The sequence below is a fragment of the Hyperolius riggenbachi genome, chromosome 4 (assembly GCF_040937935.1).
Source record: "Hyperolius riggenbachi isolate aHypRig1 chromosome 4, aHypRig1.pri, whole genome shotgun sequence".
Taxonomy (NCBI): Eukaryota; Metazoa; Chordata; class Amphibia; order Anura; family Hyperoliidae; genus Hyperolius; species Hyperolius riggenbachi.
The window spans coordinates 439,695,499-439,767,587 of NC_090649.1; the positions used below are offsets into that span (position 1 = coordinate 439,695,499).

A 72,089-nucleotide genomic window follows, 5' to 3' on the forward strand; every position below is an offset into this window, starting at 1 on the left:
TATGTACGTCAGACTCGCCACCATTGAAATTGCCCAAATAAACAGGTTTTTGTGACCCTAGGCAATGACCTCTTCGGCCTAGGACTGCATTGAACGCGACCCACGCATTGTGCGCATTCTGGACAACACCAATTACTGTTTATTGTTTATTGAACCTCTCATCTGTATTACATTTATGACTGCATGGCGACAAAATGCAAATTGCTATCCGCACGCTTCTTGTCCTCATGCAAGGCCTGGGTTGTTGTGTCTCAAAGCGTGGCCTTCTCCTCCTGCGCCGCCCTCCTCCTGTACCATCACGTGTGCTGCTGCTGGGTTAGCGTTACCGGTCCCTTTTCCTGGAACCTCTTATCTGTATTACATTTATGACTGCATGCCGACAAAAAGCATGTTACCTGTGCAAAGAAAACAGACATTTTTCCCTTTTCCCTTTGAAACTTTAAAATCGATTTTCTCAAAAACTATAAGCTCTTTTTGCTAAATTTTTTTTCCTCTTCCTCTTTTTTTACTCACTCCCAAGGTGCACATACCCTGTAAATTTGGGGTATGTAGCATGTAAGGAGGCTTTACAAAGCACGAAAGTTCGGGTCCCCATTGACTTCCATTATGTTCGGAGTTCGGCTCGAACACCCGAACATCGCGACCATGTTCGGCCCGAACCCGAACATCTAGATGTTCGCCCAACACTACACGTGACCTGTTCGGCCAATCACAGCGCTAGCCGAACGTTCGGGGAACGTTCGGCCATGCGCTCTTAGTTCGGCCATATGGCCGAACAGTTTGGCCGAACACCATCAGATGTTCGGCCGAACTCGAACATCACCCGAACAGGGTGATGTTCTGCAGAACCCTAACAGTGGCGAACACTGTTCGCCCAACACTACCAGTAGGGTATGTTAGCATGTGGAGGTCTCCTTGTTTTAGTTATCCAGGGTAATGACCGGAGATCTATATTCAGTTCTCCTTCCTCGAGTCCTATCCATTGTTTTTGGTCCCTGTTTTGGAACCAGTCAGCAATCAGAAGTAACCTTGCGGCTTGATAATATTTTGAGATGTCAGGGAGTCCTACCCCACCCGCTTCTTTGGGCCTAGTAAGCAGACTGAACTTAGTCCTAGGTTTTTTCCCTGCCCAGATAAATTTGGTGAAGGTTGTTCTGAGATTTTTTAGTATAGCACGTGGAACATGTATTGGAGCGGCCTGAAATATATACAGAAGTCTCGGGAGGACATTCATTTTCAGCACATTTATTCTACCCAGCCAAGATAGGTGTAGTTGTTCCATTTGGATAGGTCTTGTTGAATTTTAATTATGAGTGGGATATGGTTTAGCGTGAGTAGCTTAGTTAGATCGGTAGGTATGTTGATGCCGAGGTATTTAATCTGGTCGGATTTCCATTTGATGGGAAAGGATTGTTTCAGGGTCTGTAATACTGTATTTGGGAGAGATATGTTTAGGGCTTCTGTTTTGGATAGGTTCATTTTAAAGTTGCTAATGGAGGAGAATTTTTCAGCTTCTGATAAGAAGTTTGGGAGGGAGATATGTGGATTTGTCATATATAGAAGCAGGTCGTCTGCATATAAAGCCAGCTTAAATTCTTCGTCATGGGATTTAAAGCCTGAAATATTCACATTATTTCTAATGGCTGTTGCAAAATGTTCCATGCAAAGGACAAATAGCAGTGGTGACAGGGGGCACCCCTGTCTTGTTCCGTTCTGGATGCTAAAGGCATCCGACAGGACTCCATTCGTTTTAACTCTGGCAGTAGGGCCCCTATACAGTCCCAGAATTCTATGTAGTGCCCTCTGACCCAATCCTAGGTTCACCAGGACCCGATTAAGGTAGCCCCAGTGAATCCTGTCGAATGCCTTCTCTGCATCAACTGATAAAAGGCACAAGGGTACCCCCTGTCTCTGTGCCCTTGCTATCAGCGAAATGGTTTTGAGAGTATTATCTCTCGCTTCGCGGAACTGTGTGAACCCCACCTGGTCAGTATTTAATAGCCGTGGTAGAGAGGATGTTAGCCTATCAGCTATGAGTTTCGCGAATATTTTGATGTCAATGTTTATGAGCGAAATAGGTCTATAATTGCTACAGACCGTGTGGTCTTTGTCAGGTTTTGGTATTACTGTAATATAGGCCTGTAATGACTGCATCGGGAAGGAAGTGTCTGATGAGATTGAGTTAAATGAGGCTAGCAGGAAAGGAATTATATCTGGGGCATAAGCTTTATAAAAGGTGGCAGTGAAGCCGTCTGGGCCTGGGCTTTTGTTTGTTTTTAGTGCTCTGATTGCTGTGAGAAGTTCGTCGTCTGAGAAGTCTTCTTCTAAAGCTGAAATCTCTTCTTGATCTAGGGAGGGGATGTTATTTGACAGGATATAATCATCTATTTTGCTTTCTAGTGTGGTTAGCGGGAGTTGATGGTATTTACCACGGATAGAGTATAAGTCCTGGTAATAGAGTTTGAAGGTATCAACGATCTCAGTAGGTTTACTTTTGAGGGAGTTGTCTTTTGCTCTAATGGTGGGGATATAAGTGGTGGGTTGTTTAGGGTGTAAATAGTTTGCTAACATGGTCCCACATTTGTCGGCTTTCTCGAATAATGTACCCTGGAATCTTTCCCTATCTCTGAGGGATTTTTGGTCTAGTAGAGTTAGTAATTTTTGTCTGGTGTTTGATAGCTGAAGGGAGATACAATCATCACTTCCCCCATTATGCTTTAATTGTTGGTCTAGTGAAGAGACCTCTGTAAACAGTGTGTCAATTTGGGCTGTTCTTTCTTTTTTAAGCCTCGCTCCATGTGAGATTAATAACCCTCTCAAGGTGCATTTAAGGGCTTCCCATTTTAATGGGGCAGCCGTTTCATCATTGGCGTGGTTCCGTGAGAATTCTCAGATAGTTTTTTTGATAGCATCCAGACATTCTGGATCTTTTAATAGGTTATTGTTTAGGCGCCAATGAAAGCCTGACCGAGATCTCTCGAATAGTCTGTTTGTGCAGGAGACTGGGGAATGGTCCGACCAAATCCTAGTGCCTATGGTCGAGTCGATAATTTCATCTAGGATAGAATGTGAAATTAATAGGTAATCTAGTCTACTGTAAGACTTGTGTACTGAGGAGAAGTGGGTATAATCACGTGTTTTGGGATTCATGGTTCTCCAACAGTCAGCCAGCCTTAGTTCGAATAGTTTTTGTTTGATGATCAACAATTTACTTCTAGGAAGTGATGAGTGTCCTGAGGAAGAGTCTCTTGCAGGATCAAGGCATATGTTAAGGTCGGCTCCGATTATTATTCTCCTTTCAGCAAATTTCTGTAATTTCGAGAGAAATTGTAATAGCCATGTGCCCTGATTAGTATTAGTAAGGTATAAGTTTGCTATTGTGTAGAGGGATCCATACAATTCTATGATTATAAATACGAATCTACCCTCCTCATCAATAAGTTGTTTTTTAAGAATGAAAGGGAGAGTTCTGTGAAGGCCTATTGAGGTTCCTCTCGCTTTTGTGGTAGGATTGGTGCTGTGTAACCAGGTGGGATATTGTTTTGAGGGCATTTTGGGTATGTGATTTAATTTAAAATGGGTCTCTTGTAGGAGAATAATTTGGGCTTTTTCTTTTTGTAGGTGGTTTCAAATTTGAGATCTCTTGGTAGGGCTATTAAGACCGTTTACGTTGTATGAGGTAATTTTTAGGTCACACATGGTATTTGAAAGTTATCATTTGAGCAGCATGAGAGAAAATGAATGAGAGATATTGTAATGCATAGGTGTGGAGTTGTCGGAGGGTGTTGCCATGTATCCAAAAAAGAAATATCAACACATAACACAAAACAGTATAACTATAGGTGAACAAGTGCGCAATGGGCACCGGTCTGTGTTGTTCCGTCCCACCAGGTGAAGCATGGCTGTCTCCCGGTGGGAGGGTGCCACCCAGACCATAGCTTGACCACATATTGGTCGCTAGATCTTAAAAAAGATCTTTTCTAGCAGGTAGGGAGTGGAGGCCCTGGAGGAGCGAACAGTGTCTCCCTGAGGCCAGGACCCATCATCTCCGGACCCTTCTAGTTGCAATATATCATCATACATAGAGACTATAAGCATTGGCATTAGTTATATGCAGCATTACTATTTTGTTTGTATATCACATTTCAGGTGGTATGAGCTCTAAAAAGAGAGAAAGGCATGTAACCCAATTGCATGCAAGTTGTAGGTCATTAGTTGTCTTAACCTCTAGCAAGTATAATCTTCCTGCTGTCCGTCTTCAGTTCGGAATTGTACAGTGCCAGTGTTCATTCAATGGTCATCTGTTAGCCAACCCGGATATCCAGGTGTGGAGGACAGTCTGGAGTTGTAGTCTTTCCGACCGTTTCCTGAACAGTGTCTGTGCAAAACGGCTGGTTATGTGGTAAAACGGCTATACTTATGTAAGGCTCTATAGTAGGGGCCAATGGAGTGTTGAAATCCGAGATGCAAGTGGTTATTTAGAGGCTGGAGTAAAAAAAAAAGGGTGTACGAATGTGGGGTTACAACCTAATTTGTATAGGGTTGCAAGCCAGGAAGATGTAGTATAAAGAGAGAGAAAAAGGATAACAGATGATTAAAAAAAATATAAGAGAGAGTCACCTTTTGTTAGGGCAGATGATTTGTGTGCCTCATAGGAGCATGTTACTCACGTTGGGCATTCCTATTATTCCATCTGGCATTTTTCCATTGTGGTCTCTGTGAAAGTGGTGGATTCTGCACAGTGCTATCTGATTGTAGTGGCCAGTCAGAAATCTCAAAAGCTGAAAGATTCAGAGCCTCTTTGATCTTGGGAGCATCCGTGGGGTCCTTCAAGGTATGTGTTTGCCCTTCATGACGAATTTGTAAACTGAATGGGTATCCCCACTTATATGGAATGCTTCTATCCTGGAGGAGCGAGAGCAGGGGTTTCAGTGATCTCCGCATCTGTAAAGTAAGCTTAGAGAGGTCTGAAAGGAATGTTATGCGTGCCCCATCAAAGTCTATACTACCCCTCTCGCGGGCGGCGGTCATGATATCATCTTTGATTATATAGCGATGCACTCGGCATATGACGTCCCTGGGTCTATCCGGGTTCGTGCTAATAGGGGCAAGGATCCTGTGCGCCCGGTCAAGTTCTATTTTGTGGTCTGCGGGTCTTCCTAGGAGTTTATTGAAAATCCCAACCAGGGTGGGGGCCAATTCAGCTTGTTTAGTTGATTCTGGAATACCTCTGACCCTGATGTTGTTCCTTCTCTGCCTGTTTTCCTGGTCATCAAGTTTCAAATAAAGATCTTTGATTTGTTTGTCATGGCGGTTAATATCATCCTGTTGTTTTTCTTGGGTGCGCGCCATTTTATCCACCTCTTTTTCTGTGTCATCTACGCGATGGCCTATCTGTTTTATGTCTTGTTTAATATCTGCCATCTCTCTTCTATATGTGGCTTCAATTCTGCTGACATATCTTTCAAGGTCGTCTTTAGTGGGTAATGCGCGTATGTATTCATGTAAGTCCACTTCTATAAAGGACTCTCAGCTGCTCGAGTGTGTGGGGGACAGCGTTATGGCGGTGCCCTCTGCTCTGTCTGTGTCGCCGCCATGTTCTAAGGAGGGTGGTGGTGGTGGTGAATTATTCCCTTGGCAAGAATCTGAGCGTGTTGGCAGTGTGGTGCCCGGGGACCCTTGCTTGGAGCTTACCGAGTGTGACGGTGAGGATCTGTCATCAGAGATCCTGCGAGCTGAGGTCGCGCTGTGGGTCGGGGATGCCCGGGTCTCCGCTTCTTCCATCTCGCGTAGGGAAAGCTACATCGCGGTTTGCGCGGTCAGAGAGATCGTTGGAGCCGGGGATGATTGGTTAGACTGGGCAGGCTTATCTTTCAAGTGTCCCTTACCGGCGGGTGAGGAACGCTCCGGAGGAGAAGATGTGGGAGTTTCCTTCCCCCTGTGATCTTGAGCCGGCGCCATCTTAGATGAGTGTGGCGGTGTGAGGTTAGAGGACAGCGGCTTCAGGAACTCTTTAATTTGCGAGCTTCGGTTCTTGCCGGGTGAACGCTTGGGTTGCTTGCGTTTAGTGCTCCCCATAGATAGTGGATTTAGTCTCTAGTAGATATGGGGTCTGGGATAATAGCGGTCCAGGCAGCGGGAGCTCTTATCCAACACGTCCTGTCCGTGCCATAGGCAAGCCACGCCCCCCTGTGTGGTGTATCTTATTGCTATTACCTGTATTGTTGTGTCTATGGTCTGTTACCTGTATTGTTCTGTCACCCCAGTTATCATTGTCTGTAATCATATTTATTGTACAGTGCTGCGTAATATGTTGGCGCTATATAAATCTAATAAATAATAATAATTATAATAATTGGCTCGGATAGCGTGTCCATAAAACTTTCCCACACCCCAAAGAAGTTTTTAGTATGAGTCTCCTTCTTTTGGGATGTTTCCATCCAGTCCGTCAAGAACACATTATACAATCTGAGCCACCGGAGTTTGGAGGTGCGGCTGTGTGGACCCTTGTGACGTGGAGGCGAGAGCTTGCTTTCCATCTGCTCGCTCTGGTGGCCCGCACGCGTCACTTCCGGTCCACACACGCACTTCCGCTCAGCTCCGATTTGCTCTATGAGCGGATTTGTATCCGCATGTTGAAGACGCAGGCACGCCTTCTGATGACGCCGTGAGAACGGCGAAACATGTAAGGGCCGTGCCAGCATGAGACGCCATCTCCTCCCGCGGGCCCCCTGTTCACTTGCCACCCACCGCATGAGACCAGAGGACATCCAGCACTGCCAGATCGGCACCTTGAGCCCACCAGGACTCGACCATTGATTCTGTCCATATGGTCGCATGTCTCGCTCGGCTGACCATCTCACCAACAGCTGTGATCAGATGCTGACAGCCCATGCATCCATGACATAGCGGACATCAGCACATCACCCAGCTTGCCATTCATCACCATAGATGGACTGCCCACATCCTCCAATGCTGGTGAATCACAGGAAGGTGAGATATCGTAATTATGTTTACACAGTGATCAGGACTAGCTTGGTGTGTCACATGGCATAAGCTTTGCTGTTGCTGTTCCCATTACTGTTGGCTTGCTGCTTGGGATGGTCATTTGAGAGCCTTGCTGCTTTACAATGGATTGCTCCTGCATCTGTCGCTTGAACTTTGGACAGTTTTTTGTCTTAACTAATGCTTTTTCATCTGTCGCTTCCATCCTGGACAGTTTTTGCTAGCAGACAAGCTCATACTATTGCCTGGCCAGCGTGTGTTAGTGGTATGAATGTGGGGTCTATGTGTGGAGATGGCCATCTCATGGGTTTTTTATTGCTCTTTTTAGATATGTTCACAATAAAATTCATAATTTTATAGACTTATGGTATAATCCCCTTATTATTCATGGAATAATCACTGTCAGCATATGTAAAATATTATCCTCTCCAAACAATTGTGTGTATTATACAATTTTAGTTAGAACTGAGTGAGCGTTGGAGGAGAGGAAGACATCCAATTTTGTAGAATGGCTTTCCTCGCGACTGCAGAAATAATAAGAGCAAGCTTTTTACTACCTCTAGTACTTCTAATTCCCTCCATTTCTGAAATTCTGAAGAGTGCCCAATCCGGCATAAAGGGAATATAGTTAAGGAGCTTGTCTTGTCTTGCATAATTGACCACTTGCCTCCAGAAAGCTTTAATAATACTGCAATGCCAAAGACAATGGGCCAGATCTGCATTGGGAGCAAGGCACTTGAGACATGAGTGGGAAGTAGATAAATGCATTTTAAAGGAATGATCCGGTGAGATATACGCGTAATGATATTGCTTAAGAAACATCTCTCGATAGGAGGAGGAAGAAATAGCTTGGTAAGAAAAGGCTAAGCTCTTAACCAGACTAGGTACACTTAAATGTGGAAAATGATCCAGCCATTTAGCTATATTAATCTTTTTCTGCTGATAATCGAGGGTGGGGTGCAAACAATTGTAATAAGCAGTAACAGCTTTATTAAGTGTATTAGGCACCAGAAGGAATGGGTCAAGTGCATTGGACCAATAAAAATCTGACAATCTCCCAATTATCTGGGTAGCGTACGATTTAAATTGAATAATTTCCAAAGGGGACAATCTCATAACTGGAAATCGTTCCAGTAAGAGATGGATAGGTAAAAGTGAACGAGTAGGAAGATCAAGGCAATCTCTAATAGATTTAAGACAAGAAGGTCAAAATTGATAACCTCTCAAATATCAATACCTCCTCCTGAGTCTTAGACTCCGGTAAGACAAAATTATACACAAAGAAAATGGAGGCAATGAAATTATTATAAAAATACAAAATACTTTATTAATCACCAAAATTATAAATAAATAGTAAAATTGACCAGAACACCTCTGCATATGAGGGTACACTTACAGTGGTGTGAAAAACTATTTGCCGCCTTCCTGATTTCTTATTCTTTTGCATGTTTGTCACACTTAAATGTTTCTGCTCATCAAAAACCTTTAACCATTAGTTAAAGATAACATAATTGAACACAAAATGCAGTTTTAAATGATGGGTTTTATTATTTAGTGAGAAAAAAAACTCTTAACCTACATGGCCCTGTGTGAAAAAGAAATTGCCCCCTGAACCTAATAACTGGTTGGGCCAACCTTAGCAGCAATAACTGCAATCAAGAGTTTGCCATAACTCGCAACAAGTCTTTTACAGCGCTCTGGGGGAATTTTGGCCCACTCATCTTTGCAGAATTGTTGTAATTCAGCTTTATTTGAGGGTTTTCTAGCATGAACTGCCTTTTTAAGGTCATGCCACAACATCTCAATAGGATTCAGGTCAGGGCTTTGACTAGGCCACTCCAAAGTCTTCATTTTGTTTTTCTTCAGCCATTCAGAGGTGGATTTGCTGGTGTCTTTTGGGTCATTGTCCTGCTGCAGCACCCTAGATCGCTTCAGCTTGAGTTGACGAACAGATGGCCGGACATCTCCTTAAGGATTTTTTGGTAGACAGTAGAATTCATGGTTCCATCTATCACAGCAAGCCTTCCAGGTCCTGAAGCAGCAAAACAACCCCAGACCATCACACTAACACCACCATATTTTACTGTTGATATGATGTTCTTTTGCTGAAATGCTGTGTTACTTCTACGACAGATTTAACAGGACACGCATCTTCCAAACAGTTCAACTTTTGTCTCGGCAGTCCACAAGATATTTTCCCACAAGTGTTGGCAATCATTGAGATGTTTTTTTTAGCAAAATTGAGATGAACCTTAATGTTCTTTTTGCTTAAAAGTGGTTTGCGCCTTGGATATCTGCCATGCAGGCCATTTTCGCCCAGTCTCTTTCTTATGGTGGAGTTGTGAACACTGACCTTAATTGAGGCAAGTGAGGCCTGCAGTTCTTTAGATGTTGTCCTGGGACCTTTTGTGGCCTCTCGGATGAGTTTTCTCTGCGCTCTTGGGGTAATTTTGGTCGGCCAGCCACTCCTGGGAAAGTTCATCACTGTTCCATGTTTTTGCCATTTGTGGATTAATGGATTCGCTGGAGTCCCAAAGCTTTAGAAATGGCTTTATAACCTTTACCAGACTGATAGATCTCAATTTCTTTCGTTCTCATTTGTTCCTGAATTTCTTTGGATCTTGGCATGATGTCTAGCTTTTGAGGTGCTTTTTGTCTACTTCTCTGTGTCAGATATCTCCTATTTAAGTGATTTCTTGATTGAAACAGGTGTGGCAGTAATCAGGCCTGGGGGTGACTACAGAAAATGAACTCAGGTGTGATAAACCACAGTTAAGTTATTTTTTAACAAAGGGGGCAATCACTTTTTCACACAGGGCCATGTAGGTTAAGAGTTTTTTTTTTCCTCACTAAATAATAAAAACCATCATTTAAAACTGCATTTTGTGTTCAATGATGTTATCTTTGACTAATAGTTAACGGTTTTTGATGAGCAGAAACATTTAAGTGTGACAAACATGCAAAAGAATAAGAAATCAGGAAGGGGGCAAATAGTTTTTCACACCACTGTATGTATTTAGGTCATGGGTCTAAATAGAGCCATGAGAAATAGCTGGTTCAAAAATTGTACATATAAGGAATCCCCTGCTTGAGAGAAAGCTTTTTTGGTACCATAAATATAAAAAAAAGGGAAAGAAAAAGCCACTTCATCTGCAATCAAGCAATTCTTGATGTACATTTATAGATGATTGCTAAAGGGAATATCTGGTATGTAGTCTCTCTGATGACAACAGGCGGAAAGCAGTCCGCCAGGATATAATCCTTATGCAGTTTTCACCTAGATAATTTCCAATAGAATGACATAGAAGGGATACAGTGCTGGTGATTTGATGTAGGTATTATACAAGTGGTGGGTAATCACCCCAAGCAGGCTTTATATATAGTGGAAGCACAGTCACACAAAGGGGAGTATGGGATAGTGACAGTCCGCCAGGAAAAATCCTTATGCAGCCCCAACTCCATATATTGGGTGTAATATGAAAGCCATTCCAAATTGTCAGACCATGGAAATATCAGCACCACAATCAAAGCTGTATTTGAAACATCAGCATAGTTCAAAACAGTACACAGCAGCAAGCTCCCAGCATGGTGTCATAGTAGGCATATGCAGCAGTTCCAGAAGATAACAGATGTAATTGACCAGTATGCAGATTCATCAATCATGGCATAGAGATGATAAGTTTATACTCATCCAAGTCCATTCAGCAGCCATGTAGGATGATAGACCGTAGACTATCCACAGGGTACCCTGCACGAGGTGTCTGGTCAAAGGGAGCCCTCAAGGCCGACCGGTTTCACTGGTGAGATACCAGCATCATCAGGGCAGGCTCAGCGGGATGCTGTCTGTGCGGTGATTGTCGGCCTAAAAAACGGAAGACGCCGCCCCGCCCACCGCCGTTATGCCAACCCTCCAGCATCATCACCCCCAGGAGAGACGAGCAGGGGGAAGGAAAGGCGGGGAGGAGCAGGGGGCGTAGATCCCCGAGGTGAACAACCCGGCTACTGCGAGTGCCGCCAAGCCGTCATGATGGAAGGTGCGGCCTATACAGGAAGCGCAGCCAGGCCGGGTGAGGCACAGCCTGGATCGCAACGCTCATTCACCTCGATGGAGAGGGGATATCACGAGCGCCCGCTGCTCAGGCAACAGGCCCCGCCCCTGGCTGCCCAAGACGCCATCACCCATCCGATCCAGTGCCAGAGGACCTACAGCACAAGCTCAGGAGCAAGGGACAAAAAGGGGAAAAAGGCAAAACAAAATTAAATAAAACTGAATAAATATAAATAAAGCAACATCACTATGACACCAATCCCGCACTGTGGGAAAACCCCAATATATGAGCGAGAGCATGTCAAAAATAAAACCCCATCTGTGTCCCCCCGCACCGTGCATGCGCCGGAGCCACCCAGCACTGTTGTGACCGCAGGGGGGCCATAACAGCCACCACCACAGAACCAGCAGAAGGAGATAATTAAAATAACAATGCATAAATCCTGATTCAGATTGGGCTTAAAAATAATTGCTCTAAAGAATCCACGTAACTTAATAATACAGAAAAGTGAAAAAAAGGAAAAACAAAAATATATCACTTATAAACAAAATAATCTGAGTCACAGAAGGGGGGGGGGGGGGGGGGGGTAGGCGAAAAAGGGGAAGGGCTAATATTGTAGTTGAGAGAGGGCCGTTTGGGGAGCCTCTGGCTCAAGGGCCCCGATGCGGTCGCATCCTCTGCAACCCCTATTGCTACGCCCCTGGCTGTAATTGACTGTAAAGGATTTGCAACCAAGTATTAAAAAGTGAAAGTTTGATTTATTATTATTATTATTATTATTATTTAGTATTTATATAGCGCCGACATATTACGCAGCGCTGTACAGTGTATATATATATCTTGTCACTAACTGTCCCTCAAAGGAGCTCACAATCTAATCCCTACCATTGCCATATGTCTATATTATGTAGTGTAAGTACTGTAGTCTAGGGCCAATTTTTTTTAGGGGTAGCCAATTAACTTATCCATATGTTTTTGGAATGTGGGAGGAAACCGGAGTGCCCGGAGGAAACCCACGCAGACACAGAGAGAACATACAAACTCTTTGCAGATAGTGCCCTGGCTGGGATTCGAACCAGGGACCCAGTGCTGCAAGGCGAGAGAGCTAACCACTACGCCACCGTAGTCCCATTTTTTTTTCTGGCTTAAAAGGTGGGAGGCAAATCTGCAAACAGTTGTAATTCCTACACCTTTCACCTGATTTGGATGTAAACACCCTCAAATTAAAGCTGACAGTCTGCAGTTAAAGCACATAGTGTTCATTTCATTTCAATCCATTGTGGTTGAGTATCTAATGTGTCTAGCCAGTGTCTAAAATGTCTAGTGTCTAAAAGTTTTGGGATCTTTCTTTGGTTTAGGTGTAAATTGGATATCAGCAGCAATAAATGGAAAACTTCCTAAATCTAATAGGAGTTTGAAGTTATAGAGCCTTCTTAACTTTCTATTTTGTTAATGCTTGCTGTTTATAATATACCGGGTTCTTAATTTGGTAGCTAGCAATTTATCCGGCTTGTTCGAAAATTTGTAGTAGTTTGCTTGGGTCCATTAATGCTTTTTTTTTTCATTTGATAGGATAATAGTGTGTTCATTTATAGCTTTTTGGTTTTTTTCATTATTTTGTTGTATAGATATGGGGTTGGTGTGACGTCACCCTCTAATTATTGTTCCCTTTGCTGCAGCTTATCATTCAGCCTCAGACCCTGAGGGAATCCTGAAGGCATGCCATTCAGCACTGCAGGCAAAGTAACCTTTTGGATTTGTTGTACGTACAATATATGCAATCTGTGATCTCATATAGAGATCGGGTTGCTGCCACCAATTAGCATTTTAGCATGTAAATACGCAAATCTAAATCTAGCTATTCCTGTAGGAAAAAGGGTTAATCCAACATCCTTTCTAGAGATATCAAAATATAACAATATCAGTAATTGTTATGTTGACGTTCTCTTAGGAAACATGGAACTCTTTGCAAAGCTATTCAGAACAAGCATTTAGACCAGTGGTTCTCAACCTCGTCAGCACATGTACCCCTTTGTTTGTCACTCCTAAGTAAATGTACCCTCTGTAATAAATATTTGTTGGTTGCTATGGGCAACAACACTACACCTTTGTTCGACACCCTATCACAGAAAGGGCTTGATTCACAAAGCCGTGCAAACTGTTTAGCATGGTGTAACGGTTGGGTGTCGCAGCTCAGATGTCTGATTATTTGGTGATCTGCAGAATCACCAATAATGCAGACGCTATACCTGATTATGTGTGATCTGCAGAATCACCAATAATACCAGTATAGCAGCACAAGGAGCTGAGTATGTAGTGCTTGGTGCAACCGTGACTTATATTTTGACAAGGCCTCACCAGAGGGGCTGGTGAGGTACTAACGATACACTGACCGTGTAATAGAGTTCAGAACTTGAATAGAATAACAAGGCCTCACCAGAGGGGCTGGTGAGGTACTATCGGCTCACTGACCGTGTGAGGTAGTACAATAACTTTAATAGTTTAGCGAGACCTCACCAGAGAGACTGGTGAGACACTATCGGCGTACTGCCCGTATAATAAAGTACAAACCCCAGCACGCTGGGGATACTGGAACTGAAGAGATAGAATCTCCCGAGAAGTGGGTGATTCAGACAGTACTGCAACCCAGTGATCGGCGATTACAACAATACTGCAATTACTAATCACCTGAGGAGCAGGCGATTAAGGCTGTACTGCAGCCTAGAGGACACCTGAGGAACAGGCGCTACAAATAATACTGCAATTACTGATCACCTGAGGAGCAGGCGATTAAGGCTGTACTGCAGCCTAGGGGACATTTGAGGAGAAGGCATTACAAATAACACTGCAATTGCTGATCACCTGAGGAGCAGGCGATTAAGGCTATACAGCAGCCTAGTAGAGCAACTTCACCAGAGGAGCTGGTTAAGCTAACACCTCACCAGTGGTGAGGGCCCACTGGTGAGCAGAATGGTCAAACAGGCAAGGGTCGGCAACAGAGAAGACAGTATAAGAGCAGAATCGTAAGGCAGAAGAGTAAACGGAAATCGGGCAGAGGTTCAGCAACTTGAGGCAGATAGGCAGTGGTACAGAATCAGTAAGGGAGATCAGAGTCAGAGTTTAGCCAGAGTCATACACAGGAATCAATAACAATATAAACAATATCCTAGACTAAGGGCCTGATTCACAAAGCGGTGTTAACAGTTGGCACGCTGGTGAAAAGCCCTTTATCATGCCTAAACTCAGTTTAGGCATGATAAGTGTAGGTGTGATAAGTGTAGGTGTGATAAGTTTAGGTGTGATAAGTTTAGGCATGTTAAGTTTAGGTGTGATAAGTTTAGGCATGATAAGTTTAAACACCAACTGGGTTAGCACTGCAGTGCACAGCTGATCAAAAGTTTTGCGCTAGCAAAGTCTGGTGCACTTCGCATAGAGTTTAATGGCGCTGCTTTGCGTGCGGGACTTTGCGTGCGATCTAAACTTATCTAAACTTAGCATGCCTAAACTTATCACGCCTAAACTTATCACGCCTAAACTGACTTTTCACCAGCATGGTGCAATGGTTATCATGCCTAAAGTCTCTAACTGGGTTAGCACCGCTTTGTGAATCGAGCCCTAGGTGTGAAGTCTAGTGATGCTCAAATACCCCTTTTTAAAATTCGAGTTTGGTCGAATTCGAATAGTAAATTATTCGAGGTCAGTCGAATATTCGAGTCGAATAATTTTTACTATTCGATTCGACCTCGGACTTCGAGCTCACTATTCGAGTCGGTATTCGAGCTAACTATTCGAGCTGACTATTCGAATTGGCCTTAAATAGCCTTCCAACACTTGTTTTGAGGGTGAATGATGCAAGAAACCTCTTTTTTTCCAAGTAACAACAGCAAGTGATTATGTGGGGATGTTCCTTTAAAAAAAAATGTGGAAAGAGAAGTTGTGTCCTTAATTTTGTTCAGTAGTGTTACTGTATATACTTGTTCTTCTTCTTCTTTATCTTTCTTCTTCTTCTTCTCGATCTTCTTCTTCTATATCTTCTTCTTCTTCTTCTATATCTTCTTCTTCTTCTTCTATATTGTCTTCTTCTTCTTCTTCTTCTTCTTCTTCATCTTCATCTTCTTCTTCTTCTTCTTCTTCTTCTTCTTCTTCTTCTTCTTCTTCTTCTTCTTCTTCTTCTTCTTCTTCTTCATCATCATCTTCTTCTTCTTCATCATCATCTTCTTCTTCTTCTTCTTCTTCTTCATCTTCTTCATCTTCTTCATCATCTTCTTCATCTTCTTCTTCTTCTTCATCTTCTTCTTCTTCATCTTCTTCATCTTCTTCTTCTTTTTCATCTTCTTCTTCATCATCTTCTTCATCTTCTTCTTCATCTTCTTCTTCTTCTTCATCTTCATCTTCTCCTTCCTTTTCAATATCGTCTTCTTCTTCTTCACGTATTTCTCTTTTCAATTTTTTTTTAAAGAAATGCAGCTATTTTTGAGCGTAACAAATAGCTGGTGGGCGCACGCATGTTGGAAGCGCCATTGTATGTGCTCCCTGGCAGTGGAAACACAAAGACAGCAGGAGGTAAATTCAGCAGCAGGAGGAGGAGGATGAGTGTGTGGCAGCAGGCAGTCAATGAGGCAGGCAGCTCGCCGTGACATAATAGCCCTGGTACCTAGCGGTGATACCAGGGCTGTAAATAAACACAACAGGAGGTCCCAGACAGCGGTCGTGCAGCCCACATTGTGTCCAATACACAACTGGGACAACACAGTTTTCAACCCGGGCACCTCAGAAAAATTAAACCTTTTTTTTTTTTTTAATGGTTTGTTTGGTTTTTGGTTTTGCAACCAATATAGCTATTGTTTGACGTAATAGCTGGTGGCAGAGTGGCAGCAGAAGGTAAATCATCTGTGTACCCTGGCAGTGGGAAACACAGACAGACAGCAGCAGCAGGAGGAGGAATGGAGGAGTAGGCGAGCAGCTACTGTTTGACGTAATAGCTGGTGGCAGAGTGGCAGCAGAAGGTAAATCATCTGTGTACCCTGGCAGTGGGAAACACAGACAGACAGCAGCAGCAGCAGCAGGAGGAGGTATGGAGGAGCAGTGTGAGTGTGGCAGCAGGTAGGCAGCGTGACATAATAGCCCTGGTACCTAGCGGTGATACCAGGGCTGTAAATAAACACAACAGGAGGTCCCAGACAGCGGTCGTGCAGCCCACATTGTGTCCAATACACAACTGGGACAACACAGTTTTCAACCCGGGCACCTCAGAAAAATTAAACCTTTTTTTTTTTTTTAATGGTTTGTTTGGTTTTTGGTTTTGCAACCAATATAGCTATTGTTTGACGTAATAGCTGGTGGCAGAGTGGCAGCAGAAGAAGGTAATTCTGTGTACGCTGGCAGTGGGAAACACAGACAGACAGCAGAAGGGCAGTACACAGCAGCCCACTGTAGGTGTAAAATGTGTGGCTGCAGGCGACGTAATAGTCAAAGTGAACCAGGCTGGCTTAGTGAGCAGGAGCCAGGAGGTGGTAAAGGGTGGTAAGGCACATTAACGATGGTTCCGGCAGCCAGTTCATGTCCCCCTCTCGCCGACAACAGGGGCCAGGAACTCGCCTTCCACCCACGCCTGGTTCATCTTGAGAAACGTCAGTCTGTCCACAGACTTGTGAGACAGACGTGAGCGTTTCTCGGTGACCACACCACCAGCTGCACTGAAGCAGCGCTCGGACAGCACGCTGGAAGGGGGGCAGGACAGCACTTCCAGGGCGTACTGCGCCAGCTCGCTCCAGATCTCCATGCGCTTGACCCAATACTCCATGGGATCAACAGGGGCATCGCTGTCAAGCCCGCTGTACGACCCCATGTAGTCAGCCACCATGCGGGTCAGGCGCTGGCTGTGACCGGAGGAGGATGCTGCTGCATGCATCTCCTCTCTAGTCACTGCTGCCGGAGCCTCTACAGTCCTGTAGAGCTCGTGGCTGAGAGACAGCAGGTCTGTGGGGCGCTTGCTGCTGCTGGATGCAGGCACCTGCTGCTGCCTCTGTGCTGGCTGCTGGACAGTGGGGGTGGAAGGCTGGGGGAAGGCTTCCTCCAAGCGCTCAACAAGGGCCTGCTGCAAGCTCCTTATTTGTTGCGCTGGGTCTCCTCCTGCAGGCGGCAGGAACTGGCTCAACTTCCCCTTGAGGCGTGGGTCCAACATCATGCTGATCCAGATGTCCTCCCTCTGCTTCATCTGGATCACCCTGGGGTCCCTGCGCAGGCACGTCAGCATGTGCGCTGCCATTGGGAAGAGGCGGGCCACGTCTGCTGGCACATCGACGTCAGTGCTGTCCTCATCCTCCTCCTCTGCCGCCTCATCCTCTCTCCACCCCCGCACCAACTCAGCTGCGCTGTGCTGATCCCCCTCATCAGCAGCCAGGTCAGGGACCTCCACCAAGTCCTCCTCCTCCTCCCCCTCAGAGGTGGACTGCGCAGCTGGTTGCCGCTCCTGCTGGTCCAAGGCTGCCGCTCCCTGTTCCAGCAAAGCATCGAGGGCCCTGTTCAGCAGAGAAACCAGGGGCACCCACTCGCAGACCATAGCATGGTCCCTGCTCACCATGTTTGTGGCCTGCAGGAAGGGAGCCAGCACTAAGCACACCTGCTGCATGTGCCTCCAGTCATCATCGGGGACGATGGACGGGAAGTTGCTGGTCTTGTCCCTTCTCAGAGCTGCGGAAACAGTGGCCAGGGCAAGGTACTGTTTGACAGCGCGCCTCTGTTCAACCAGACGCTCCAACATCGCCAGGGTGGAGTTCCAGCGAGTCGGAACGTCAAGGATCAGCCGATGGCGTGGCAGATCCAGCTCCTTTTGCACGTCTTCCAGGCTCGCACAGGCTGCAGCCGAGCGCCGGAAGTGACGCACAACATTCCTTGCCGTTTCCAGCAGTTCGCCCATCCCCTGGTAGGTGCGCAGGAACTTCTGCACCACCAGGTTCAGCACGTGGGCAAGACAGGGGATGTGGGTCAGGTTTCCCCTGTCTATTGCGGCAACCAGATTGGCCCCATTGTCGGCCACCACCTCTCCGACTCTGAGGCCTCTGGGGGTCAGCCAAATCCTCTCCTGCTCCTGGAGTTTGGCCAACACATGGGTTGCCGTCAGCTTGGTCTTCCCAAGGCTGACCAAGTGCAGCAGCGCTTGGCAGTGGCGGGCCTTCACGCTGCTGCTGAGGCGGGGGGTTTGGCCAGGTGTGCCGGAGGATGGCAGAGGATCGGAGGAACCTGCTGCAGTTCCCCTGAGCCTGCGGGGTGGCACCACCCACTGTGTTGCTGCTGCTGCTGTGCCCGCTGCTGCTCTCCCATCCTCACCCCCTTCCACCAAGCTGACCCAGTGGACAGTGAAGGACAGGTAGCGGCCTGTCCCGAAGCGGCTGCTCCAGGAGTCCATGGTGACGTGGACCCTTTCACCAACCGCGTGCTCCAGCCCTCGCTCCACATTGGCCATCACAAAGCGGTGCAGTGCAGGAATGGCCTTGCGGGAGAAAAAGTGTCTGCTGGGGAGCTGCCAATCTGGGGCTGCGCAAGCAAGCAGCGCACGAATGTCGCTCCCCTCCTGCACGAGCGTGTACGGCAGGAGTTGGGAGCACATGGCCCGTGCCAGCAAGCCGTTCAGCTGCCGCACGCGACGGCTGCTGGGAGGCAGAGCCCTAACCACCCCCTGGAAGGACTCGCTCAAAAGGCTCTGGCGTGGCCTTTTGCTGACACGGGAATCAGCAGACACAGCAGAGGAGGCCACTGAGGACTGGCTGCCAGAACAGGCCTCAGTGTCGGCGGCAGGAGTTGCAGAGGGGGGAGGAGCAGTGCGTTTCCGCACTCCTGCTGGTGCTGCTGGAGGAGCAGGAGGGCGGGTGGCTGCTGTTGCTGCTGCTGCTGCTGAAGGCTGTGCCGTGATGGGTGTGGTGCCACTGCCAGCAGCAGATGCCTTCAGCCTCTGGAACTCCTCATGCTGGTGGAAATGTTTAGCCGCAAGGTGGTTGATGAGCGAGCTGGTGCTGAACTTTAAGGGGTCTGCACCTCTGCTCAACTTCCGCTGACAGTGGTTGCAAGTGGCGTACTTGCTGTACACAGTGGGCATGGTGAAAAACCGCCAGATTGGTGACAGAAACTTCCCCCTACGGCATGGAAGCGCTGCTGCCTGTCTCCCTGTGGTGGTTGGGGGGGGGGCTTGGGTGCGGCTGGGGGTGGTACTGGCTGATGCTGCTGCTGCTGAGCCTGAGACACCAGCAGGCTGTGGGACGCTGCCAATGCTTGCAATGATGCGCCTCCTTGCAAGGCCCACAAGCGCATCCTCCTCCTCCTCCTCAGAGCTGCTGAGGACGACATCCCCTGGAGGTGGTGGCACCCAGTCTCTGTCTGTCACCGGGTCATCATCATCCTCCCCCTCCTGAAACATGTCCTGCTGGGATGAGGACCCCCCAAACTCCTCTCCTGATGCATGGATGGGCTGCTTGACTGTCGCCACAGTCTTGCTGTCCAATCCCTCATCCCCCAAAGTGCCCATCAGCATCTCCTCCTCAAGATCGCCAACAACAGCAGACAATTTACTCATGATGCCTGGGGTCAAAAGACTGCTGAATGACAGGTCGGCGAGTGACGGTGAACTGGCCTCCTCCCCAGACCCTGCTGGGCGGCTGCTGCGAACAGGGGTGGTGGTGGTGGTGAGGGTGGAGGCCTCGGATGCAGAGCTGATGGCGGGCTGCTCATCCTCCGTCATGAGTTGCACCACAGTGTCTGCATCCTTTTCCTCAATGGGACGTTTCCGACCCGGCTGGAGGAAAATGGGAGCAGGTGCTACACGCTGCTGCTGCTGTGTCTCTGCAGCGTGAGTTGCAGATGCTCCTGCTGGGCGGCGCCCAAGGCGTCCACGGCCAGTGGCTATGGGAGGAATGTTAGCCACTGACGCTGCTGCTGCTGCTGCGGAACTGTGCATGGTGGCGCGCCCGCGGCCGCGGCTTGCCACAATGCTGCTCCCTCTCCTCCTGATTCCCTTGCTGCCCTTCCCCTTGCCCAAACCGCGCTGGCTGCCACTTCCAGACATCTTAAATGTTTTGGGCGTATAGACAAAAGTTTTGTAAAAGGGCGGGTGAAAAGTGGGGTACTTTAATGGAGTGGGTTGGTTGGTGAGGTGACTGAGTGAGTGTCCCCTAGTACAGTAAGTAAGTAGTAACAGTCAGGAAGTACAACTAGCAGTTACAATAATCAGTAGTAATCACAAGTAAATTTAGTGTGTGTACACTCAGACAGTGAGTGCACGCACGCAGGAGCTAGTAGCCTATGAACACAGTGACTGAGTGTCCTAGACTCCTAGTACAGTAAGAGTAAGTAGTAACAGTAAGTAGAACTAACTAATTACAATAATCAATCAGCGATCAGAAGGAAATGGAGTGTGGGTGTGTGTACACTCAGACAGTGAGTGCACGCACGCAGGAGCTAGTAGCCTATGAACACAGTGACTGAGTGTCCTAGACTCCTAGTACAGTAAGAGTAAGTAGTAACAGTAAGTACAACTAACTAATTACGATAATCAATCAGCGATCAGAAGGAAATAGAGTGTGGGTGGTGTGTGTACACTCAGACAGTGAGTGCACGCACGCAGGAGCTAGTAGCCTATGAACACAGTGACTGAGTGTCCTAGACTCCTAGTACAGTAAGAGTAAGTAGTAACAGTAAGTAGAACTAACTAATTACAATAATCAATCAGCGATCAGAAGGAAATGGAGTGTGGGTGTGTGTACACTCAGACAGTGAGTGCACGCACGCAGGAGCTAGTAGCCTATGAACACAGTGACTGAGTGTCCTAGACTCCTAGTACAGTAAGAGTAAGTAGTAACAGTAAGTAGAACTAACTAATTACAATAATCAATCAGCGATCAGAAGGAAATGGAGTGTGGGTGTGTGTACACTCAGACAGTGAGTGCACGCACGCAGGAGCTAGTAGCCTATGAACACAGTGACTGAGTGTCCTAGACTCCTAGTACAGTAAGAGTAAGTAGTAACAGTAAGTAGAACTAACTAATTACAATAATCAATCAGCGATCAGAAGGAAATAGAGTGTGGGTGGTGTGTGTACACTCAGACAGTGAGTGCACGCACGCAGGAGCTAGTAGCCTATGAACACAGTGACTGAGTGTCCTAGACTCCTAGTACAGTAAGAGTAAATAGTAACAGTAAGTAGAACTAACTAATTACAATAATCAATCAGCGATCAGAAGGAAATGGAGTGTGGGTGTGTGTACACTCAGACAGTGAGTGCACGCACGCAGGAGCTAGTAGCCTATGAACACAGTGACTGAGTGTCCTAGACTCCTAGTACAGTAAGAGTAAGTAGTAACAGTAAGTAGAACTAACTAATTACAATAATCAATCAGCGATCAGAAGGAAATGGAGTGTGGGTGTGTGTACACTCAGACAGTGAGTGCACGCACGCAGGAGCTAGTAGCCTATGAACACAGTGACTGAGTGTCCTAGACTCCTAGTACAGTAAGAGTAAGTAGTAACAGTAAGTAGAACTAACTAATTACAATAATCAATCAGCGATCAGAAGGAAATGGAGTGTGGGTGTGTGTACACTCAGACAGTGAGTGACCGCACGCAGGAGCTAGTAGCCTATGAACACAGTGACTGAGTGTCCTAGACTCCTAGTACAGTAAGAGTAAGTAGTAACAGTAAGTAGAACTAACTAATTACAATAATCAATCAGCGATCAGAAGGAAATGGAGTGTGGGTGGTGTGTGTACACTCAGACAGTGAGTGACCGCACGCAGGAGCTAGTAGCCTATGGACAGTGACTGAGTGTCCTAGACTCCTAGTACAGTAAGAGTAAGTAGTAACAGTAAGTAGAACTAACTAATTACGATAATCAATCAGCGATCAGAAGGAAATGGAGTGTGGGTGTGTGTACACTCAGACAGTGAGTGCACGCACGCAGGAGCTAGTAGCCTATGGACAGTGACTGAGTGTCCTAGACTCCTAGTACAGTAAGAGTAAGTAGTAACAGTAAGTAGAACTAACTAATTACGATAATCAATCAGCGATCAGAAGGAAATAGAGTGTGTGTTGTGTGTGTACACTCAGACAGTGAGTGCAGTGCGCACACGCAGGAGCTAGTAGCCTATATGAACAGTGACAGTGAGTGTCCCTACGGGTACAGTAAGAGTAAGTAGTAAGTAAGTACAACTAACTAACAATAATCTATCAGTAATCAGAAGGAAATAGAGTGTGTGTACACACAGACAGTGAGTGAGTGCACACACGCAGGAGCTAGCTAGTAGCCTATAAACAGTGACAGTCAGTGAGTGTCCTACTCCTAGTACAGTATAACTACAATACTATTAGTAAAGGACAGCAGAAATACTGGTATAGATGAGAGAAATAAACAGAGGACAGCTGCCCACAGAGGCAAGGCCCCCCTGAGGCCTAAACCTGTAAGCTTGCAGCAGCTGCCTGTCTCTAATGTAACACACAAGCTACTAACTAAAATACAATGTCTATCTAACTAACAACAATATAGGTGTATATGGCAGGTGTAGGTGAGCAAAAACGCTAGGTAAATGATCACAATAGAGCACTTGCTAAGCCAAAGCACAAAGGAGCAACTCTCTCTCTGTACAAGTCTCAGGCAAGCATGGAGAAACGGAACATGGCGGCCGCTATTTATAGGGTAGGGGCTGGCCAGGGTCCCCCTCTGTGATTGGCTGCCGTCAGAGGGCCTGGGAGCCCTCTGATTGGCTCTAAGGACATCAATCTGGGCTATGACGCTATTCGAGCTCGGTACCGAGCTCGAATAGCGCCGGGTTGCTCGAATAGCTCGAATAGTGAATGGGCTATTCGAGTGTACTCGGATAGCCCATTCGAATAGCTCCAGCTATTCGGAGCTCGAATACCGAGCTCGAATAGCTGAAAAAGAGCTCGAATATTCGAGCTACTCGAATATTCGAGCTCTGCTGAGCACCACTGGTGAAGTCCTAGGTTTCAACACCTGGGATCTAATCTAAGGTCTGAGCTGTGGCGAACATTACGGAAAGTGGTGTGCAATCGCCAACGATTTTCATATGGTCCTGCACAATTACTGTCAGTCCTGTGTAGAATAACACAAATACCTTTCTTTTGCTCTTCTTACTGAGAGCAACAGCCCCTCACCCTCACATCCTGTGTCAGGTTGGAAAAGAATTTCACACCAGGTCAACCCCCCTGGGTAAAGCCATTTGGCTACACAGCTCATCTCCCCCAAGCCAGCTCAAACTGGCTGAGATAAAAGTTCCCTCCAAGCTCATAGACTCAAACAAAGAGAACTTTAATTTATTAATAATTCAAAATAGGCTTGGCACAGCAAGACAAAAATGACATTTCCTGATGCCTAGAAATCAGTTCTATCATTCACCTGAAGTGCAATTTTCTGGCTATTAGGAATCAGTAGAGAAACCACTTTATCCGGCCTGTGTAGAGCTTCGTTTAATAAATATAGTCTGCTTATAAATATAGTCTCGGATTTGCGATGCGCCAATCTGGGGCGGAGTCACACAGATTATTAATAATTGGTACATTTTTTGCTGTGAGTCTGGGGGGCGGCAACCTGCTGATTAAGAGGTAACCCCGCCTTAAACACACCTACTTTCCAGGTAGGGACAGCCCAAAACTCAGGTCCTATAAGAGTGGGGCGGGACCAAACCCACCCAATTCTCCAAATTCCATCGACCAGGAACGTCCATGCAGGCGTTTAAGGAGAGCCAGCGCCTGCTGTGTTCAAGGACTCTTAACCTGAATGCCTACTTTTAAACTGGACTCTTTTTCTTCATTCTTCAAATGGACTGCTCAGCTAACTAAATAAGAATTTTCTGATTTTATTCCTTTTTGTTTTTAAGCTCTGTGTGTATATGTTAATTGGTGTATATAACTGTATGTAATGCAATTTTGTTATTAAACGTTTTAAAAATCGTTTAGTGGTTATGACCTGTTGCTGAACATACACAATCGTACCTATTCTCCTGAAATCACTACCCTGTGCTCAGGTATACATTTATAACCCGTATGCGTGATTCCGGCTCAGATAGTCCGATCTGACCCAGATTCCTGCATACCACAAAGGGTTAACAGAGCATTCTCAAAGTCCTAGTATAATTACAGTAGCGGGCTGTGTGACTTGCTTGGTGGCAGATCTTTGAACTGTATGTGTGAGGTGAATCCGTTGGCATCCGAACGCTCCCTCCGCGAGTCGGTTCATCAAATTGCGAACTCAGGTTACCCTTCATGATGAACAAAATGACCGTGTGAGAGGATTTCTGACGCTGACCGATTGACCCCATCCGCAGACAGGCCTTGCGGTCTGTGACATGAGCGCTAACACAGGAGGCATTCACGACACCAGACAACGCCAGACTGAAGCCCGGAGGCTTAAGAAGCAGAGGAGACCTCACTGGCACGCCCCCTGCAATCAGCCAATCCTGGGCGCCGTGAGTCTCCTCTGAGGTCAGCTGATCCGTCAGTCAGCTGACCAGCCTCCTTCCAGCATAAAGGTCCCGTCTGTACGCGCGCCCGCGCGAGACTGGGACCCCATTACCTAAGTGACGACCCGACTTCGGCGTCCTAGACGCCGGAGGGACGGGTGCGGGAATGGAGGCAGCCGCGGCGGTGGTGCTGTTCGCCGCGGCTGCCTCTTCAGTTGTCACAGTGCCACCCCTCTAGGCATGGACCCCGAACACGCACCACCCGGCCTATCAGGATTCAACCTATGAAACTCCTCCCTGAGTTCCTCCACATGCATGCGAGAGAGTGGTACCCACGATCTTTCTTCTGGCCCATACCCTCGCCAGTGGACCAGATACTGCAAGGAATTACGCACCCGTCGCGAATCCAAGATCTGCTCTATTTCGTACTCGGGTTCTCCATTGACTACCACAGGGGGGGAGGAGAGGAATCCACATACACAGCAGGTTTCAAAAGTGACACGTGAAACGTCCTACCACCCCTGAAACTGGGTGGAAGCGACACCATGTAGGTAACATTATTCACTTTCTTAGAAACAGGATAGGGCCCTATAAATTTGGGACCCAATTTAACAGAGGGCTGCCTTAAGGACAGGTGCCGAGTGGAAATCCACACCAAATCTCCCAGTGCGAATCTCCATTCCACAGAACGTCTTTTGTCGGCTTGCCTTTTCTGGACCGAAAAAGCTTTTCTTAAATTACCTTTCACCTTTTTCCAGATGTTTCCCATGGTCTCTGACCAGTGTTCCAGAGCTGAAAATGGTGATGCCACCACTGGCAGTGGTGAAAATTTGGGTGATCTCCCCGTAACAATCTGGAACGGAGAGAACCCTGATGATGCAGACCTCAAGTTATTGTGGGCAAACTCGGCATAGGGTAAAAACTTAACCCAATCAGTCTGGGTATCAGCCACATAACACCTGAGGAACTGCTCAAGGGCCTGGTTTACTCTCTCGGTCTGACCGTTGGTCTGTGGGTGGTAGCCGGAGGAAATTGATAACTTCATCCCCATTTGATGACAAAACGCTTTCCAAAAGCGAGAAGTGAACTGGACTCCCCTATCTGACACCACATCCTGGGGAATCCCATGCAGCCTGAAGATGTGGAGTACGAACAGCTCTGCCAATTCCTGTGCAGAGGGGAGTCTGTTCAAGGGGATGAAGTGTGCCATCTTACTAAACCTGTCGACCACCACCCATATGACCGTTTTACCCTCAGAGAGAGGCAGTTCACCCACGAAATCCATGGACACATGGGTCCAAGGTTCCTCGGGCACTGGAAGAGGCTGTAAGGTGCCGGCAGGCGCTCGCCTATACAGCCTTGCTCCTGGCACAAACGGCGCAGCTTCCCACGAACTCTTTACAATCAGAACTGATTGAGGGCCACCACACACTTCGACTTAATAATTCCTGAGTGCGAGCCACTCCCGGGTGACCGTGCTGGGCATGAAATGCTTGCAAGACCTTAAATCTGAACTGGAGGGGAACAAAAAGAGCCCCCTCTGGTTTGCCTTCAGGAATCTCCTGTTGAAAAGGGCCCAGCTCTGATGCCCAATCCAACTCAACCTCTTCCCCAGAGGGTTCTAAATCCTGCTCAATGGTTTCCTCTACTTGCGCTTCAGTAGCGGCGAGGGGAATCTGCTCTAAACAGTGTACATGGCAGTATGGTGACCAGCTTATTAACTGTCTGGTACTCCAATCAATGTCCGGGGAGTGTTTCTTTAACCACGGCATCCCCAGGATGAATGTGGATGTGGACATCTCTAACACCAAAAACTGCATTTGTTCTCTGTGCAGGGCCCCAATCTTGCATAACAATACAGGAGTCTGAGTGATGGTGAGTGGCAGTAGAGAATCATCCACAGCAGTAATTTTAATCTGTTCCCCAACAGGAATCAAAGGAAACACAAATTGGTTAGCGAATTTTCTTGACATGACATTTACAGCGAAACCTGAGTCTATAAAAGCCTGAGTAGTGTGAACCTGACCCTCCCAGGTGATAGTACATGGAAGCAACACACGTTTATTATTTAGAGGTAACTCTGGATCGCCTAGGGTAGTACCTCCAGCTACTCCTAGGCGATAGAGTTTTCCGCCTTTTTAGGACAGGCAGAAACCATGTGCCCTTTGTCGGCGCAATACAAACATAGTTTCTCTACACGCCTTCTATTTTTCTCAACTTCTGAGAGCTTGGCCTGTCCAATCTGCATTGGCTCGTCAGCAGGTGGAGAGGAAGGCGTAGGAGCTGAGAAAGTGCAAGAAGAGAAGCTTCTTGAGGGCTTAGACCGAGTTTGCTTTTGATAGCGAACTCGCCTATCAATCTTGATGGCCAAAGATATGGCCTCATCCAGGGTCTTGGGCTCTGGATGACCCAACATGAGATCAGCCACGGCATCAGACAATCCCGATAGAAAGCAATCTAAAAGTGCGTACTGCCCCCACCTGGCTGACACCGCCCATCTCCTGAACTCAGCAGCATAAACCTCAACTGGACTGTGTCAGTGCCTGAGGGTTTTTAACTTCCTTTCAGAGGTTACTGCCAAATCAGGATCGACGTAGATCACGGCCATAGCCTTAAAGAATTCTTCTACTGAGACCAAAGCCTCATGCCCAGTAGGAAGACTATAAGCCCAAGATTGCGAATCTCCAGACAACAATGTTTTAATAAAGGTGACCTTCTGACCCTCTGTACCAGAAGAGACGGGTCGTAATTTAAAATACGACAAACATCTATGCTTAAAATTACGAAAATCCGAGCGTTGCCCTGAGAACTTCTCAGGTGGGGGCACCCTCGGTTCGATCACAGAAGGGGGTGACACTCGAGTATTAGGGTCCAGTAAGCAGTTAACTGACTCAGTTAGTTGTTCAATCTGAGTCTGTTGCGCGTTAACTGTTTTAATAAGTTCATTAACAGTGGTGGCTAATACATCGACCCGACTGCAGAGCGTCTCCATATTTTTCTGGTCTGGTGTTCTGTAACGGTTGGGTGTCGCAGCTCAGATATCTGATTATTTGGTGATCTGCAGAATCACCAATAATGCAGACGCTATACCTGATTATGTGTGATCTGCAGAATCACCAATAATACCAGTATAGCAGCACAAGGATCTGAGTATGTAGTGCTTGGTGCAACCGTGACTAATAATTTGACAAGGCCTCACCAGAGGGGCTGGTGAGGTACTAACAATACACTGACCATGTAATAGAGTTCAGAACTTGAATAGAATAACAAGGCCTCACCAGAGGGGCTGGTGAGGTACTATCGGCTCACTGACCGTGTGAGGGAGTACGATAACTTTAATAGTTTAGCGAGACCTCACCAGAGAGACTGGTGAGATACTATCGGCGTACTGCCCGTATAATAAAGTACAAACCCCAGCACGCTGGGGATACTGGAACTGAAGAGATAGAATCTCCCGAGGAGCGGGTGATTCAGAAAGTACTGCAACCCAGTGATCGGCGATTACAACAATACTGCAATTACAAATCACCTGAGGAGCAGGCGATTAAGGCTGTACTGCAGCCTAGAGGACACCTGAGGAGCAGGCGTTACAAATAACACTGCAATTTCTGATCACCTGAGGAGCAGGCGATTAAGGCTATACTGCAGCCTAGTAGAGCAACTTCACCAGAGGAGCTGGTTAAGCTAACACCTCACCAGTGGCGAGGGCCCACTGGTGAGCAGAATGGTCAAACAGGCAAGGGTCATCAACAGAGAAGACAGTATCAGAGCAGAATCGTAAGGCAGAAGAGTAAACGGAAATCGGGCAGAGGTTCAGCAACTTGAGGCAGATAGGCAGAGGTACAGAATCAGTAAGCGAGATCAGAGTCAGAGTTTAGCCAGAGTCATACACAGGAATTAATAACAATATAAACAATATCCTAGACTAGGTGTAAACTCCTTGGTTTCAACACCTGGGATCTAATCTAAGGTCTGAGCGCTAACACACGAGGCATTCACGACACCAGACAGCGCCAGACTGAAGACCAGAGACTTAAGAAGCAGAGGAGACCTCACTGGCATGCCCCCCTGCAATCAGCCAATCCTGGGTGCCGTGAGTCTCCTCTGAGGTCAGCTGATCCGCTGGTCAGCTGACCAGCCTCCTTCCAGCATAAAGGTCCCGTCTGTGCGCGCGGCCGTGTGAGACTGGGACCCCATTACCTAAGTGACGACCCGACCTCGGCGTCCTAGACGCCGGAGGGACGGGTGCGGGAATGGAGGCTGCCACGACGGCGGTGCTGTTTGCCGCGGCTGCCTCTTCAGTTGTCACACATGGATGTGCTAAACAGTTAGCACGTGAAGTGCCGTTCGCAGACTTTTGCGCACGCAAAGTGCCGCAATTCGCACGATCGCGGACTTTTGCTTGCGCCATTTGCCGTGATAATTGCGCGCGCAAAAGTCCGCGATCGCACAAATCGCGGCACTTTGCGCGCACAAAAGTCTGCGAACGGCACTTCACGTGCTAACTGTTTAGCACACCCGTGCTAAACAGTTTGCACGGCTTTGTGAGTCAAGCCCAAAGTGTGATAACTTGACACTCATCACAGCAACAGCACCAGAGATAGAACTGCTTAGACGTCTTCAAATGTTAAGGTGTTTATTCAGAAAACAGATATACAGATGTGATCAGCAATCTTCGTTACCTCAGCAAAACAATCGGTTTGTAGAATCTTATGCATTCCATGCAGACTTGGGCCATCCCTGGTGAATGGTCCAGGCTTTATCTTATAATCTAGGATACGTTGCACTTAGCGTATATACAGCATACAGATAATGTAAGTTACAAGAAGGAAAGTAGAAAGTCAGCAGTCAGAAGTGGCTCTCTGGAGCCCGACGGCTGTTTTATACTAGCCTCTAAAGAGTTAAACGTGACATCATCCAGCAGGGACGGCCCAGTCCCCATTGCATGCAATTGACTGATAACAGCAGGTGATAGAGGACACGGTCCGCACCTGCTCAGGTGGGACAAGCCAAATATGGCATTCCCTCTCCTATTACCCCGTAAATGAGGTAATATGTCCCTAAGACTATTGTTTAATGCACTTGTGAGCATGTTTTCATAACATTGGCTCATGTTTATCCTGCTGCAGCCTGGAGGTCTGTACATCTGGGCCTGATAAGCCCTCCGGCCGCATTCATACGAAAATGGCGCCTATGAATAATGGCGCACGGCATTGCCGTTAACCCGTATGCGCTTATTGTTATTTACTGTTAAAGACCTTCCTTTCTATCCGGCATGCGCTTATCGTTATTTACCGTTAAAGAACTAACACATAGCCGGGATGCGCTTATCGTTATTTACTGTTAAATATTTTAAACTTATCCTACATGCGCTTATTGTTATTTACCGTTAAAGAACTTACACAGGCGGGATGCGCTTATCGTTGTTTAATGTTAAATATTTTAAACCCCCTATCCTACATGCGCTTATTGTTATTTACCGTTAAAGAACTTACACAGGCGGGATGCGCTTATCGTTATTTACTGTTAAATGACTGCAACTTAGCCGACATGCGCTTATCGTTATTTACCGTTAAAAAAACCTACATTTATCCCGTATGCGCTTATCTTTATGTAACGTTTACCTATTTACATTACATGTAGGCACTTATTGTTGTTTACCTATTTGCTACTTCCTTAACAGGAACATGCTGATCCTTATTTACCGTTAAGGTAAACCTGTATATTATAAAATAATTTTTTTAAATTAAAAAATGTCATAATCAGATTTATTATAAGTTCATTTCTTTCCTGATACCTATTTTCATTGAACATTATCTAACAATATTATCCTTAATAAAAATTTAATTTTAGAAATTATTTAATTAATTGATTAAAGTTATATAATAGTATGATTATATATACTTCCCTTTTCATTTCTTTATTTCTGTTAGTTTGTACTATGAAGCTGCTCCATCCACTTTGTTAAAATTTATACAGTTCTGCATGTTACTCATCTTTATTTTATTATTAAGATTTATAATAAATAATTGTTTCAATTCAGTAGTCAGCATAAGGATAAGCTATAAAATAAAGCATTTTTTAAATGTATGTTTTGTAAAACTATTCCATTGCATTTGCTATGTTTTGTTTTCACACGATTTCACACCCTTTGTTTTTAGATCCTGATAATTAATTTACTCAACACTGTAACATTTTTTTGTTGCATTTATTCAATAATCATTTTTTTATTCCCATACACTTCGGCATACACTTCGGCATATACTGCACTTCATCATACCTACCTACCTACCACCCCAATATCCCTCCTGCACTCTATTTAACCAAACAATGCTGGCATAGGCCGCACTGCATCATACCTACCAACCCACTGTCACTCCTGCACTCTATTTAACCACACAATGCTGGCATAGGCCGCACTGCATCATACCTACCAACCCACTGTCACTCCTGCACTCCATTTAACCACACAATGCTGGCATAGGCCGCACTGCATCATACCTACCAACCCACTGTCACTCCTGCACTCCATTTAACCACACAATGCTGGCATAGGCCGCACTGCATCATACCTACCAACCCACTGTCACTCCTGCACTCTATTTAACCACACAATGCTGGCATAGGCCGCACTGCATCATACCTACCAACCCACTGTCACTCCTGCACTCTATTTAATCACACAATGCTGGCATAGGCCGCACTGCATCATACCTACCAACCCACTGTCACTCCTGCACTCCATTCAACCCCACAATGCTGGCATAGGCCGCACTGCATCATACCTACCAACCCACTGTTATTCCTGCACTCCATTTATCCACACAATGCTGGCATAGGCCGCACTGCATCATACCTACCAACCCACTGTCACTCCTGCACTCCATTCAACCCCACAATGCTGGCATAGGCCGCACTGCATCATATCTACCAACCCACTGTCACTCCTGCACTCCATTCAACCCCACAATGCTGGCATAGGCTGCACTGCATCATACCTACCAACCCACTGTTACTCCTGCACTCTATTTAACCCCACAATGCTGGCATAGGCCGCACTGCATCATACCTACCAACCCACTGTCACTCCTGCACTCCATTCAACCCCACAATGCTGGCATAGGCCGCACTGCATCATACCTACCAACCCACTGTCACTCCTGCACTCCATTTATCCACACAATGCTGGCATAGGCCGCACTGCATCATACCTACCAACCCACTGTCACTCCTGCACTCCATTTATCCACACAATGCTGGCATAGGCCGCACTGCATCATACCTACCAACCCACTGTCACTCCGGCACTCTATTTATCCACACAATGCTGGCATAGGCCGCACTGCATTATACCTACCAACCCACTGTCACTCCTGCACTCCATTTATCCACACAATGTTGGCATAGGCCGCACTGCATCATACCTACCAACCCACTGTCACTCCTGCACTCCATTCAACCCCACAATGCTGGCATAGGCCGCACTGCATCATACCTACCAACCCACTGTTATTCCTGCACTCTATTTAATCACACAATGCTGGCATAGGCCGCACTGCATCATACCTACTTAACACTCAACTGTCACTCCTGCACTCCATTCAAATGTTAAAGAGTGGAACCAAGAACAGGTAACAGGTCCTATGTAATGTAAATTTGATTAAATGAATGAATGAATTATGTATGGGTACGATGCAGGTTAATATTTGAAAATTATACTCTATTTTACATTCTTAGCGCACAATTGAAAAAGGATTCAGGCCTTAGCATTAATAATTTTGCTATATGTAACAGTGATGTGCATGTACTCACAAAGAAAATTATTCAATTCCACCTTTACTACACGTTGGTTCAAGCTCACTGGAAAATAGTTTTATGTGTGATAGATAAGACCTCTGTCTTCAATGTGCACAACATTGTTAGTGGATTACCTGGAGCTGTTAGGCATGGGCATACTAGAGTATAGTAGTGCTGTGTAAGAAAGTGAACCTAATAAGTTCCTCAATGTCCTCCTCTACTACCTTGAGATTTATGTAAAAGTCAAGGTATTTCAATCTGTCTTGAGAATTGTGCATGTACACACAATGTCTCCTTGGGGTACTACACATGCGCACCACTACGGCGCATGTGTACAATCTTAATGCTTGTGTAAGTGGCACGGTGGAAGGATACCACTGACTGGCTTAATTAGCAGGACTCATAGTACAATTTGTATGTGGTGGATTGGGACAGCGATGGACTAATTGACATGAATGTGCATGGGAGAAGACACATGATTTATTATATTACTTGGTTCATAGATAAACAAGGTGCATTATATAACCCATTGTACTGTTTCTCAAACAGCAGCTTATATTTATGTTACAGCAAGTGTTAGTTACTTATTGATAGCCAAATAAAATTGAAAGGGCCTTTTTCCACTACACACAGAATGGATGCAGATAAACTGACTACAATAAATACCTTTGTGAAAATATGAATAAGAAAAATTGCATTTCATGGAATCAGGCCAATACAGTTTGATTTGAGTCAAATTTTCAACATCCATTCGTCATCTAATCAGCATGCAGTGTAAACTAGCCCTAATAGATAGAATTACATAAATGCAATGAAGTACCTGATGACCAACTGAAACATTATTTTAGAAAAAATAGTCATCAAACACTTCACTGTGAAATCTTGTCAAATACATATTTAAAAACAGTGAATGTTAACTTTTAATTTGTACAATAAAAATCGATTGCAATACTATTTTCATCCAAAGAACTAGTGTTTATTGAAAATTACACAATTTTAACATTAGTAATTGTATTGTTCACTGTATTTTCAAACATTTTACCAATGCTCATAATATTGCGTAATTGAAAACAATGCACATGGCCATATTTAGTAATTTACAACATATCCACATCTTGGTGTAACAGGTTTAATATGTATTAACAATGTTTCAATATAAACAATCTTTAACGTTTACAATGCAAAAGGCATAAAAGTAACGCAATGGCCGTAAGGTACATTTAAACACACAACGACGTACAGTTTTTAATACAGCATTTTGCTTAAAATACGAAATTTAAGCCATCCTCTCCAATAAGCATCAGTGTCTGAAATTAGTGAACCTTGCTTCTAAATAGTGTATTTATTGTTAACATGTACTACATAATTTGAGACACAAATATATGTCTTTCGGTTAACTTACGCTACGTCATGAATCGTCTCAAACTTGTCTTATCCTGTACATGCCCTTATATGTAATGTATCCCCACTAACAAAAAAAAAAAATTAAACTTACTCACCTAAGGAGAGGGAATGCTCCGAGTACTAATGAGCCTACCCTCTCCTCTCCCGTTGTCCAGTGCACCCTTTATCCACTTGAGGACCCACCCTTTACCCCCCCCTTAAGGACCAGCGCTGTTTGTTGGGATCTGTGCTGGGTGGGCTCTGCAGCCCCCAGCACAGATCAGCGGGCACGCAGAGCGATCAGATCGCCCCCCTTTTTTCCCCCCTATGGGGATGATGTGCAGGGGGGGTCTGATCGCTCTGGTGGGCAGGCTTGTTGCGAGGGGGGGCACCTCAAAGCCCCCCTCCGCGGCGAAATTCCCCCCTCCCTCTCCTACCTGCTTATCCCCGGTGATCGGGGCTGCACAGGACGCTATCCGTCCTGTGCAGCCAGTGACAGGACGTCCCCTGTCACATGGCGGCGATCCCCGGCCGCTGATTGGCCGGGGATCGCCGATCTGCCTTACGGCGCTGCTGCGCAGCAGCGCCGTACTATGTAAACAAAGCGGATTATTTCCGCTTGTGTTTACATTTAGCCTGCGAGCCGCCATCGGCGGCCCGCAGGCTATTCACGGAGCCCCCCGCCGTGAATTGACAGGAAGCAGCCGCTCGCGCGAGCGGCTGCTTCCTGATTAATTAGCCTGCAGCCGGCGACGCAGAACTACGTCGCTGGTCCTGCAGCTGCCACTTTGCCGACGCACGGTATAAGCGTGCGGTCGGCAAGTGGTTAAGCAAATCCACGGTCGTGGGCACTTCTGAAGTTTTATGAAGCACTTGGGCTCATGAAGGCCGTCTGCTCGATACTGCACATGCGCAATAACGTTACATAGATGCGCCAGCGCATCATAGAGGGCACTCGCACATGTCCAGTATGCGGCGTCACGTCATCATTTGCCAGAGTGCTCCATTCTGTTTTCATTTTAATATAGTCCAAAACTTAAACATGTGGTTCAAATTCAATCAAAACTCTAGCACTTATGCTACATACACACTTGAGATAAAATTATTTGGAAAAGGAAAGACCACAGACCTATTTTAACACATTCCATACAGTATGAGAGCCATACCTACACAGTAGATTATATGGAGCTGAACTCCACATCAGATAAACACTTTCCACGATGCTGCACACACAGATGCCCGTACACATTCTAAAGATCATTATCTGCAATACACCTGTTAATGCAAAAGATCCATTCCAGCAATATGCAGTAATTGTCTATGAGATCTGCAGATCCTCATACACACCTTGATTAACAGATAATCATCTGGAGAACGGATCCACCAGGATGTATTTTCAGATCTGCAGATGAAGTCTGTTAAACAGCGTGTGTATGATGATCTGCAGATCTCATAGACTATGATTGAATTTAGCAGGAATGGATCTTTGGCAGGAACAGATCTTTTGAATTAGTACGGGCATCTTTGTGTGCAGCATCTTGCAAAGGTTGTATCTGTTGGTGGAGTGCAGCTCCATATTATATACTGTGTAGGTATGGCTGTGATACAACATGGAATGTGTTAAAATTGATCTGCGATCTTGCATTTGCCAAAGACTTTTATCTCAAGTGTGTATGCAGCATAACTTTTAAAATTAGTAATTCTTTGCAGTTTTTATTTAACATAAGTAGGTAGAAATAAAATTCCATGCTGGTGTATTTGTCAATGTAAACTACAAATAAAAAGTTCCTTTCTTTTACATTTAAACTGAATTAATAGGTATACATAGTCTGCCAAGTTTACTTTATTCACATCAATAACAGTTGTCGTACATAAAATGTGTTATATTTTAGGCATTATATTCAAATGAACATCACAAATAAGCATGTAGCTAGTCTGGTATGATCGTACTTTAAAGTATGAAATGCAGGATCCGCTGCATGCTTGTTCAGTGCCTATGGATAATATTAGAGGCAGAGGATCTGCAGGCCTACCAGCCAACTGTTATTGTTTACAAGGAAATAAACTTGGGCGTCTCCATATACCTATTTCCTCAGTGCCACTGTAAAGTAAAATGTTTTATACTTTATCGATGGATGAAGTTAAAATTACACTATTAATAGTAAACTCTAAAGCAACTGAACAATTACTGTTTGACAAGGACACTACTCTGAACACAATGAAACACAGATTACTGTGTTCACCCAATGTTGTCTATCAGATTATGGTGAAGGTTTGCGCTTCCCATCCAGAATTGTATTCTGCCTTTGTAAAATCTCAAGCTGATTTTCATGGACATACTTTAGATTTTCTAAGAGTAGACTCATAAGCTCATATATGTTTTTGGAAAGATTTAACATACGGTCCATATGTAAAGTAGTGTTTTTTTGTAACATTGCATCACTAATGTCTTGACTAATACTTTTGGAAACTGGCTCAGTTTCTTTATTGGAATCACTGTTTTCTATACTTTCTACACATTCTTCCTCGACTTCAGATTCTTCAACCACACATCCTGTCTTGTCCTTATTTTTTCCCTGCACTTCTATCTCTTTGGAGGGTGTATCATTACCCAATTTGTCATCGTCATTGGAAGACACCTCATATTCAACTATCCCTGAAACTAAGTTTTCTTTAACCTCTTTCTTTTTTCTTTCAAGACTGTAAACACAAGCATCGTAAACGTATTCATTGCACTTTGTGTAGTTTTTGGTTGCCGAGCGCTTTGGTCTTGTAGAAATTTGGTTGTTTTCTCACTAGCTACTAATTTATTAACCTCTTTTTTTTGTTTCTAATACCTTGTGCATGTCAACAGTAACTGTGATTTTTTTTTTTTTGGATGATTCATTCCCATTTCCAGGGTCTATGTTGTCACACACGTTAGAGTTTCCTTCACTTATGTATTCATCATGAGCATGATTTTTCTCCTCTTTTCTTTTTCTTTCCATGGGTGTCACGGACTCCTGGTTTTCCAGAGTCTGTTTTCCAATTTTTGTACCACTGGTGTTATCTTTCTCTATTTTTCCTTCTTTTCCATTTCCAATTTTATTTTTCTTCTTGTTTTTTCCCAGGTAAACACACTTCTTTGCTTTCATGTTCTGTACAAGAATTTTTAGTTAAATTATTATTGTGTAGAACTTATTAACACATTTCATATATATTGATACACTTCAACTCAGAACTGTGTATTCAGACTATGGGCCATATGCAATTCACTTTTTCAAACAACTTTCCTCACAGGAGATAATTTTTAATCTTCTATTTACATAATTTTTCAGCACTTTAAAAAGAAAACAAGTACAAAAAAGTAGTTAAAAGGGTACTATTACAATTTTTTTTTAGTATTTTGTTGTTCTCTGGTGTCTTAAAAGGCATTTTATTGAAAAGTTTCAAAACTTCACCTAGGAGAAAACTCTGTAGAAAAATTAAATTGCATATGGTAAACAATCACAGAAAGCGCTGCTAAAAGGAGATTCAAGTAAAAAACAATACTTTAATAAAACAATAAAGGATTGGACAGAATTGTCCAGCTTTTTGGAAAAAATGCTGGTAGCATAAAATCACATGCAAATCGCATGAGATACTGAAACAGGTAAACACACCCGCCTCAGGTGTATATGTGCATATACTAAAACTGATAAAACTGGTTTAAAAACTGATGACGGACCTAGAAAAGTCCCAAACAGTGATCTTGTGGACAGGATCCCTCTGTCCTAAAACAGGGATTTCTTTAGATGTTAACAGTGGCTTGTTCCATAATGAGGAGGATTTTGATTTATCAGATTTGCATAGAGTAAAATACAATTGCTTCAATGTGGCAATGAGGTTAATCCAACTTGTGTGCGACTGCACTGAAACAATCTCACCCGTCTCGTGTTGGTTGAGGTTAATCTGTGTTGTTGCGCAGGACTGCGTCTTCCGAGGAGCCGCTCTATCTTACTGGCCCCGGCCGGCGGCACAGTAAAAGAGACTAGACGGAGGTGTCACGTCGGGCAGGAGTGCCCGGCTCCCCTATAGATGATGTGAGTATTTGGGTGGCAGCGGCACGCCGCTGAGCGGACTTCCGTAGTGAGGCTTGATGTTAGCAGCCGCTTGGCTCCAGCTGACCCCGTTCCCCACTGGTGGTGACGTCACACTCACAGCCTACGCTGACGTTTCGGAGGGAACGCCCCCCTTTCTCAAAGCTTGGCTGCTGGGGGATCTGGGGCTGGCTTTTTATGTCCTATGTAGCGCTGTCAGTTTTGCTCAAATGCAAATAATTCCAAGTCTTTATTTAGCCCGTGTGGAATAAGAGAATTTAAATTAAAAATCCACATTGTTTCTCTGCGGGACATTTCTGATACATAGTCTCCTCCTCTCCATGGTCTCTTTACTTGCTCCAGTGCACAGAATTTGGTTCCCTTAAAGGAACATCCATGTTTCATCTTGTAGTGTTCTGATAATGAGTGTTTCTTACAACCTTTTTTGATATTTATACAGTGTTCATTCAGTCTCTCTTTGAGGGATCTTTTGGTTCTTCCCACATAGTGTTTAGAGCATGGACATATTAATACATATATAACCCCCTTAGAGTCACAATTGGTAACATCCCTAATCTTAAATTTATCTTTACTGGTCATCGATTGGATTTCATGTATTTTTTCAATTGAAGAGTTGGATTCTCTACATGCTCTGCAAAAGCCACACTTCTTGAAGTATCCATCTTGTTTACCTTGTGTTGTGCTTTTTACGGTTGGGGCTAATATATTGCCCAGATTCTGAGATCTCCTAAAAATCTATTTTGGCTGTTCTGATAACATAGGCATCAATATGGGATCTTCCCTCAAAATGTTCCAATACTTGCCCACTATACTCTGAACTCTTGAAGATTGTGACGAATATTTCATAATAAGACATGGTTGCTGATCATTATGGTCCGTGTGAACCCCCCTCTCCCTCAATAGATCCTGTCTTACTGTACTTTTCGCTCGTTCTCTAGCTTCCATTAGAGCTTCAACTGGATACCCTTTTTGTTGAAATCTATCGTGCAATATGTCAGCCTCAACCTCAAAGTCACTGATCCTAGAACAGTTTCTCCTCAGCCTAAGAAATTGACCTCCAGGTATGTTGGTCAACCATTTAAGATGGTGACAACTATCTATATTAATGAAACTGTTGGTATCCACTGGTTTCAAATAAGTTCTAGTTAATATCTTGTCGTTTTCCTTGTAAATGGTAAGGTCCAAAAAGTTGACCTGTGTCTGGCTAGAGTCCCCTGTGAATTTGAGGTTGTAGCTGTTGTCATTTATCCACCTCATAAAAGCCTCCAAACTGGCTTTAGTGCCCTGCCAGATAAAAAATGCATCGTCTATGAATCTCCTCCAGAGCACCAGGGCGGCTCCGGGGCCCCCTGGGCCGTAAGGATGGAAGCGTTCCCAGTGGGACATATAGAGGTTGGCGAAAGAGGGGGCAAACCTCGTCCCCATCGCTGTCCCGGTGCCCTGGAGGAAGTACTGACCCTCATAGACGAAGTAATTGTGTTTAAGAATGAACTGGATGCCATCCAAAATAAACTGTATCTGTTCCTCCCTTAAGTTGTGAGCCTCCTCCAGGAAAAACTTCACTGTCTCCATTCCTTTGTCATGTGGTATGAGTATGACAGTGTACAGCGAGCTAACATCCACTGTACATAACCAGTACTCGTCCTGCCATCCGTAGCCATTAAGAATTCTTAAAAAGTGGCCAGTGTCTTTGATGTAGGCAGGAGTTTTCTTGACCAGTTCTTGCAGATAGAGGTCCACATAATGAGACAGCTGTGAGGACATAGAACCTATCCCCGATATTATCGGCCTCCCAGGTGGATCATGTAGACCTTTATGTATGTTTTAGGACAGAGGGATCCTGTCCACAAGATCACTGTTTGGGACTTTTCTAGGTCCGTCATCAGTTTTTAAACCAGTTTTATCAGTTTTAGTATATGCACATATACACCTGAGGCGGGTGTGTTTACCTGTTTCAGTATCTCATGCGATTTGCATGTGATTTTATGCTACCAGCATTTTTTCCAAAAAGCTGGACAATTCTGTCCAATCCTTTATTGTTTTATTAAAGTATTGTTTTTTACTTGAATCTCCTTTTAGCAGCGCTTTCTGTGATTGTTTACTAAGTTTATTCAGGTTTGGGACCCCTCTGCAGAGTCTGCAGCTGCGAGTGTGGGCGCTACGCTATATCAATTCAAATTGCATATGGCCCAATGAATCATACTCAAGAACTCGGATTTTGGGAAATCTTCTAAACCATGATTACGATTCAAAATAGTTATTTTCATACACTGATGATTTGTAGTCTAATTAATTTTATACAAAATAAACATAACTGTTAAATATTTAAATAATTAGTGGAAGTAGAGGAGACTAAGTAGTCGAACTACAGGCTTTTGAATTGGATCCATTTTGGGTCACCCTAGTTGGATTTTTTGTCTGAATACTGTTTTTATAAAGTAAGTCGTGACAGTAATACTGAACATTTTTACTAGTGTCCAGTACGTAAAGGTATTAAGGGTAGCGCTGGATGTCATGATATCAATCTGTGCATAAGCTTGTGGGCTACATACAAAGTATGTATAATAGCATAAGAGTACAATATACACGATCAACCAAAATAGAAATTTTCAAGTTCTCACACAGGCGAAATGAAGAGAAAGGTCTATGGAGGCTTTCATATTTTTTTAATTTAAGTGTAAAAAATTTTACAGGCAACCATGCTTAGCCACTGTCTACAATATTATAAAAGGTATTACACCTATACTAGCATGAACCAGATACGGATTTGTATTATTAAAAATCATATATTGTATTAATAGCTGCGTTTTTGTCTCATGGGTTATTCTCAGGCTACTGAAGACAAATAGAGCAGCATTGATGCCAGGCAACTGAAATACATTTAAAGCAATTAAACATGGAAGCCTCCATATACCTCTTACTACAGTCGACCTTTAAGTTTCATGCAAGATAACAAATATCACAGACAGCAAGGCAGAAGCCATACTAACTAACAGCTTGTTAAATAAGCCTGATTAATTGTGTGTTCATTCCATTTAAATGAATTTATATCCAATGTGTAAACAAATAATCTTGCTTGTCAAGGCTTAGGTACTCTATTTTGACTATGAGATGCTAGGGATATTGAACTACCAATGAACTGGGCCGAACAGGGTCATGGGTGTACCATTTCATTTTGCGTAGGAACGGAAGTAAGATAAAAAATGCTACATATAACATTAGCTATCAAAATTGTAATATTTTAATAGTGCAGCCACTCAAAGTTGTGCTGATTGAACTGGTTTGTTTACTTATTAAACCAATATTGATTTTTGTGTGAACATGAGTAAGACATACAACTAGCTATATTTTACTCTCATTCCATATGTTTTATAACACAATACTACACATTAGACATTATTTAAAATTTTTCTTAAGATTATTATTACATTAAGGGCGTTATCTGTTAATACACAGTGTACTATATAGACTTGTTTCTTACTTTTTTGGTTAAATACACGAGGTCACGATTTCATTATTGCTATTCTTGTTATGGGCATTAGAACAGAGCTACTGTCATTAAATTCTATTTAAATAAAAAAAAGGGCAAAGTAATGATACAAGACGTAAAAATTTGTTTAAATTAATAGGGAACAGACCATCAACTTAGAAGAAGAATGATTTATGTCTCATTATCCCACCCAAAAAAATTTGCTACGTGTTATTTGTACAACTGTCATAATTTTTAAACGTTGTTCTTTTCATTTCCATCACATGATGGAGTCATGTCTGCTTATTGCCAGAAATTTAGAAAAAAAAATTAAAATCAAGTATAAAATTATTGTTACTATATTCACACTGCACTATTGGAATGAGATTAAACTGTAAAATATGCTTATTGATATGTTAACTATAACATATAGATTGTGATAAATATTAACCTTCTTCATCCAAACTCTCCAAAACTTTGGATGTGGACACCACATTCTCAATACTTTCATTTTCCAAACCTGCTTCATTTTCTGTACTAAGTGCTCTCTTATACACTATCTTCTTTGCTGAGGATTTCTTCTTTCTTTTTGTTCCTATAAAAATAAAAATTTTAGATAAAAAAAATTGAACACTGTACACTATGTGTTAATAGTATTTGATACTATATTGAATTTCACAATGACAGTTGATTTAAAAAAATATTTATCAATATAATAAATATTTTCATACCAAAAAAAGGGTTTTTTTTATCCTTCCAGAAATAATTAGGGATTATTTTTTTTTTAAAAAACAGTCTGAAAAAATATCAGGGCTGTGGTGTCGGAGTCGTGGAGTCGGAGTCGGAGCAATTTTGGGTGCCTGGAGTCGGAGTTGTAGTTGGGAAATAATGCACCGACTCCGACTCCTAATGAATTTTAAACTGGAATTAAAATAGAAAATATGGTACAATGTTCTATTTCTCAGATAATAGTCATAAAAATAATGTATATATACAGTCAAAATACAGTAATAGCTGTGCTCAGTCCACAAAAATTAAATAAGGCAATCAAAATTAGTTACTTGTGCTGCTTCAATAAAGCAGTCCCCATATTTTTTAAGTCAGATATACGTATCTGATTTTGACTGTACAGTATATATGATGTGTACACAGGAACATCTTATATATATACTACATAACATCTATTCTGTAAGTATAAAGCCTGATGTGTAGCCGTGCCATTAACAGATGGTCAATGAGATGGAAATAATTCAGCATGGATGCTGGTTTATGCAAATGTATGGGCTCTCTTTGCTCATGAAATAAAAAAAATTGATATGTTGTTAAAATTTGGTTTGGTGACTACAAATTACAGGGTACCTGAGACGGATGAAAATTAATTTTTTTTATACACACCTGGGGCTTCCTACAGCCACCTTCAGGCCAATCAGTCCCTCGCTGTCCTCCTCCACCACCTTGATCTTCTGCTATGAGTCCTGGTATTTCAGCCAGTCAGCGCAGTCCAGCCACGTGCCGCTCCCACAGCCAGGAACATTCTGCACCTGTGCAATAGTGCTGCGCAGGTGTAGTACGCTTCAGGCGGCGGAGTGTGTGCATGCACACTATGACAGACTGGCTCAAGTACCTGGACTCATAGCAGAAGATGCAAGTGGTGGAGGAGGACAGCGAGGGACTGATTAGCCTGAAGGGGGCTTGAGGAAGCCACAGGTAGGTAGAAAACTTTAATTTCATCTGTCTCAGGTTTACTTTGTTACACAGCAGTACTATACTCTACATATGCACTCCCCACAGAGCTGGAGGGAATCCACTGAGAATGTTGTGCACATTGAACACAGAGGTGTTGTCTATCACCCATAAACCTGGTTCAGATTGTGCATGAAGAATGTGTAATAGAGGAAGAATCTCCTCATTCACCTGCAGCGTACCTGCACATCACTCTTACATGTACCCACAGTTACATTGCCTAAGGCCTGATCCATGTTCAGATTGTACATGAATAATGTGTAATAGATGAAGAATCTACTTGTTCCCCTGCAGAGTATCTGCACATAATTCTTACATGTACCCACAGTTACATTGCCTAGGGGCTGATAGATGTTCTTTGTTATGGTTTGTACCTTTTACAAGTACTCTTACCAAGGACTAGTTTTATTACAAAGTGAATAAATATAATAGTCTACATATCCTTCACACTTCAGTTGTCTCTTAAATTCCTAAGTATTGCCAGTTAATAGACGAATTTCACGTTACATACTGTTAATCAACAAAATTGTAATATGCAAATTAAAGGAGTCTGAGTCGTCGAGTAGTCGGAGTTTGTGGAATCCTAAACTGAGGAGTCGGAGTCGGTGGATTTTTGGACCTACTCCACAGCCCTGAAAAATTTTGACCTACATACCCAGGTTATGTTAATATTTTACTCACACTTTACATAACATGTGCAGTAACCACATAACGCCTTGGACATAAGCTTTAAAAATAGATAACTGGTGGCCCAATTTTTGCTGCATGTGCAAATTTATTGCTACGGAACAGTTAGGCAGACACTATAGAAATTGTATATTTACAGCCATCAACATCAGTACAGCAGGAAAATAAAGATGCAATAAACAGGTAAGTTCGAAATATCTTTTATTCCCTGTGCTCGGTTTCATTGTGTACTGCTCAACCTCATCAATCAAAACTATGATAAAATAAATACTTGAGCATTCAATGTGCCTTCTCACATCCATCGACATAGGTCAGTCTTTGTTAAAAAAATGTACATTCTTACCCAAGCCTGCCCCCATGTGGTTATATTCATGAATTTTTTCAACTTTTGCAATACATAACATTGATAAAGAATACTCAATAATTGAAATTTTAAAACACAACTAGAATAAAAAAAATAAAAACAAATTTATAAAAAAAAAATTACAATTTTAGAGAATTACACGCACTTATTTTATGGTCTCCCAGTTATCGGGTAGTCCAAGAGTATCACCTGCTTTTAAAATCCATGATGACTCATCATTGATGAGATAGTCTTCAACAAATCCAACGCACTTTGCTGTCTTATGACTGCTAAAGGGGCCCATACACCTAATGATTTTACCAATGATATACAGCCGATCCTATCACAGTGATGAAATCGGCCGTGAAATCGCCGTGCATAACGCTGATAGACCAATCATTGTTCCAGTGACATCAGATGTTCACGTTGAACCATCCGTGAGGAAGAGTTTTATCGATCGCTGGCGGGTCGTGAGTGCATGGCTAGCGTTGGGCAAATTCACAAAGACCAACACAATGCAGCGGATATACATTTTCTGTTCCGCCACTAGCATGTTCACCACTGTATTGCATACGCTCCGAAATATGGACCTTTTCACCAGCTACACAGAACTTTAAAGAGACTCTGTAACAATTTTTTCAGCCTTAGTTCTTCTATCCTATAAGTTCCTATGCCTGTTCTAATCTGCTCTGGCTTACTGCAGTCTTTCCTAACTGCACTGTCTCTGTAATAAATCAATGTATCTTTCCTCTGTCCTGTTTGTCGGGCTAAAGCTTGATTGTGTGGAATGTGCAGGGCTGCTTGTGATTGGTAGAAGCGATACACACCCTCTGCAGGCCCCCTGCATACTCTGAATGACTCATACACTATGCTTAGCTGAGCCTATTAGAAGCTGGTTAGTTTGTTTGTAAACACTGCCTAAAACTGTTAATTACAAGCCAGGATTGCAGCAGAGAGTGGCAGAAACAGCACAGAGGGGCACAGGAGAAAATAATGAATAGAATGGTATGCTTTTTATTGTAAGAATATTAGAGTACAGATTCTCTTTAAGTCCAGGCAGGAAGGGTAAACAGTACAGCGCCATCCACAGTTTAAATTTACCCTAGCCCGGAAGTTCGGTAGCTGAAGGAACGGTCCACATCAGGGAGCGTACAAGAAAACAGCGGGGACCTGGTTAGTTGCGCCAGGGGAACAGGTAATGTATGCGTGTGAAGGGTGCAGCAACTGCAGCAGCTTCACATATTGTGATCTGTTTCAGAATTAAATCCAATCACAATCTGTTTGCAGTAAAGGCAGTCATACGATCTGGATATCAAACAGCATGTCACGGATGTCGGCTAAGCGTCTCTCCCTGTCACACGAGTCATGCAGTGACAGTGATGCGTCAATGCAAATACTTTGCCTTTTACGTACACTATCTATAGCCATTATCAAAGTGTCACTCACAGGACAATGTACTGCACTACAGCAGAGGCACAGGTGTGACAAAGTAGGCAGGTAAAGCACGCAATTATGCTTGTGCATCCGCCGTCAGTTTTGTACATTACAAATTCTTTTATTTTTTTTTATTTTTAATGTAAAACAAAATAAAAAATTACCTTTCCTACGGCCTAGAGTTGGATTTCGAAGGATAGCTTCGCGAAGTTTTCTCTCCCATTTATTGTACTGAACTGTAGTGTACTTTTCACGAGATATCTTGTCTTGTACTTTGGACTTGCAGTCCTGAAACCTGCGACAACAGCTGAACGGTCAATTTGTGAAACTGAAGATACCTAAAAAAAAAAAAAGTCATACATACCTTACTTTACGTAATTCTTATAAAAATACAGGTGAAATTAACTGTAAATAGATTAGTTCCCCAAAATAACTGTATAAAGATATGATGCGTTTTCTTGGTGAACTTTACACGTACAGTGAACAATTTCTTTGTATCTGTTTTAGGTATTGACAAGATCGTGGGAGGGGGCAACAAATTGGGCCTGTTATATGCAGCTTCAACGCCTGAATAGCTTCTGGTATAGAAACATTCACTTTAGAATAGCTAGATATGTTTTCAATAAATATGTAAAAGCGTAATAATCCGCACCACCTTCATGCATGTATCTTCATTTATTGGTAGAAAAAGACAAACATATTAAAAAGAACTGCAGGGCAAAACAGTCCGCTGTTTCGGGCTACCTGCCCATCTTCAAGTTGCCCAGTTCTGATTAAAACACATATCAATGCACACATATATATACATCTCATCCAATCGTAGGAGGTATACAAATTAGAGAACCTGATGGAGAACTGATCATTTGCATATATTGACCACACCTATAAGGCCACAAAGTGAGCTGATTGGCTAAAACCGATTTTCAAATTCCCAGTACAATGTAAATACAATAAAGATCGTTCCATATCTCACAGTAATCAGAGTAATCAGATCTCTCATGATCTATATAATTATATAGATCATGAGAGATCTGATTACTGTGAGATATGCTGATAACGATCTTTATTGTATTTACATTGTACTGGGAATTTGAAACTCGGTTTTAGCCAATCAGCTCACTTTGTGGCCTTATAGGTGTGGTCAATATATGCAAATGATCAGTTCTCCATCAGGTTCTCTAATTTGTATACCTCCTACAATTGGATGAGATGTATATATATGTGTGCATTGATATGTGTTTTAATCAGAACTGGGCAACTTGAAGATGGGCAGGTAGCCCGAAACAGCGGACTGTTTTGCCCTGCAGTTCTTTTTAATATGTTTGTCTTTTTCTACCAATAAATGAAGATACATGCATGAAGGTGGTGCGGATTATTACGCTTTTACACTATTGAATCCTGTGGTGTCCGGGATTTTTCTCCAGCACACCTACCATTCCTGACTGGATGGCATGCCAGTGAGTGCTACTCCATACATAGAACTTCAATAAATATGTATTCGCTTCGTTTTGCAAGATGTTCATGTATAACATTTATTTAAAATCCCCCCCCCCCCCCATGAGGTGCAAATGCAAGCCAATTAAGCATCAGGAAGTGCAATTAAGCAGTACATGAGCAAAGGGAATTAGTGCCGGTGTTGTGTTTCTGATTACACTTCCTGTGGATTTGCAGTGCACCGCATGCGCACTAGTAGACTGTGCGGTGGCTTTTACTATTTCATAATGCTGCTGATGGTAACATTATAATTATCTCTGCTTACACACATCCTACACTCCTAAAATTTTAAAGGTAGGAAGGGGGACCCCAAACTACATCTATAAAAAATTGCAGCCCCCGAGCCCCACTGCCTCCAAAGTTTCATTTCAAGAATCTATCTCCTGAACCACTGGTGCTCGGTGGATGCAATATGGCATACAGTTGGTTCGGGGGATCCATTCCCTTCTATGAAAATTTGAATAGTCTACTATATATGGAAGCATAGATATTTATTATGTTAACATCAGCATCAAAATTATCTTCACACTGTGCATGTGTACTACTCTATGTGGTGGGGAGCTTCAAGTTAGTGCAATCATACATTACACCAGTATTGTGTCCTAGTAGGCTGCCTGTTGATTTGCGCTTCCACACATGTGCAGTTGTAGACTAAGTCCACTATTCCGATAGCATGATGATGCTGGTGTTAAAAAATTGTCCAAAAAAAAATTGCACCAGGAGATATTACACTAATCATATTTTGAGGGTAAGGAGTGAACACCTGAAATACATAAAAAAAAAAAGAGATTGCAGCCTCCCTGATCCCTGCTATTCAAGGAGATAGATTAGTGAAAAGTTTCTTATGAAACATTTGGTCTCTGGTGCAGAAATTGTGTAGAATGTAGTTTGGGCTGTTTCCTCCCTACAATAAATAATATTGTAGTGTAAGAATTGTGGAAGCGTAGTTATGTACAATTAAACCACCAGAAGAAAAATTAAACTCACAGTAAGCATGCATGATACTCGTTATGTAAGGGAGCTTTCGGCCAGGTGTAAAGATTGATAGCACCGGTCGTAAGCTTCCTTAAAAACTACAAAACTTTTCCTACTGTAAATATCTACGCCTATACAACTATTACACTTAGATTATTTTGTGGGTAGAAAGGGGACACCACCATAACTACATTAATAACTATCTTCAGCACCCTAGACCCATTGCTTCCGGAGATTGATTACATAAACCTATATATGGAACCAGCTCTGCTCTGCAGCAGAAATTTGCCAGAAAAGTAGTGAGTGGTGTCACTTCCATGCCCTTAATTTGTGGAGTTTAAAAGGTTTTGGAGTGTAGATAGGTTGCTATTTGTAACATCATTAGCATCATTCTAAGTTACATGTGTCCACACATTCTGCTAATGCGCATGCGGCCAGCAAAAATCAGTATTCAGCGTACTTAGACACAACAAAGAAATATTACAATTTATCCATTATAATTCTTCAAATCAACATTACAAGATGTAAAACCTTGAGTGAAGGAAATAATGTGAACACCTGTCAATATCTCTAACTGACATAATAATGTAGTACTGGAAACATGAATTCTGTAATGTAAATAGTATTGTACACTCAAATACTACTTACTCATACTACTTAAAACTCATATCCCTGCCTACCAAAGCTGTGTCAAACTTCAACTTGCTAAAAGGTTCATTGGCTACTTATGTAGGATAAGGATAACATGAGGTATTAGTATGCAAAATTTCAATCTCCACGCAACGCTGAAGCTAGAGAAAAATTATTTAAAAATATATAGGGAAGCAGTAGGGCATGTGTGGTGGGATTATGCATATAGGTAGTTTGCTCACTCAAAATCATAAATGGAAATGTTGAGTAATGCATTATGTAATTATGCAAACAATTTGATAAGTTAAACACAGAAAAAATTAATGACGTACTTAATGTTCAAGCACAGTATACTACTGGGCATGCGTGGCATATCAACTTAACATGCATCTTAATAAGACACAACACCAGCTTCTAAGACATGACAATATTCACTTTACTATGCATTGCTCTGTATGGATGATTGTAACATTTCTGTGGGTTCTTTGCAACCTAAGCCACACAACAGTGGAGGAAAGAGCAAAGATTTAAATTAATACGAATGCTATTAGTGTAATGATGAATTTTATCCACACTCGTGCACTATGCATTTAGGTACAATATTTAATGTACATAATTGAAAATCCAGTCCGATGCTAGCAAAAAATATATTATTTGTATTTATTCATTAAAAGAAATCTTCTAAATTTTAACATGCAAACATTTTAAATAAATTAATAACTACTAAGTACCTGATTGTAGAAATAAGTATTTGATTTCAATGATGTAGCAGAAACGGTGTAGTGTCAGAACGGGCAGCCCCGCAGGTTGGGCCGCTCTGTTGCTTCTGCGCATGGGGCTATGGGACGTGCGTGCTACGTCATCCTCCACCGCTGCAGTTTCGTGTAGTGTGATGAATGTGTATATTTCAGTGCTGCTCTGCTTTATCACTATACTACACCCCTTGTTCGCCACTGTTATGTCATAATAGGCAGCCCGAGAGCAGCCCAGCTCGCTGCAGAGGAAACATCATCGCGTACTACAGCATCGGGATACACGTCTTCAGCAGAACAGCGCATGCCCGTTTTTCTGCTGCTCATTTGTATATAAACGTTGTGGCTGCCTCCATCCACCACCGCAGAAGGGGCGGCGAGCAAGGGGTGTACTATAATGATAAAGCAGAGCAGCACTGAAATATACACATTCATCACACTACACAAAACTGCATTGTTGGAGGACGACGTAGCACGTACGTCCCATAACTGCATGCGCAGAAGCAATAGAGCGGCCCAACCTGCGGGGCTGCCCATTCTCACACTACACCTGCACTATCACTCAGCAGAACCAATCAGTATGCACTCATAACTACGAAGTTATTATACACTATCTACTTCCGCTCACAAGCCACTTCTGCTCATTCTCAACTGTTGGAATCGCCCTCTTACACGCCCCTCTCAGTGTGGTATCACTTGTAGGGGTGTGAATAGGAGGAGTTTCTTTGGCGATTAAGTGAAAAAAGGAATCTCATTTATTAAAACAGCTTAAGAAGAACACAATGCACTACACACCGCGTGAACCTTGTGTCCATTTTGTTATTTTAATAAAGTTTTGTATTTAATAGCGCTAGCAGCGGTGTAAATATTCTTACTGTAATACATCAAAGCATATAAAATCTAAATAACATAATTATTTATTATATTATAAACCTCTACAACCCTTTTTTTGGTAAAAATTAAATAAAAAAATCACATTGTACTCAAATTCTAGTCCAAAAAAAAAAAAAAAAAAAAGTACCGTATATACTCGCCTATGGCCTCGATTCATAAACAGCAGTGCGATAACAAAAATCTTGTCGGGAAAATACTGCACTCGGTATTTTCCCGGTCTGTGTGCTAATTCATAAAGATTTCCCCAGCTGCCCTTGGAGGTCGGTAAATTACCGCAGCCCATTAAGCGGTAGAGTAGAGCAGTGTCCCGATTCCCTCTTTGCCCTGCAGAAATGAATCACACAGACGGCTCTCTCTGGCTCTCCCACTGATGACTCAGACAGATGAGTCACACAGTCTTTCCCTGCCTGCAGAAATTACTCTCACAGCCGGCTCTTTCCACTGATGACTCCGACAGATGAGTCACACAGTCTTTCCCTGCCTGCTGAAATGATTCACACAGACGGCTCTCCGGCTCTCTCCACAGATGAATCAAATAGACTTTCGGATCTCTGCACTTTGCATTAATCAGAGCTGTCAGAGCTGTCGGTAACTTGTTAAGACCTCACCAGAGGTGTCGGTAACTACCGCCAGGCTTACCGCATGTTCAAGGCTTTATGAATTGACATTTGCTGACAATTTACTGACATGTGTTGTCGGTAACTGCAGCCAAGTCGGTAATTTAGCTCCCTGGTCGGTAATGTCAGCTTTTCATGCGGTAACAGCCTTTATGAATTGACATTTTGCTAAGTGGTCGGTAAAGTCTGCTGTTTTCAGCATTACCGCATGAGGTAATGCTTTATGAATCGAGGCCTATAAGTCGAGAAATTTAGGACTGACTCAAACTATAAAAGTGGGGGGGTCGCCTTATACTTGAGTAGTCCTAAATTTCACAACTTATAGCAGAGAATTGTAGGGGAGCCTCTTTCTCTCCCCTTACTCAGTCCTAACGCTGGCAGCTTTCCAGAAATCCCCCCTCCCTCCCATCACCACGTAAAGGATGGTCTTCTCCCCCTCTCTCCCCCCTCTGCCGCAGTCATCTAATGGTCAGCGCTGAAGTGGAAACTCACTGATTACACAACGAGACATCCTCCCTTGTCCCTCTGCTCACGCTGGTCTGTTTACAATACCACAGCTACGGCTCCGATGACACATGAAATCACATGACATCGGAGCCGTAGCTGTGGTATTCTAAACTAACAGGCCAGAACGAGCAGAGGGACAACAGAGGATGTCACGCTGTGTAGTCAGTGAGTTACGTTTCCACTTCAGCGCTGATGCTGCATTGATGACACAGAGGGCTGAGCGAGAGGGAGAAGAAGCCATCCTTTGCGTGGTGACCGGAGGGAGGGGGGCTTTGTGGAGAGCTGCTGAGGAGGGAGTGAGTGAGACGGGGCCCTTTCCTTGGTGGTGGGAGGGAGGGGGGAATTTCAGCAAGCTGTGTGCTGTAGCACTTTGGGGAAGGGGAGACAGATGCTGGCTGCTGCAGCTCCTGTAAAACAGGGGACACACAGCTAGGGGACATAGGGGCCACACAGCCAGAGGGACATGGGCCACATAGCTACAGGGGCCACACAGCCAAGGGGACACTGGGGCCACAAAGCTAGAGGGGCCACACAGCCTGGCGGACACAGGGGCCACACAGAGGGGTCACAGTGACCACACTGAGACATCCTGGTGCCAAGTGCAGTCTTTAACTTTCCTGGGTAGACTTGTACTTGAGTAAATAAAAAAAATCCAGCTTAAGAGGGTCAAATATTGGGGTCGACTAATACACGAGGTCGACTTGTATCCTAGTATATACGGTAAGTCGGATTTCCTAGCCCACATACACAATGCAAACTCATTAATGAGTCTGACGTTCCCCATACGTATTCAACTAGAGAGCAATTAATTTCATATTACACTGTAAAATAATTGATTGTCATTGACAAATACTTATATAAATAAAGTAAAACCACTTGACATAACATATGGAATGTACGATGTCATACCTAATTCGTTACTTTACAAGTTTTTAAAAAGTATTTTTTTTTGTTAAATATATTTTTAAATAAAGCATTAAAACATATCTGAAAATGTTTTTTCTTAATATATAAATAAAACATTTTTACCTGTATAGCGATGTCCTCCCAGACTTTCTCCTTCTTTCGCAATTCTTCAGCATTTTGTTCTCTGGTGAATATGTACTTAAAACAAGGGCACAAGTGCGAGCATAACTCTAAATTCTCTTCTTCAGTGAATTTGAATGCTCTTTCTCTATTAGTTCCCATAAGCAATGATTGCTCTTTATCACTTTTTTCCTCATCTTCCATTAATAGTACGCTTGATCCAGAATGGATTCACTGCTTGATTCTTCTGTTTGAAATACTTGGTTATCTCTGTACTGTGTTAGATCAAGGACTTTAGTCTGGACATTCTTAGCCATGTTTGTATTCTGGTCTTCTTTGGAATTTTTGTTATCTTTTGGCTTCTTGATAAACTTTTCATCATCATCCTTCAATTTTTCTTGCACTGCTGTACTTTTTCCAGGTTTCTCTTCGGCTTTTTTCATTTGCGATCGGGTGTGTCTTTCAGTGGCACCGGATTTCTCGACATTAAATGTATCTGCACGAACAGTTGTCTTCTTGTCCTTCATTGACACGGATTGTGGATGCTCGGTTTGTCTTCCTTTATCGTTCTTTTTCTTCTGGCCACCGCCCTGCGACTTTAGTCGTCGTTTCATCTTCGGTAGCTGCTGTCTTCGCTTAACGCAAGCTGCGTGTAACAATGAGCGAAGTCACACGGTCAACTAAATATAGGGAATAGGGAAACCTCGCGAGACTCTGAACATCCAGGCCCGCGAAACTATTAAAGAAGCATACCTCTATTTCTAAACATGTACATAAGGGATTTTAAGACTCAGTAAAGCTACTTAAATTTTACATAAGCTGATAAACAAAATACCTATGTAGATTATTTATATAATAATGTGGACACATAATATTAATTCTAAATTACATAGGATAAAAACCACGCATGACAAGAACGTGATTCTCATGTGCACGCACATGCATGAACCTCGTGATATGCTAACACATTTTTTTAAACCAATGAGAGTCACCACAAAAATTACAATACTGTGATTGACACCAGAAACAGCTAATCATGTGAAAAGTAAAATAATAAAAGCACGATCTTCCTTTTTAGACACAAGGTTTGTCGTGCTTTGTGCCAAGATATAGTTGGAGTACATGGTGAGAAAATTTTATTTAAAGTGCTGTCGTACATTTGTACTATAGAATTAATAATTTTTATTAGTCATTATTATGATATTCAGCATAGATTTCTAAATTAAAATCTTTATTAGAGGGATCATCAACATATTGAACAGAAATAATATAAATGCTTTTATTCAGATGTTAAATAGCAGCATAAGTTGTGGCAAACTTTTTTTATATTTAATCACATACGGAAAAGACATGCATTTTGTTAGCCACCGCATTGATGTACATATTTATAGGAAGAATTTCATTCTAAAATTGATACAACTTTATTACATGAATTTCCGATGAAAAAAAAAGTACATATCTGCCTACTGCTATAGACATATTATATGTGACGAGGATGTTATCATCAGCTAATTAAATTAACTCATCTTTTTGTAAAAAGTGATCAACATAAGACTATAGAATTCATCCCATAAATACATTGTAATAAAGCATCGTTCCTTACATGTGCCTATGAAAATAGCTTCATTTTCAATTTTCGTTTTGTACAATTAATGTTAGCTTTGACATACAGTAAATTGTGTTCCATCATAATTCAACCCACCACTCCAAAAAAAAATTTCCAATACAAGCTGCCATTACTAAACATGACCTACTTACAAATAAAAGACAAGCTTCACTATCTAGCACCCCCTACTGGCCAGTCAGTGTACATTGATGAATGTTATACACGGCAGTAAACCAAAAAAAAAAAAAAGTGGTAATGTGGTTGTAGTGAATAACACCTGCTTAGTCAGTAAAGGAAATCTGAAGGTGTATATAATGTAAAAATAACGTAAATTAAGTTATTCTTAGATCACGCTTGACACAATTGGATTGAATTACTGTCTAAATTTTCAGTCAACTAAAATTTAAAAATCAAGGTTATACATTTTTAATAAAATTTCACATTTTTTTAAATTCCGCATACAAATTTTACAGTTAATATTCTATATATTATTAATAAAGATTAGTAATAAAAAAGTAATAGAACATAACAGCAGTGTAAATGAGTAAACTACTATATTGGGTAATAGTACATTATTTATTCATGTTTAACCTATTTTGGTTCCTGGACGTAGTTTCTACGTCCAGGAACCATGCGCGCTACCGCGCGCTCCCGCGGCCGATCGTGCGCGTGCACGCGCACTCCCGGCCGCGGATTCGGTAGCCAGGGAATCAATGTATCGGGCTACGGTGCCCGATCATTGATTCCTCTCCCCCGCTGAAAAAGCGACAGCTTCTTTCAGAAGCTGCGCCTTTTCTGGCCGTTCCCTGCCCAATGCGCCACTCTAAGCGTGTGTTACGCTTAGAGTGACGTCATGTAAACAAACTCATGGCCGCCATCTTGTGGCCAAAAAGTAATACTACACCTGTAAAAAAAAATAATTTAAAATTAACACACATTTACATTATAAATCTATTGTTTACCTCCCACCCTCCCAAAACTACCCAAATAAAATGTTTACAATAAAAAAAAAAACATTACAATAAAAAAAAAAAAACATGTAAATATTTACCTAAGGGTCTAAACTTTTTAAATATCAATGTAAAGATGAAATATTTCTATATTTTTCTTATTTTAAACTTGTAAATAGTGATAGATGCAAAACGGAAAAAATGCACCTTTATTTCCAAATAAAATATTGTCGCCATACATTGTGATAGGGACATAATTTTAACAGTGTTATAACCGGGACATATGGGCAAATACAATACGTGAGTTTTAATTATGGAGGCATGTATTATTTTAAAACTATAATGGCTGAAAACTGAGAACTAATGAATTTTTTCTGTTTTTTCTTATTCTTCTTGTTAAAATGCATTTACAGTAAAGTGGCTCTTAGCAAAATGTACCCCCCAAAGAAAGCCTAATTGGTGGCGGAAAAAACAAGATATAGATCAGTGCATTGTGATAAGTAGTGATAAAGTTATAGGCTAATGAATGGGAGGTGAACATTTCTCACGTGAAAACGACGGAACCTGAATGGGTTAAGAACTGGATGAAGGACAAATACCTATGGGCATTTTCAAAGTGAAATGCCAAGGAAGAAGTAACGCCAAAGGGTGTCGTGTCCTTTGAATTTTTTTGAATGTGATGGTGCACTGTGTTGTATGTACAACAGCCGAATATCGTCTCCTGCCACACGAAAATTAAAAAACATAGCTGTTTGAAGTGGCCTGCGAATTGTTAACCCCTAGGACGCTGAATGGAAAGCTGAAAGGGTGTTATGTCGTGGATCAGATCTCTGTGTATGTGGTGATATGCATAATCAACAATTATGCAGACGCTATACAAGATTAGGTGTGGCCTGCAGAATCAACAATAATACCAGTATAGGAGAAAAAAAGCTTAGTGTACAGTGATTAGGTGCAAACGTAACTTTCAAAGTGTAATGAGACCTCACAATAGGGATGATGATGTTCTGTCAGTACACTTAACGTGAACTAGAGTACAAGCTCAACAAAGCTGTAGAAAACATTCACGATTTGTCATAATCTCCCGTGGAGTGTGTGATTCAGGATGTACTGCAGCAGAGTGAGACACACGCAGTACTGCACTAGGTGAGTCATACTGTACTGCAGACTTGAACAAAGAAACATGACTGCACTAGGGAATAACTTCACCAGAGGCGCTGGTGAAGCTTTCACCTCACCATTGGCAAGGGCCCACTGATGAGTAGAGTGGTTTGACAGTCAAGTTTCGGCAACTGAATGGTAAGTATCAGTACAGAATCGTTAGACAGTAGAGTAATCGTTCATCAGGCATAGGTTCATATACAGAGAGGTTATTATTGTTTCAGAATCTTACTACAAGAGAGTAGCAGGCAAAGGTTCAGCAACTATCAAGGCAGATAGGCAAAGGTACAGGATCAGAAAGCAGGATCAGAGTCAGAGGAATAGCCAACAGTCATACACAGTAGATCAATATAATAGGCAATATCCTAGTGTAGGTGTGAATTCCTTGGCATCAACACATGGGAAGTACTATCACAAATAAACATTACCAAATTTTGATATATTGTACACTGCTTGTAAAGTCCTTGGCATCAACACCTGGGATCTAGTCTAAGGTATGAGCGCTAATACGCAATAATTCACGAAAACAGACAGCGTGTGAATGAAGCACGGAGGCTTAAGAAGCAGAGGAGACCTAACTGGCACTCCCCCCTCCATCAGCCAATTCTGGGCGCCGTGGGACTCCTCTGACGTCAGCCGACCTACAGGTCAGCTGACGTGCTTCCCCCCCACAAAAATGTCCCGTCTGTGCGAGCGCACACGCAAGACGTCGAGCACCTCCACAAGTCAACGTTCATTCCTCGGCGTCCTGCACGCCGGACGGACAGACGTACGGTACCATGGAGGCAGCTGAGGCAGCGGTGCTGTTCGCCGCAACTGCCTCGAGTATCACAAAAGCTTAAAATACCCTTTGTACTGTATACTGTAACGATCGGTTTAAACACAGAGAGAATCTGGTTATTGGTGATCTGCAGTATCACCAAGAATACAGATATATACCTGATTATTGAAGATCTGCAGAATCACCGATAATACAGATATATCACTAACCTCTGGACACCTGAGTATGTGAGTGTTTGGTGCAACAGTAGTACTTTGAGTAGCAACCAGTATACAAAAGATACAGTAACCTTCCTGCAGCCTGAAACTCCCAATGGGCGCAGTCAGGCTGGGAAGAGAAAGGACCTGTAGTGAGTGACACCTATGAAGGATGTCAGCAGATCTGGAGACTATCTCCTAACAGGGGAGACAGCTCTCGGGGTCGGGTAAGCCAGGTCGGCAACACACAGTAAGATAAAGTACATAAACAGTCGGCTGATTCGGTATCAATGGAAAGCAGGGTCTGGCAACAGAGTATCAGAAGAGCAAAGTACCGAATCAGAGATCAGAAGATTTGGTCAGGAAAGCAATAGGTCATAACAGATAATCCACAATTCCTAGTCTTGGGTGTGAGCTCCTTGATCATCAACACCCTGGAACTAGTCTGAAGTATAACAGATTGGCAACACAAGTCCCTAGTCTTGGTTGTGAGGTCCGGGGTCATCAACACCCTGGAACTAGTCTATAGTATAACAGATTGTTAGCACAAGTCCATAATCTTGGGTGTGAGGTCCGTGGTCATCAACACCCTGGAACTAGTCTGAAGATTAACAGGTGATAACACAGATTCTGACAAAAGGTCTGAGTGCTTCAACGTAGTGATCGCAATGGCAGACAAGCAGCAAATGACCAGCCACAAGTATACATAGTACAGCGTTCTCCGGCGCCTCCCCTAAATGCTGGACCAATAGGAAATGGTTCTGGCGTCAGCTGACCGGCCTGGTCAGCTGGTCCTCCTCTGGCCGTCATAACAGCTCTGCCTCTCAGCGTGCGCGCACGTCCTTCTAAACCTGTGTGGACTAACAGTCCCAGCCACACCAGACACATGTTGCGTGCAAGACGCCGTGCTGGACGCGGAACCAGCCGCATTGCTGTCAAGGCATGCAGTGGTTTTTCCGCGTTCAGCCACACTATCAGATGCGGGCCTACGCGAGCAAAACGCCGCGTTGGACGCGGAATCAGCCGCCTTGCTCTGAGCACATGCGTCGGCTTTTCCACGTTTTCTCACATATACAAAGTGTATTATACATTATGCCTCCTGCCCTGGTGGTCCCAGTGTCCGAGGGACCACCAGGGCAGGCTGCAGCCACCCTACTCTGCACCCAAGCACACTGATCTCCCCCCCTTCCCTTTGATGGCCCACACCACCCCTCAGACCCGCCCCTGACCACCTCACAGACCCCTGCTTGCACCCAATAACCCACCTAATCACCCATCACTCACTCCCAGTGACTATCTGTCAACGCTATTTTTTTATTAGGTCCCTACCTGCACCCTGGGGACTCCTGATCACCCCCCCCACCCCTCAGATTCTCCACAGACCACCCCCCCAGACCACAGCCCCTGTGTACTGTATGCATCTATCCCCCCTGATCACCTGTCAATCAGCTGTCAATCAGCCGTCAATCACCCAACAATCACCCCCTGTCACTGCCACCCATCAATCAGCCCCTAACCTGCACCTTGCGGGCAATCTGATCACCAACCCACACCAATAGATCGCCCGCAGATCCAAAGTCAAATCACCTACCAAGTGCATTGTTTACATCTGTTCTCTACCCTAAACACCCAACAATTACACATTAATCACCCATCAATCAACCCCTATCACCACCTGTCACTGTTACCCATCAGATTAAACCATAATCTGCACCTTGCGGGCACCCAATCAACCACCCACACGCACAGATTGCCCTCCGACCCCCCCTTATCAATTCACCAGTGCATCTTTTACATCTGTTTTTCCATGTAATAACTCAATGATCACCAGTCAATCACCTGTCAATCACCCATCAATCACCCCCTGTCACTGCCACCCAACAATCAGTCCCTAACCTGCCCCTTGCGGGCAATCTGATAACCCACCCACACCAATAGATTGCACGCATATCCGACGTCAGATCTCCTCCCAATTGTATTGTATACATCTGTTCTCTGCTCTAAACACCCAATAATTATCCATCAATCACCCCCTGTCAGACTCATCACCTGTCACTGCCACCCATCAGATTAGACCCTTATCCACCCCTAGGGCACCCAATCACCAGCTCACACCCTCAGAACGTCCTCAGACCCCAGCCCTAATAATCACCTCGCCAGTGCATCGCTTGCATCTATTCCCCACACTAATCACACCTTGAGACACCCATCAATCAGCTCCGGTAACCACCTGTCACCACCTAGCACACCTACCCATCAGATCCTGCCCTAATTAGCACCATGTCTGCTCCTGATCACTGGACCAAACCCTCAGATCCCCCTCAGACCCCCTTCCGATCACCTCCACAGTGCATTGCTTGCATGTATTTTCCACTCTAACCATCCCCTGAGACAACCATCAATCACCTCCTGTCACCAGGGCCGGGCCGAGGCATAGGCTGGAGAGGCTCCAGCCTCAGGGTGCAGTGTAGGAGGGGCGCACAATTAATTCAGCTGTAATTCCTAATTGTGTATGACGCAGAAAGAAATAAGAAAAGGGGATACATGGCAGTGACTGCAAGCCAGATAAGTAGATATTAAGGTGTTGGGGAGGTTGAGGGCCCTGTGGCCCTCTTAGTCTAATAGCAATCAGTGTGTGACAGCTGGGGTGGGAGGGATGGAGGGGCGCACTTTGGTGTCTCAGCCTTGGGTGCTGAAGGACCTTGTCCCTGCTCTGCCTGTCACCCCCCTAGAACTCCTATCCATCAGAGCAGGCCAAATACAACCTGTCATCTAAGAGGCCACCCTGCATAAAACCAGTTCAACAAAATTCGCCCCCTCATAGCCCACCTGTCATCAAATTTTGCAGAGGCTTACACCCCTGAACAGCCATTTTGAGACATTTGGTTTCCAGACTACTCACCTTTTTGTGCTTGTAAAATGCCAGGGCAGTATAGGAAGCCCACAATTGACCCCTTTTTATAAAAGAAACACCAGAAGGTATTCCGTTACTTGTATGAGGAGTTCATAGAAGAGATTTTTTAAAAAAAAAAAAGTTAGTGTACATTTTTTGTTATTATTTTTTATACACAAAGTGTGATTTTTTACTAACTTATGATAAAAAATGAAATATTCGATGAACTCACCATACACCGAACGAAATACCTTAGGGTAAAATGGGGTCACTGGTGGCATTCCTATACTGACCTGGCATTTTTGGGGCACTAAACAGTGAGTAGTAGTTTAGAATCCAAATGCTTAAAAATGACCTGGGAATAGGAAGTTAGGCCCCTAAGCACACCTCGGTTGCAACAAATTGTCACACATGTTGTATCGCTGTACTCAGAAGAAGTAGTAAAATGTGTTTTGTGGTGTATTTTTACACAAACCCATGCTGGGTGTGATAACCCTCTCTGTAAATGGACAATTGTGTGTAAAAAAAAAAAAAAAATTGCATTTACTGAAATATTTCTCCCACCCAGCATGGGTATGTGTCAAAATAAACTACTAAACACATTATAGTACTTCTCCTAAGTATGGAAAAACCACGTGTGTGTCACTTTTTTTCAGCCTAACTGCGCTAAGGGGCCCACTGTCCAATGAGCACCTTTAGGCTTTACAGCGATGTTTACAATTTAGCAACCCGCAAAATGCAAGGACAGTGAACACACCCCACAATTTACACCATTTTGGAAAGTAGACAATTAAAGCTATTCAGAGAGGAGTATAGTGAGTCTATGGCAGATGTAAATTTTTTCAGAATTTTGATGAATTTTAAATTGTAATTTTTTTTAATAAAGTGTCATTTTCCACTACTTTGTGAAAAAAAAAATATTCTATAAACTCACCATGCCTCTCAGTGATTAGTTTGGGATGTCTTCTTTAAGAAATGGGCTCCTTTGGTGGGAATTTATACTAACCTTGAATTATAGCACCTCAGGAAACATGGCAGGTGGCCATAAAACTCAGAGATGCTTCAAAATTGAAAGATTAACTTTTGGCACCATATTTTCTAAACGCTATAACTTTTAGTCTAAACAATCAATATACACTGAATTTTTTATTTTTTCTAAAAGACATGTAGCATAATAACTTTCGTGCTACAATGTATTGGAAATTTGACTATATTTAAAAATGTCAGCAAAGAAAGTGTAAAAATTAATTATTTTAACAAAAATCATGTATTATTTTATGAATATAATAAAAACCAAAAATCGCAGCAGCAATAAAATAGCAACAAAAGAAAGCTGTATTATTGACAAGAAAAGGAGATAAAAATTAATTTAGGTGGTAGGTCGTAGGACAGAGCAATAAATCGTTAAAGCTGCAGTGTTCTGAATGGAGATTAAGGCTCTTGGCCTGGAAGGGGTAGAAAGACTGTGGTCCTCAAGTGGTTAAACTCTTTTCGTGCAAACAATGACCAGCAAACATCATCACATCGCCCGCAATTACACCTGATTAACTAAAAAGTGCCTGACTTGCATCTACGCCATCCTCTATTCACACACTGAGACAAAAATACATCACCTACTGTCACTAACTAGTAAGTTGATTTGAAAATCAAACTTTAACAAGATTGTAGCCTTGTAGACAAAAAAAGTTGCACCATTTAGTAGCTGTCAGCTTGATGACATCGTAAGTGAAGAAAACAGTGCGTTAATTTGTAATACATGCCCGATTCACGATGTAGCAAACGTTTTGCCGGCAAACGGTTGAAGGCTAACTTTGGTGTTTTGCGTTAGCAATGAGAAGGCAAACTGTAGAAGAAGTTCAATATGCCCCTTAGATCCAATTTTGCAAAAAAAGAGCAAATGTAATTCACACTCAGCAGGAACATTGTTGCCAATTACACTACACTCACTCATAGAGCCCCCCCCCCCTTTTTACAAGTTAATGTCCGTATTGACATTTTACTCACTACTCTGCTTACAGTAATTAGCAAAGGGACAGCTGATGACAGACTATGCTAGGTACATTTTAGTCATCAAGTGTTGTGAATCATTCCTTCTCTCATGTGCAAGTAATACATAATTCAACTACAAGGCTGTTAATCATCAAAACCCGCCATTGACACATATCACCAACCCCGCGCTCACTATCATGGTTACCTGTAAAATGGCCAATTGAGGTCAACATTGGATTAATGATATTCAAATACTTGCACAATATTTGTCCTGAATACATGAAGGACTTTTTGAAAATGCATCACTCGACCACCAATCGTAGATAAAAAGGACGTAACACAATGGTCACCACAACAGTCCGCCTCAAAACCTTTGGAGACAGAGCCTTTTGTCATGCTGGCCCTACACTTTTGAACTCCCTGCCACACCAAATCAGGACAGCTCCATCCCTGGAAGCATTTAAGTCTAAACTAAAAACCTACCTCGTCAGTCTGGCATTCATGAACATCTGACTAGAAAAAGAGGGAGCGCGCCATAGTGCATTAAACGTTTCAGGGGGTATTTATTGACACATACAAGTTGTACTTACAAACATGCAGATTAAAAGCGCATATCAGCGGACAGCCAGCCGCTTCCCTCAGTGGTGGAGTGAAGCACGCTGTGGCCAGCAGCGTGATTTTCCGATGTCCTGAACTCCGTCTTGCTGGGGGGGTGGGCGTGGCTGGATTCAGTAAGCGTGTGACGTCATGACGCGTTTCGGCGCGCTGCGCCTTCGTCAGATGACGTCTACAGGCTCAGGATGGCTTACTTATGGTCGCTCTTCACTGGGTCGCCGTGGCGACTGCAGCAAGCTAAAACAAACTTTATTGTTCCACAACGTGGGGAGGGGAGGTGGGTATGTTAGCCAGCACGTCTACCTCCACCACTGTAAACAAGTCTAATCTAATTCAATTGAACACATAATAGATAAATACATATAGAAACAATAAATAAATAGATGGATAAAAGAAAGTTTTGTATATATAAACCTATAAAACATGGAGATTAAAAAATATATATACATATATGTATATGCATTAGAGACAATAAAACAAGTCTATACGGAAAACTTAAATAAAACAAGTCTATACGGAAGACTTCAACAAATTATCTATATAAACTACACATCCTACTACACAAAGCCAAAACTGTCGCTGATGGCAAAAATACGCAGCTGGTGCAGCTGCCTATGGGCTTCATGTTCAGGACATCATAATCCTTTTCCCATTGGCACAATTGATTGTTGCCTAGCTAAATGGCTGGTAGATCTATGTTTTTATGCTTATGCTTAAATAAATAAATAAATAAGTGGATGTGGGGAAAATAGAAAGGGGGGGGGGGAAACGCTTTTCCTTTGGACCTGGTCTCGCCCACACATTAAATCATCGGGGGGCTAGTTGGGGGGCTGAGAGACACACTGCTCTGGGTTCTAGTTGGCAGTGGGGGTAATAGTATGTGGAACAGATATTAGTGGACGTGTGGAGAAATATATATCTAATATTCACTGGTATGCACATGAGGAATTTCTAAGCCAAATATGCAATGGTCACAGGACCTGTGGGGGGTCAGGTGGTGACTGGGAAGTGGGCACCAAGGGTGGGAAGGGGGGAGGGGGAGGGGGGGGAAAGAGGGGGGTGGGGAGAGGAATGAGGGGGGGGGGTTTATGACAGGTGTGGAGCTGGGGGGGAGGAAGGGGGGGAGGGGAGGGAAAAAGGAGGGTGAAGGAGGGGGGAGGGTAAACTGAGGTGGGGGGGGATGGGTGGGGGGGTGCCAAATGGATGTGGGGATCTCATTTGATTCCCCTTTCTAGTGCAGGCAGAGTTGCCTCATTATAGAGGGAATTGGTGGGTGCCTGTCTAAACCTGTATGGTATTGAATGTCCTAAGAGGAGGAAGTTACAGGTGGTCCCATATTGAATGGAATGGGTTCAACCGTAGGGGAGGGAAGGGAAAAGAATGCAACCTGCTATGGACCATGCCTATAATACAGTATACTTACCACCCTCATCTAGTGTATAGTTCTGCTAGTATGGGGAAGCTGAGGGAAAGAAAGGAGAAGAGGGGTCAAATTAATATACATAGAATCACAACTTGTCAAATCTAACATAAAGTTGTTCTATCACAGATAAGTCGATATCTCCAGGCCTTCATTCAGACCCTTCGGACTGAGAGTATCCAATTTAAAAATCCAGAAGGTTTCCCTCTCACAGAGCCTCCGGTATCTCTGTCCTTGCAGTAAAGTTTTGGGGATCAGTTCTAGACCTATAATCTGTAGTGTATCAACCGTACTGTTGTGATGCTCCTTGAAATGTCGTGGGACACTGTGTTTTTCTACTTCATCTAATATGTTCCTTTTGTGCTCACCCAGTCTCTGCCTGAGGGGTCTGGTTGTTCTGCCCACATAAAACTTTGGACAGCCACAGGTCAAAAGGTACACCACATGATCACTCCCACAGTTTACGAAATCCTTCAGTTTATGTATATGATTATTTTCATCTACTACCTCAGTGGCTCTGTGTCTGATGAAAGGACAACACCCACATCTCTTCACATTACATCTGTAGGAGCCTTTCAGTGAGGGAAACATGCTATCCGATTTTGCGGTCTTCTTCTTAACGTTACTGGGGGCTATAGTGTTCTTGATAGACATTGCTTTCCTAAAAATGACAGATGGGTTCTCTGGAATTATGTCCCTCAATATGGGGTCTTGCCTCAGGATGGGCCAGTTTTGAACCACTATGTTTTTTATTGTTTTGGAAGCTTCAGTGTACGTGGTGATGAAGGATAGATCAGAGTGATTATTATTAGGGGTACTGGCATTTTCCTTAGGTTTGGGCCTGACTCTGTACTCATCGAATAAGTTCTTTATATGTTCAGACTTATACCCCTTATCTGTGAATTTTTTAGAGAGTATTTCACCCTGCTCAACATAGTCATTGTCAGAAGTGCAGTTGCGTCTGAGCCTACAGAATTGGCTCTTAGGGATATTCTGTATCCATTTTCGATTATGGCAACTAGTTGCATGCAGGTATGAATTACCTGCTGTTGGTTTAAAGTGGGTTTTAGAACATATCAAACCTTCATCATTGGCAAATAACTCCAGATCTAAAAAAACCAAACTATCGCTAGAGAGAACATGAGTGAAGCTCAGACCAAAGGTGTTATTGTTACAGTACATCACAAATTCTTCAAACCCTTGGACACTGCCGTCCCAAATCAACAAGATGTCGTCGATATACCTGGTGTAAAACACCAGGTGTTTGCTGAAAGGATTAGAGGACCAGATGTGTAAATTTTCCCAGTAGGCCATGTACAAGTTGGCAAAGCTGGGGGCGAATCCTGCCCCCATCGAAGTTCCGCAGGTTTGTAAATAAAGTTTGTTCATGAAGCTAAAATAGTTGTGTGAGAGAGCAAATTGGAGTAGGTCTAAAATGAACTGGCCTTGCAAAGTGGGGAGGGAACAATCCTGTATAAGAAAATATTGCACCGCCTCTAAACCCTTTTCATGAGGAATACAGGTGTAGAGTGATGCAACGTCTAATGAGGCCCAAAGAAAACCTTTATCCCACCTATAGTTCTGTAGCATGTCCATCACATGCAGAGAATCACGGGTGTAAGATTGTGACTCCAGAACCAGAGGTTGTAAGAAGTGATCCACATAGGAGGATATGTTTGAAACCAACCCCTCCATTCCAGCTACAATCGGTCTTCCTGGGGGTTGGGTCGTACTCTTGTGGATTTTTGGAATGTGATAAAAATATGGAACAGATGGATGATTGGGAACTAAAAACCTTTTCTCGTGATCATTAACAATATTATTCAGATACGCCTTATTCACCAATTGTTGCAACTCGTCCTTGTATATAATAGTGGGATCTGTGGGAAGTAGTTGGTAAGTGGACCCATCTGTTAAAAGTCTCAGCCCTTCATTCTGATAGTCCACAAAGTCCACCAAAACAATCCCTCCCCCCTTATCTGCTTGCTTAATTACAATTTCCTTATTTTCTGTGAGTTGTTTCAAGGCGTTCTTTTCGACAGCATTCAAGTTGTGTCTATATTGTGGCCTTTCTTTACATAAATTTTTAAAATGGTCCAACACTACTTGATAATAGATGTTAACAAACTGACCCTTGGAGTGGGAGGGATAGAACACTGATTTGGGCCTAAAGTTGGTGTGTTTGACATTAGTGTTGGATATATACTGCAACCAATCCTCCTCTATTCCGAGCAGAGTGCCACTGCTGTCCATTTGTGCATTCTCTTCGCTATTAGTGGCCACGGGTTCATTTATTGGTGTCTCCCCTATATCCCCAAAAGGTGTAATGGTGGACTGAGCTCCTTTTTTGGACGCGAAGAAGCGTTTGAGGGTTATTGACCTGATGAACCTGTGGAGATCTTTGTATAGTTGGAATTCATCAGGCCTAGCTGAAGGGGCAAAATTGAGACCTTTTTTAAGGAGCGATTCCTCTTCAGGGGTCAGAACATGAGAGGACAGATTGAATATCTTTGTGGTGGACTGATGGCTGTCTAGGATTCTACGTTTCTTTTTTCTTTCTTGGACGGCTCTTCCTCCTCTACACCCCCTTCTACCTCTTCTAGTCCTCTTTTTCTCAAGCTCACTTGGGCTGGAGGGGGTCCCGATACTAAAAAATGCTGGTGGTGGTCCTGGCCTGGGTCCCTTATTCCTCCTTCTGGGCTAATGGCTCTCAAGAAGGACCCTATATTGATTGGGGGCTGAGCTCCCTGTTCCTGGGCAACTGATTCTCCAGTTTCTACTGGGTCAGTAGTGATGGTCTTAATTACTGATGTAGGGGGCTGACCTTGGTCAGATCTCTTCGAGATCGCGCCCTCTCTTTCTCCCCTCATTCTTTCTCTAAACCGCTCTAAATACCCCGATACTGTGTGACTGGTGTTCCTGGGGTGTTCTGCATTTTCAGAGTGCCTCTGATAGGTGGACTGTCTAGCTGGACCTCCTTTAGTCTTTGGGAGTTTCTGGGGGGTCGATGGTCTGACGGGGCCTTCTCTGCTCTTATGGGGTTTCTGGGGGGTGAATGATCTAGTAGGGCCTCCTGTGGTTCTCATTTTTACCGGGTTTACACCCATAAATCTATCATTAACAGAGGGTTTCCCTCTGTCTTTATATTGGTTGCTCCTCCCTCTGTTTTCATGATACTTTGTCTTCCTGTAATGGTCTGGGGGATGATCATATTTATATGGTCGCTTTCTTATGATATGTGAACCATATTGTGTCCTCTTAGGGGATGTAGATCGATATGTGCCTTCCTCCAGGGGTCCCTCTCTTTTCTCTACTGGTCCTCGGTTAGGGCCACTGTCTACGGGTGTTCTATGCGGGGCCCTAGAGAGATATTTCACTCTGGGGGATTGGTGATTCATGGGCACCCCGGGCTTCAGTGATTTGTTGTTCAACTGAGTCCAGTTGAAGATATTCCCAGTCGCATAATCTGTTCTGTCTCTTTCAAATTTCTTTAATTTTTTGCTGATGAGTTCAGACTCTAATGTGGTAGTGGCTGTTTCAATTTTAGTTTTCCACTCTCTGAACTCATCCATAGAGTTATATCTGTTGAGATCTGACTCTATTTCTGGGATGACTTTGCGGACTCTGGCTAGATTCCGTTCACGTTGGACCACCACAATCTTCATCCACTTCTCAGAGCATTCAATGGATGCTTCTTTCCATATTAAATGCAAGTCTGGATCTAGAAAGTCACAGTCCTTTTTGTTCCTCATTCCCCTGGGAGCAATTTGCTCCGTGATATATTCTGAGAGAAATGAGGAATCTATCCATTGCATACTCTCATATCTCTGAGCATTTTCTAGCTCTCTAAACAATGAAATCATGCGTGTTACATTGGTCTGGTGATCCAGATTTTCCAGTGGGACCGACACCGGCGTGGTTTTAAGGTGTGGGTCACTGGCAACCCTATTTACTATCTGTTTCATATTATCACGTATCTCAGTTTTTAATTTGTCCCATTTGGAAGTTATCACATTACCCGTCCGGGTGGTCTCCATCTTGATCGTGATACACCTGTGGATGGGTGCTGCAGAATGCTGTCCCAAATCAGCAGAGGTAGACTTTTACAAACACACAAGGTTATCCTGCGCTCCAAAACAGGGTCACACAATCACAGATGATTCCCCTTTGAAAGTTCCAGCAATGCAGCGCTCCAATGATGGGGTGGTTGGCAAACGACTAGAAAAAGAGGGAGCGCGCCATAGTGCATTAAACGTTTCAGGGGGTATTTATTGACACATACAAGTTGTACTTACAAACATGCAGATTAAAAGCGCATATCAGTGGACAGCCAGCCGCTTCCCTCAGTGGTGGAGTGAAGCACGCTGTGGCCAGCAGCGTGATTTTCCGATGTCCTGAACTCCGTCTTGCTGGGGGGGTGGGCGTGGCTGGATTCAGTAAGCGTGTGACGTCATGACGCGTTTCGGCGCGCTGCGCCTTCGTCAGATGACGTCTACACGCTCAGGATGGCTTACTTATGGTCGCTCTTCGCTGGGTCGCCGTGGCGACTGCAGCAAGCTAAAACAAACTTTATTGTTCCACAACGTGGGGAGGGGAGGTGGGTATGTTAGCCAGCACGTCTACCTCCACCACTGTAAACAAGTCTAATCTAATTCAATTGAACACATAATAGATAAATACATATAGAAACAATAAATAAATAGATGGATAAAAGAAAGTTTTGTATATATAAACCTATCTTTCCCCCCCCTCCCCCTCCCCCCTTCCCACCCTTGGTGCCCACTTCCCAGTCACCACCTGACCCCCCACAGGTCCTGTGACCATTGCATATTTGGCTTAGAAATTCCTCATGTGCATACCAGTGAATATTAGATATATATTTCTCCACACGTCCACTAATATCTGTTCCACATACTATTACCCCCACTGCCAACTAGAACCCAGAGCAGTGTGTCTCTCAGCCCCCCAACTAGCCCCCCGATGATTTAATGTGTGGGCGAGACCAGGTCCAAAGGAAAAGCGTTTCCCCCCCCCCCCCCTTTCTATTTTCCCCACATCCACTTATTTATTTATTTATTTAAGCATAAGCATAAAAACATAGATCTACCAGCCATTTAGCTAGGCAACAATCAATTGTGCCAATGGGAAAAGGATTATGATGTCCTGAACATGAAGCCCATAGGCAGCTGCACCAGCTGCGTATTTTTGCCATCAGCGACAGTTTTGGCTTTGTGTAGTAGGATGTGTAGTTTATATAGATAATTTGTTGAAGTCTTCCGTATAGACTTGTTTTATTTAAGTTTTCCGTATAGACTTGTTTTATTGTCTCTAATGCATATACATATATATATATATATTTTTTAATCTCCATGTTTTATAGGTTTATATATACAAAACTTTCTTTTATCCATCTATTTATTTATTGTTTCTATATGTATTTATCTATTATGTGTTCAATTGAATTAGATTAGACTTGTTTAAAGTGGTGGAGGTAGACGTGCTGGCTAACATACCCACCTCCCCTCCCCACGTTGTGGAACAATAAAGTTTGTTTTAGCTTGCTGCAGTCGCCACGGCGACCCAGCGAAGAGCGACCATAAGTAAGCCATCCTGAGCGTGTAGACGTCATCTGACGAAGGCGCAGCGCGCCGAAACGCGTCATGACGTCACACGCTTACTGAATCCAGCCACGCCCACCCCCCCAGCAAGACGGAGTTCAGGACATCGGAAAATCACGCTGCTGGCCACAGCGTGCTTCACTCCACCACTGAGGGATGCGGCTGGCTGTCCGCTGATATGCGCTTTTAATCTGCATGTTTGTAAGTACAACTTGTATGTGTCAATAAATACCCCCTGAAACGTTTAATGCACTATGGCGCGCTCCCTCTTTTTCTAGTCGTTTGCCAACCACCCCATCATTGGAGCGCTGCATTGCTGGAACTTTCAAAGGGGAATCATCTGTGATTGTGTGACCCTGTTTTGGAGCGCAGGATAACCTTGTGTGTTTGTAAAAGTCTACCTCTGCTGATTTGGGACAGCATTCTGCAGCACCCATCCACAGGTGTATCACGATCAAGATGGAGACCACCCGGACGGGTAATGTGATAACTTCCAAATGGGACAAATTAAAAACTGAGATACGTGATAATATGAAACAGATAGTAAATAGGGTTGCCAGTGACCCACACCTTAAAACCACGCCGGTGTCGGTCCCACTGGAAAATCTGGATCACCAGACCAATGTAACACGCATGATTTCATTGTTTAGAGAGCTAGAAAATGCTCAGAGATATGAGAGTATGCAATGGATAGATTCCTCATTTCTCTCAGAATATATCACGGAGCAAATTGCTCCCAGGGGAATGAGGAACAAAAAGGACTGTGACTTTCTAGATCCAGACTTGCATTTAATATGGAAAGAAGCATCCATTGAATGCTCTGAGAAGTGGATGAAGATTGTGGTAGTCCAACGTGAACGGAATCTAGCCAGAGTCCGCAAAGTCATCCCAGAAATAGAGTCAGATCTCAACAGATATAACTCTATGGATGAGTTCAGAGAGTGGAAAACTAAAATTGAAACAGCCACTACCACATTAGAGTCTGAACTCATCAGCAAAAAATTAAAGAAATTTGAAAGAGACAGAACAGATTATGCGACTGGGAATATCTTCAACTGGACTCAGTTGAACAACAAATCACTGAAGCCCGGGGTGCCCATGAATCACCAATCCCCCAGAGTGAAATATCTCTCTAGGGCCCCGCATAGAACACCCGTAGACAGTGGCCCTAACCGAGGACCAGTAGAGAAAAGAGAGGGACCCCTGGAGGAAGGCACATATCGATCTACATCCCCTAAGAGGACACAATATGGTTCACATATCATAAGAAAGCGACCATATAAATATGATCATCCCCCAGACCATTACAGGAAGACAAAGTATCATGAAAACAGAGGGAGGAGCAACCAATATAAAGACAGAGGGAAACCCTCTGTTAATGATAGATTTATGGGTGTAAACCCGGTAAAAATGAGAACCACAGGAGGCCCTACTAGATCATTCACCCCCCAGAAACCCCATAAGAGCAGAGAAGGCCCCGTCAGACCATCGACCCCCCAGAAACTCCCAAAGACTAAAGGAGGTCCAGCTAGACAGTCCACCTATCAGAGGCACTCTGAAAATGCAGAACACCCCAGGAACACCAGTCACACAGTATCGGGGTATTTAGAGCGGTTTAGAGAAAGAATGAGGGGAGAAAGAGAGGGCGCGATCTCGAAGAGATCTGACCAAGGTCAGCCCCCTACATCAGTAATTAAGACCATCACTACTGACCCAGTAGAAACTGGAGAATCAGTTGCCCAGGAACAGGGAGCTCAGCCCCCAATCAATATAGGGTCCTTCTTGAGAGCCATTAGCCCAGAAGGAGGAATAAGGGACCCAGGCCAGGACCACCACCAGCATTTTTTAGTATCGGGACCCCCTCCAGCCCAAGTGAGCTTGAGAAAAAGAGGACTAGAAGAGGTAGAAGGGGGTGTAGAGGAGGAAGAGCCGTCCAAGAAAGAAAAAAGAAACGTAGAATCCTAGACAGCCATCAGTCCACCACAAAGATATTCAATCTGTCCTCTCATGTTCTGACCCCTGAAGAGGAATCGCTCCTTAAAAAAGGTCTCAATTTTGCCCCTTCAGCTAGGCCTGATGAATTCCAACTATACAAAGATCTCCACAGGTTCATCAGGTCAATAACCCTCAAACGCTTCTTCGCGTCCAAAAAAGGAGCTCAGTCCACCATTACACCTTTTGGGGATATAGGGGAGACACCAATAAATGAACCCGTGGCCACTAATAGCGAAGAGAATGCACAAATGGACAGCAGTGGCACTCTGCTCGGAATAGAGGAGGATTGGTTGCAGTATATATCCAACACTAATGTCAAACACACCAACTTTAGGCCCAAATCAGTGTTCTATCCCTCCCACTCCAAGGGTCAGTTTGTTAACATCTATTATCGAGTAGTGTTGGACCATTTTAAAAATTTATGTAAAGAAAGGCCACAATATAGACACAACTTGAATGCTGTCGAAAAGAACGCCTTGAAACAACTCACAGAAAATAAGGAAATTGTAATTAAGCA

At 43.5% G+C, this 72,089-nt stretch overlaps 1 long non-coding RNA gene across 1 annotated transcript; it reads right to left on the reverse strand.

The window, feature by feature from the left end:
- Positions 1–34,469: 34,469 nt before the first annotated feature.
- On the reverse strand, positions 34,470–51,371 carry LOC137570941 (uncharacterized). The gene is made up of 4 exons (XR_011031248.1): positions 51,307–51,371; positions 45,617–45,790; positions 41,697–41,840; positions 34,470–36,834 (listed from the first exon to the last, which is right to left on the reverse strand). It is a non-coding gene; the product is annotated as an uncharacterized lncRNA (long non-coding RNA).
- Between the last annotated feature and the right edge of the window lie 20,718 nt (positions 51,372–72,089).